Source organism: Artemia franciscana, chromosome 12 (assembly GCF_032884065.1).
Source record: "Artemia franciscana chromosome 12, ASM3288406v1, whole genome shotgun sequence".
Lineage (NCBI taxonomy): Eukaryota > Metazoa > Arthropoda > Branchiopoda > Anostraca > Artemiidae > Artemia > Artemia franciscana.
The window spans coordinates 21,973,755-22,045,843 of NC_088874.1; the positions used below are offsets into that span (position 1 = coordinate 21,973,755).

Below are 72,089 nucleotides of genomic sequence, written 5' to 3' on the forward strand. Positions count from 1 at the left end.
CATGTCATACTCTTTATAAAAAAGCTTGGCTTCAAACCTATTGATATGAGTACAAGATGACAGTATTTAGGCAACGACATAAGAAACATAATCCATCATTCCAGGTTGCAAATTAGATCAAAGTTTGCACTTTCCCTTTGAAAGTCGGGGAAGATGGGAGGTAGAGCCCTTGCAATCGTAAAAACAAAGCGCAAAGGTGAGGATTGAGAGCACGACAGACCATAATCTTCTACGCTAGTTGAACTTCTATGTTTTCTATTGCAATAGGGGTAGGCTTGGTAGCCCGTCAGGAAGCTTCAGAGACAGGAATGGCCCAGCCACCCAATGTATTTTCACGTGAAAAGTAAAGTAATTGAAAAGGTACTTGATAAAAGAAAGTATAATTTGGAACCCAGTCATAAATGGCAGACACTAATGTTCGACTTCTAATTGAAATGACTTATTTTCTCTATTACAAAATTTGGCGGTTTGGAAAAGAAAGAGAGAGGCAAAAAGAAACATAAATAAGAAATTCAGTCTGCATTGGCAGACATTACGGCTTTTTGGAGTCCACCTTTTTCAGCCCCCAGTTTCAAGTTTGAGAAGGAGGGTGAGGTCTTTTCCCTTTTAAAAGAAAGTGTACATAACCTGCAAGTTAAATGGGAAGATCAACGTCAATTATTGAAGAATTCAGGTGTATTAAAAGTAAGGTTGGGGTGAATGAGCCTGGGAAGGAGTTGAAAGTTTATTGTATCACCTTACTGGAGCGATCTGCCTTGGTGGGTGGTGAAGGTAAGTCTCTTTCACAAACCAGAGATGTCAGCCAGGCCCATAAGCAAACAAACGGTATTGACAATCCATGAAGAACTACTATGAGCTTGTCATGCCTTTTTTCCCAGCAAAGATCCCAGGGGGATAGTCCCTTCTTTACCTGCTAGCATCTAATCCTACAACACCTGCAGCATTTTGTCCTTTATAAATTTGTATCCTCATTTTTTGTGCCAGCTGTTGTCTATATTATTGTCTACTGGGTTGAGACCTAAAAATAGTTGCTGATGCTCCCAGGTAGCTATGCTCAGTATCCAGTGTCGTTTTGCCTCAGTTTTTCGCGAAACGACTGGTTCTGTTTGCCGGTACAAATTTTAATGTGTGCCACGAGGCTCAGTTTTAACACAAATTCACTTTCATTTCTCCTGATGGTGATTAAGAGGCTCGTGATTCACTTCCTGGTGCCGTTCCCTGCATCAGATCTCATTTCTTTTGAACACTTAACTGTAAATTCAAAGGGGCAAGGAAACATTATTATTTTTTGTGCCACAAATATGTATGTTCGGAATCAATCAGAGACCAGTAGCATTTTCCTTCACTGATAAGTCTTTTGGTATGTGCCCCTGCCCTTTGACCACGGACAATGCCCAACTGTCTTTTTACCAGAGAAGAGCACAACGATTATTTGCTTCCTCATGCTGATCTACCTTTCTAAGTATACTTGACTTAATGCTGCTAGTGCTACAAGCAACATTTTCATTTTTTCCAAGTTGACATTATGAGAAAACATTTGATGAGAAACAAGCAAATTGAAGAACGGATATAGCTTAAAGCGGACACATTTTGAGTCCGCCAGCTTTGAGTCCGAAAAGCTTTTTGTTGAAAAAATCGCACTGTCAGCTGAAAATCTTTGGCACTTCTGTTTATATCGATAACAGTGGCCACTGAAGAAAAGATTTCTGGATTTTGGTTTAAAAAACAGAAATAGTAGGAATTATCTCATTTAATCGCTTAAGTAATTTAGCGTATTTAATTACAGTCCTAACTGTTGAATTTGGATATAAATGCTATTCAATCAGTTAAAATTTCCATTATTTTTTTTACCTTACTCTTATATAGGCCCCTTTAGGTTAGTGTATGAACATGGCAGAAAAGATACATATAATTTCGGGACCTTCTTCAGTGAGACGTATTGGCCCCTAATCTCGGAATACGCTAGTTTTTACCCATTTATAGCTAATTATTCACTATCTCATACCCCACTCCCATTTAGTCTTGAATAGGCTTATGGGTAAAATTCTAGTTAATTGACTTCTTGCTATCTCGGAAAGGGTTTAGGTTTGGAAAATGAAACTTTCAGGAATGGGTCTACAGGCTAAAGTATGTCCCAGGAAGGTATTTTAAAGTACCCACCTCCACTCCTTCTCCCTCTTGAGGGCCCTGAAATTTGCCTACATGACAGGTCTATACCTATTGAAATTTTGACAAAACACACATTTTACCTTAATTTTCTGTTACTAGCTGCTTTTTCTCTGCCTTTAGTTCTTTCCTGTTATTTGAGTAGAATTTTGAGCCATATCAATGTTTTTTTCCAAATTTAGGAAATGTATTTGTATATCTTCAAAACCTTATAAAATAGAATTGAGCAAAGTTATGTAGCTGATAACAATCTTATTGTACTTCAATTATGCAGAAGATCAATTTTGCAAGGTTTCACTTTTATAACACTCACACTCACTTTTAAAGGTCATCTAAGGTCAAGGCCCTCTAGAGGGAGAAGGAGTGGAGGTAGTTACTTTAAAATACCTTCCTGGGACATACTTTAGTCTGTAGAATCATCCCTGAAAGTTTCGTTTTCCTAACCTAAACCCTTTCTGAGATAGCAAGAAGTCAATTAACTAGAATTCTACCGGCCTATGTACAAGCCTAGCAGATAACCTGCATATAACTTTAGGCCTATCCTCAGGGAGACTTATCAATGTCTAATTTTAGAATACTCTTGTTTCTGACCAATTTTTAATCAAATCCAGCTAGTTAGAGCCATAACTCAACTTGAGGCTAGTCTCATCTTAATTATTCAAGACACATGTAATTTATGAGTTTGATCATAAGGTTATACCTTCCTTCCACACCTGGAAATGCAGTTTAAAAGGTCCTGAAAAGTTATGGTCAACTTTAGGGACCAAAATTATGAGTATGCTAACTTTTTTGCAGATTAAATTACAAAAAGTGCCCTGAATATTGACCAGCCTAATCAAATGCCTATGTAAGAGTCAATGGATCAATTATGTCCCATTTCTCACCAAATTCTACTCCAAAATTTTATCATCAAATCCAAGTAGGTTCAGTTAGCCTTAATTTCCAAGTTTCTTCTTGCAAAATCTGAAATAGGCATACAACAGGTCTAATTCTGGTAAATATTTTGTTGTTCACATTTCTGACTTACAAGTAAAGTCAACATACCAATCAATGGCTTTTTTTAAGCTCTCTTTGAATACAATAGTTGCTTCTATAGCAAATTTAAGCCCTTTTGATGTCTTGAAAATGACCAAAATATTTCTAGTTTTTAGGTATTAAAAAAGACTAAATATTTGTTTCAAACTCACTGTTTTAATATGAAACCATTTTTTTGTTGTATAATTTGCAAGTACTGATTTTCCATGATTAAGCTATATAAATAAATTCTGTGATATTTTGCTGTTTTCTTCATCCTTGACTCTTAATGTTATATTAAAGTATGTGTTTTCAACAAGATAATATACTACATTATCTCAGCACCAAAATTTGTTCATCATTGTGATAGTAATTACAGAAATAAATGAAAACATGAAAATTGTTGAATGTTTTTCATGAAAACAAAAATTGAAAAAAATTTAAATAAAACAATAATTTTAAAGTTAAAACATAAATAGCTTTATTATTACAGTAAAAAAATCTTGGAAACTGAAACCAGCCAGATATCCCCTTAATCAAATATGAGAATATCATCAGAATATGCTCCTTGTTTGGCTTCAGCCTCCACTACTCTAGAAGGTGAGGGCTCTGACCCTAGGGGGTAAGGCTTTTTAGCTTCAGTTAAAAAATAATGTAGGTGCTCTTCTGGCTCATAGGTTTCAAGGAAGAGAAATTTAGCAATGTACTGCTTCAAGTACATACTCCTCATCCCCAACCTTTTGCAATTTTTCTTCAGAGACCACCATAGCTTCTCAATAAATTGGGTGGGGATGGTCACATCAGGGTCAACAAAGTTGTTGAAATGATTTATCTGGTGATGAGTAAAGCCAAGATCTGACAGACTAGAGTATGCTGCCCAGTAGATGCTCACAATTATTGAACCTGGCCTTATGTATCTTTGAATGAGAGTAATTAGAGTTTCTTTATCCCTTCTAAGAGTCTCACCACCATCTAAGACAGGAATTATAAATTTCCTCTTGCTCACCATTTCAATTCTTCCAAATACCCAAACCTGGCTAAGAGGCCTCCCCCCCCTATTATATCTCTGTTATACTGAAACACTTTTGTCTATTTTGACAACAACACCCTCACCTATTGATTCATGGTGTCCAAGTCAATGCTCAAGCACCTCAGTATACATTGACCTCCAGTCCACACTTGTTCTTCTGCTAATCACCAGTTCTAGCATTATTGAACAATGCTCCCACACATCAGTCAAATACAATGTAATGAACATGATGGCTTTGTTTGGTGGAAGTCTAATGCCATGTAGGAAACTTCCCTTCCCATCACTTACAGAGAAGTTGCATTCTTTCCTCTTGTTTTTGGGATTGCTACTGAGTTGTTATGCATCCAAATATTATTTGGTGAGGAAGTAAAGTGCAAACAGGGGGTCTTACAATGGGGAAAAATTACTTCAATTGGCAACACACCATGAGCCCTGAGAATAGAAGACATTCGGAAATACAAAAAAAGATGTATTAGAGCATCATATTTCAAATGAATAGCATATTTCTTTTTTTCCAATTCATTTGCAGCAGTGATAAAATTAATATCTTCTAAAAGATGTGAAAAAAAAAAGAGGAAAAGTCAAAAAATTGAGAAGTGTATTTTTGATTTAAATATCCACAGTACAAATTTAAGAAATATTAAGAACATATCAACCTTAGGTTTGTATAGAAATTATTACTAATCTTGACTTAATTTTGACTCAATAATTAGCATAATTAATGTTAGCAATATTCATAATTAATTAAAATATTCTAACTTAGTGATTAACAATAAATAAAAAGCACACTTGAAAAAATTAATACTGTCATCATCCTTGTGCCAAAATTTAATTGTGGCCTAAAACAACTTTGTCTTACAACCTGAATTTGCTGACATTTTGAAGATTTTTCTGGTGCCCTCATTCACATTCTGTTCTTTTTCTTTTTTTTCAAGTAAACTTGTCAATTTGATCAATTATTTGTAGCTGGTATACCCAATTAATAACAAAAGGCAAAGCTTTCCCATGATTGTAAATAGCAAAGTTGAAACTTACAACAAATAAAAACTATTTATCTTCAGCCAGTTTGGTATATATCTGCAAAATTGGCATAAAGATCTTTGATTGGTGCTGTGTTTTCCCTATTTTACAAAATGGAAACTCATGTTGAAAATAAACAAGTTTTTCTTTGTGTTAAACATTCAGTACCAGAAGTCATAACTATTTGTTTATTCACAATGACAGATTGAAAAATAAGGTTTTTAGCTAAAAGTTCAGAATGGATAAAAATAAAAATCTGGACATGAGCATAGAACACATAAGAGACAAAGGCTGATGGCTGGATCTGCAAGGGGATTGGAGGATATTTCTAGATATTTTGGTAAAATATTCAGAAATCAAAAGATAAGTTTTGACTAATAATAAACCACCTCCACCCTAAAAAAAAAATCCTTAATTTTGGTTTTGTGACTAATTAAATAGCAAATGACCCAATTGGCCTTCTGCGTGAATAAATCTATCTATTTATTTTAACAATATTGGTAATTTGGTTGAAATTTGATGAATGAAAGAGTTAAAAATAATTTAGGCAAGGAACAGATCCTAGGGGCTATAGGGGGTGGCCCTCCCCCCAAGATGCTTCTGGCACCCTTATTCCATCCTTTTTTCTTTTTTAATCCTTTTTTTAAATAAACTTGTCAGTTTGGTGTCCACTTCAAGTCACAATATTGACTTGAAGTCCACAAGTCACCCAAGATTTTGCTCTTGATCTGTTAGAGATTTAGTCATGAAACTGCTTGAAAGATCAGCATCATTTCATTGCATCATTGCAATCATTTTGTCATAAAATTACAAGATAAACTTTATTTTCAGGAAAAATTAATCATATAATTAAACTTGCTTGCTAGATCTTTGTCTTCAGATTATGTTTTCTTTTTTTGGCAGATTTGTCTTATTCTTAAGAGCCAATCAATTTAGGGTATGGTTTCTGGGAGTTGTTGATGGGATATGATAAGGGTAGGTCATGGGATGGAAGACATATTACAAAGGAGGTTTGGGGAAATGTTTTGGATATTTGAGTTTTCTGATTAGGGTTTGTGAGAGTTAAATCACATGTCCAATCTTATTGAGCTGCCTGACAGTAGCAAGATGCAGGGTAGAATACTATTTTCCTAGGACAAAGTCCTAATATCTACACCCCCACCTATCATTACACTAGAATCACATTAATGCCCTTTGTCTGGTGCCCTCAAGACTTTTTTCTATATCCATCCCTGTGTATTCTTAACATATCTCCTTATGTAGTAGAATAGTCACACATTTACACCAAAATTAGGAGGGGACAGTCAGTCTGGACTTGTCCCAGTTAAAGATGCAATCTGAATTTGTGATACAGAAAGAGCTAAAGTGAGATGGGCAGAACAATTGGAACTTTAACTAAACCACTTTAGGTTATAAAAAAGGGTGAGATTAAGTGGATTTAAAATTGAATAGGTAACCATTGGGTTATTAAGTCCAAGATGCTAAATACAGCATTTGCTTGTATTGGATTGGAGAAGCCAGTCTTGAGTCCCATTTTGTAGCCTGTCTGGATTGTGTTCGATTTTATGAGGGTTAGCAATGCCAAAAAGTTTGGCATCATTAGCAAACATGTATATTGTTATCCACATGATTGAAAATATTGTTGACATCAGGAAATGGATTGGGCATAATACAGTTCCCTGCAGTACCCCACTCATAACTAAGTCCTCATCAGAGTAGATTGGCTGGTCACCTGTCTCATATAAACAGACTTTCTGTTTGCAGTTAGTGAGTAAATTCATAAGTCAGGCTATCAGGAATGAGTTGATACCAGCAGCAGATAATTTTGAGAGCAGTTGACTACAGGGCACTTTGACAAAGTCCAGCAGCAGTAGGTAAACTGGATATCCTTAGTCATATTAGGTTTGTGATTATTTCATATTATTCCAACAAGTTTGTTTTGATTGATTTCCCCCAACTGGAATCCATGCTGCTTGGGTGACAAGAACTTGTTAATGGTTTAATGTTTAAGCTGTGAATCAATAACTATACATTCAAGCATCTTAACCACAACTAGGGTTAGGCTGATAGGTTGATAATTTTCAGGCTTGGTGCAGTCACCTTTTTTGAATACTAGAGTTATGTTGACTACTTTCCAGTCTGGTGGGAGCTCTCTAGTGGTAAGTGATGTTGGGAAGATTCTTGAAAGGGGATCTGCTATCACTTCTGCAATTTCTTTTAGTTGCCTGGGGTGTATATTATCAGGCTATGGTGACTTATTTGCATTCAACTTTTTAATGTTTAAGGACCTTTGTAGATGATACCATGGTACTTTCCATTGGGTTTTTATATTATAATCTGGTGGGGAAGGTAAGGGGCCATCAAGTTCAGTGATGAAAACTGAGACAAAATGCTGCTTCAATAAATTAGAAAGTTTAATAGACATAGGGAAACTGGTGTTTCCAGGTTATGTTAGGCAGGTTGAAGTTACCTGCATTTAGTAGGTCTCCAGAGCAGAAGAAAGATCAAATAAACCAAAAAAATTAGCCAGAATAACTTAAAGAATGTTTGCCAATTAAATTCAGCAAGCATTTTCTGCACTGCATGTCTCTAATGGTAGACATTTTTGTGAAAAGTTCATGTTCAGAGCTTGGCATTTTTTAAGCATTCCGTGCATAGCCATTATTTATACCCATCAAATAAGGCTGCCTTTGAATCTGGCTCAAGACCATATTTACAGCCAGCATAGAAATCTTGGGACTTTTTTGGGCTGACTAGCTTCTGTTTGCTATCACATTTAGGCTGCATCCTTTTTTTATGCAACCATTATTTCATGAAATCTTATTTTAGACAGAACCTATGGGAAGTGGTGATACTCAAATCACCTAATCCCAGTAGTTTAAAAATTAAAATCCTGCTAGTAGCAATGCAGCTCTTCTTATTTGATATCACTCCCTTCTGAACAGACTATCTCCAAAAATCCGCAAACAAAACAATTTAGTAAATTTACACAATGGCTGCTTCTACTATCCCCAACAGTTTAAGGATTAAAATTGAACCAGCACCAATACAGCCTCTTGATTATTTGATATTGCTCCCTGAAAAAAACGGCTGAGCTAATGTAATCTGTGGTGTTATAGAAATTTGGCATTTGGCAACTTTGCACTATTCATGCTGTGCCCAGAACTGATTTAGGGCCTATTTTTGCAAATTCTTTCATGCAGTAATCTCTATGACTCTCAGGTAGAAAGCGGAATTAAGTGTCTGACCCTGGGGAAACCCATTCTTGGAGCAGTTTCACATGATTAAAAAAACAACCCACATAGCCATGATTTTGCTAATTAACCTTGATCCTGAGTTCCTCCCCTCTCTAGACCTTGTCATCTGCTTGAAGAATAAACTTCTTTTCAGAACATGTTTTTTTTTTAATCTGGTTTCATCATTTGGAGAATTCTAGAGTTTGTTTTCCCCACTTTGATAAGGAATTTCATCAAAACTTGTCTCATCAATTATCATCACAATAGCAAAACACTTTGTTTTAAATGGTGTTGTAAAATTACCATAAAATGAAAACTTGATAAGTAATATAAGGTAAGATTGGCAAAATAAGGTACTCCCTAAGAAATACAGGGTAAAATTAGTGTTTTGGAGTTTCCCTGTTGCTGCAAGACCAGTTGAGCATTTCTTATTAAGCATCACTTGCAGCTTTTAACAAAATTTTTTGATGATTCTGATTTTCCTAGGCTTCAAGTAGGCAATGCCCCTTCATCTAGAGTTTCATCAGTTTAATTAAACAGTCTAGTTTATCCCTTTGGTAACTTTTTGCTTAGGGTAATACCTCAGCAAATGGTCAGCACCTGATTTTGTATATCCATTTTGTAAAAAAAAACCCTTATTTGAGAGTAAAATCATACTAGTGATTTTCCCTTCATTTAAACCTAAGAAATGTTGCTCTAACAGCCTTTCATATTTAAATAGCTTTATGAGCCACATTCCTCATATCAAATGCATGCTATATTTTCTTTTATTTGTAAAAGCACCAAATACAAGTAAAAAAGAGGTTTGTAACACTTTGATAACTTTGATTAACTAAGCACTGGATCATAATAGCAGAACATTCAGTCACTAAGACTGTCTTCAACAGGATTTGCTTGCAAATCTAGCTCCTCTCCTTCAGACTTAGATTGTGATTCAGGTGACTGTGTATGTTGGTGAATCCCCCTCAAACAAAATTCCTGGATACAGCCCTGAGGATTATATTAATTTCTACCCCACCCTTCCATTGTCTTTCCTTTAGAACGAATTCTCTATTTATCTGAAGATTCTTTCAAAACAGCCACTGAAACACAAAAACCATTAAACTAGAATAGAAATTTTTCTAAGACACTGTAGTCAGTAACAACTCATTTGATAGTAAGGCCATATCCAGGGGGTTTTGACCCCCCCCCCCCCCAAAAAAAAAAAAAATGGAAACCCCCAATAAAAAATCCTGGATACATCCCTGTTTGGTAGCAATTGGTTGGAAAGCAGGTTAAATCTTAAAAAAGGGCACTGGAATTTCCAATTGACTGAGCCCCCTCCAAAGTTTATCTGACTACTCCTTCCACATGAAGTGCCTCTGGGAAAAAATAATGAACAAATACTGATACATTGAACCCTAATGCATCTTTACTATAGGCAATTCTATATGATTGCCCCTTACTTGAACAGGACAGTAGAAATTTCAAATTGCCGTCTAAGGAAGATCCCTGATTATCCAAGGGGAAAATTCCCATGGGAGAGGGGGGGATATTTTGTGGGGGTATTTTCAGGGGTGGAGATAAATGCTAGCACCCAGGGGAAAGACAGGATGAACACAAGATTTCTTTGAGTCACAAAATTTAAAATAAATGAGAATATTGATTCTGCTTTGCCCACCCCCTATAAACTCAATTTACAATACCTTGAAATTGAAGGATTAAATTAATGTTTTCTCCAGTTTAACTTGAGATCATCTGACAACACTTTTACTGAAATTTAGGTCAGTTTACAAGCTAAGTCAATCACTAACCAGAAAATTCTTCCTGAATTTAATTGGTGAATAGTCTTTCAGTTATTCTGGCTTAAGTTTTTAGTTTGTTTGATTTGATCTTTCTTCTGCTCTGTTAGTTACTTCAAAAGGTTAGTTTTGCTTCTCTTTTTTAGCACTGAAGATGACTGGGCAGAAGTCCCTGACAAGATATCTGCCTCTGTTATTTTTGCTTCTTTTTTTGTCCTCTAGGTGGCATTAGTATTGTTTTCTTAGCTTTTTAATTTTATCATTTTTTTCTTGTTTGTCAAATGTTAATCTGCTTGCAGTGCTTTCTATCTTCAACAGTTCAGAGAACAAATATAATTATATAATTTTATTAAAGCTAATATTTTACCATTTTAAAATTATAATTACCTGTACTATAATACACTGTTGTTTTGATAATTTGAGACTGAAGTCACACAGACATTATTTTAAATCAAGTAATACAGCTATACACAAAACAAAATCATATCCAATCTATTTCTGCCAGCCTCTTTGCATTTATGTGCTTTGAAAATTGCAAGCCCTTGTAAAATATGCAAAACACCAGTAAAATATGTAAAACAAGTAAATTACATAAAATAGGTAAAATACCAATTTTATGGGGGTCTGTAAAATTCCAATAAAATACATAGAATACCCAATTTTACCAGTTAAAAGACTAGTACTAAATCAGAGCTACACTCACAACAATGTGGTCTAAAGAACTGAAAATAGTTACATGATTCCATGGAATGTAAACCGACATTGTATCTCTGCTATCACTTTCCTAGAGTCTATTGTCATACCTCATGTATAGATCATGTCCAAGATTAGGAGCCCATTGTCTATGTATACAAAAGATACTTTTTAATCAGGATATCTTTCCAAGGTTAACTACTGGCCAAGCTCTGGGGTTTTCCCCTTTATGAAGTTTTGTTTTAGGAAGAGGAGAGGTTGCATTGATAAAATTTTCATCTTTAGATCAATAATTGAGAAGTGCCCAAGCCATGAGATTCCTTTAGTTCTCAGTTTTAAAGATTGTGAACAAACATTTGATTCAGCTAGTAGAAGAGCTTTGGTGAAGGCCTCATCCTTGTATGGCATACCAGATAAATACATTAGAATGATGTATTTCAATGCAGTTAATTTGAATGTTCTTGATAAAATGCTAGCAAAAATGAATGAATGCTTGACGTTGTGAGAGGTCAGGATGCAAAAATAGATTTAAAAATTGATGTAATGAAGACTAAGTTGCCAAGACTAGGAATAAGTAAAGGTGAAGAGGCAATGTTGGGTAAAAGGAAGATGGATCAATTGGATCTGTCAACTGCTTAAGTATTGGCAGCTTTTCGAATTCTGTCAAATTCTGCTACTGGTAGCTTTGGAACTTTTTACACACCTGCTGGATAGCTTTACTTACCTAGGTAGTATTATTAAACATGGTGTAAGCAGTGAAGATGTTAAAAGAAGAATATACAAGGCCTAGGGTGTTTTTCTGCAGTTTAAGAAATTTGGAAGAATCGAAAGATAAGTCTATGAACTAAGATTAGAATGTTGGAAGCTATAGTGGTAAAGTATGGTACTGAAACGTGGGCACTGCAAAAGGTGGAGGAGGATTTTTTTGTTTTGTCTTAAAATTCTTTTGTGTATATGTCTGACTGACTTTGTTTCAAACAGTAAGCTGCACACAAAAATTTGGTTAAATTTCTCTTTCAAGGGTGTTATGAGAGAAAGGTTTAGAAGGCTAGGATACATCCTCCAGATGAAGGATGGCAGACTGTCAAAAATCATTCTTTTCAGCCAACCATCTAGGGCCAAATGAAAAAGTAGGTTGTTCCAGAATGGTACAGGAGGAGGCTGTGAGTAAGGAAATGATGTATTGAAACTTCTTGGGAGGTTGTAAAGAGGGGGGCTTTGAATAGGTTGAGATGGAGGATAATTCTATAATAAAATACTGGATTAAAAAAAAATACTGGATGAAAAACTGGATGAAAAAACATATGGATAATGTAATTTCACTGATAATACCTTTAATATGTAAATTAGGAATTATTTTGACTTTTGAATCAAGGCTTAACAACATGAGAAAACAAATGCAAATAATTCCAAAGCCATGAAAATCAGGAGAAAATGAAACATTTTTTTCCATAATACATCCTAAGAAAATGTGAGATCTCGTGGGAAAACTTGAAAAGGAAGTGCTTACTATAAGGCATATAAACAGTATCAAACACTCACAGATTGACACTCCATTTTAAGATGGAGAAACAAGAAGAGGGGTAAATAATCTTGAATAGAAAGCCCATAGGCTCAAGAAGAGGAAGAAAGGACAAAAAAGACAATCTATTTTAGAACTGGTTTTTGGTGGCTTGGCTGTGCAAGAGTTGATTTACAGGGGTTTTATTGGGTGTTTCTCAGTAGAACTGTTACTGGTATTGCTAGTTGGATAAATCACAACTATTTAAGGTAACAATATTGACTAGTTCCTGAAGGTTCAGCAGTTACAAAGTCTCTGGCTGGTTCCTACTTGTAGTTTTATATAGTCATTTCATTATTCAATCAGTTTGCTCATAGTTGTTATACTCATGCAGTAGCAAATTAAAGATGAGTCTTTCAATATATATGCCTGTGTAATTTTTCCGAAATGTATAGAGAATAGAAATGACAGGACTTTTTATTTTTTCTCATGGGAATATTCAACTGTGAGGTTTGATGTTCTCCAGTAGGGAGAATACCAAGGTTTCTATATTGAAGATATGGAAGGCTATTCTTCTTCAGGTTTAACTTATATTGGTTATGCCTACATTACCCCCCCCCCCCCCCAGCAGGGTGTCTAGTATGTGCCCTTAGCTTCAGCATATTCAGTGCATAATGTAGTGTTTGATATTCCAACACTTAATTGAATTGCAGCATTTTGCGACAAAACTGTATCAAACACAAGTACCTACAGTATGATGAAAGACTTGGAAAAATAAAACTGCCCACTATGACCTACATAAGAAAAAGGGTTGATATTATTATGGCACATGGATCAATGCCAGTATGAGTTCTCATAATGATATTTTTACACCTGGGCAGTCAAGCATCACTAGGGGTCTTTCAAGAAGATACAGAAAAGGTTTTAGTCACAACTGAATAGATTTTTTTCAAATAGTTTGGGGTAAGAAACTGTAAGTAAGGAGCAACTCAGCTCAATAATAACCAAAATCTAAAAATGGAAATTTAATATCAGTAGTTATATCAAAAGAATCAGCTTATTATGTTGATTCCAAATATATAAGAATCATCAAGTTTAGTGTTACCCATCAAAAGTTACAAGTTTGAGAAAATTTGCCTTTAATGAAAATCACAAAGTCATATTCAGCATACCAGAGAACCTTGGTGTAGAAGTTCCAAGGGTACTTGTCTGATATGCATCCTACCTAATGTTCTTCTAATATGTTTCTCTGATGCTAAATCCTAATGAGATATACCAAAGTACAGTAAAAATATAATACTTTAGAAACAAGTTTGGGCTGTATATTTTTACATTAGGGGGGGGGGAGATAAAATATATGGTTCTAGAAGACCATTTTTTCTGGGAGAGGGTGCATTTGAAGAGAAATTAAAAACTCTAGTGCCCTTTTTAAATCGTCAAAAGATTGGAGGGCAACTCGCCCCCTTAATATGTTTCTCTGATGCTAAATCCTAATGAGATATACCAAAGTACAGTAAAAATATAATACTTTAGAAACAAGTTTGGGCTGTATATTTTTACATTAGGGGGGGGGGATAAAATATATGGTTCTAGAAGACCATTGGTTCTGGGAGAGGGTGCATTTGAACAGAAATTAAAAACTCTAGTGCCCTTTTTAAATCGTCAAAAGATTGGACGGCAACTCGCCCCCTTACACCCCATTTTTCTTACCAAAGTTCTCTGAACAAAGTTTTAAGATAACAATTTTGTTCGTTATAGTTGAAAGATCAAATAATGATGTCTTTAGGTGTAAAATGACCCCTGCAATCCATGGGGAGAGGCGTATAGTATTTGTTATTGGGATTTAAAAAATATTTGTTATTGTATATTATTGTATTTGTTATTGTAATTAAATAAAAAAACATTTTTTTCTACTGAAAGTAGGGAGCAACATTCAAACTTATTGAACAGAAATTATTCCGTATATGAAGGGTAACCTCCTCAATACCTTGTTCTTTACGCGAAAGTTTGACTGTTTGTCCCAATTTTTGAAGAATGGCTACTGAAACATGGGGCCATTTAATTAGAATAGGAAGTTTTTTTTAATGCTAACAGCTTTAGTTTAAAGAGCAAGGTATTGAGGAGGGGGCAACCTTTCATATATGGAAAAAATCTGCGAAAATCCATACGCAAATTTCATTTTAATTTGTCATGTATGGTGAGCCAAATTCAAACCTGCATTAGAAAAACGTTCAGAAATTAAGTAAAAAAAAAAAGTTTTCTAACTGAAAGCAAGAAGCAAAATTAAAACTTAAAATGAATAGAAATTATTCTGTACATGAAAGGGTCTTTCCCCTCCTCCTTATGCTAAAGTTAACTCTTTGTCAAAACTCTACATTTTAAAACATTAAATAACTTTAGAGTAAAGTGCGAGGTGTTGAGGAGGGGACAGCCCCTTTGATACAATGAATAATTTCTGTTCGTTATGAGTTTTAATATTGCTTCTTTCTTTCAGTTAAAGCTTGCTTTTTATTTAATTTCACTTGAGAAGCCGTCTGAGCATGGAATAGTTGGTTGAACTTAAAATTATTGCCAGTTCAGTTAACGCTTTCAAGAGATTTTTGTCCATCATCAGCTGGTCATTTTGAAGAAATGCCTCTGAGTAGGCAGTTAAATCTTCAGTTACCTCTAGAAAGAAGGTTTATCTGCCTTATCTTGCTAAAGAGAGATTAAGGTAGATTAAAATAGTAAAAAAAAAGTTGAGGCTCACGTAATATGTGCTTAGGGGGTAGGGTATTGGTACTTCAGGAACACATTCCATGGCTCTAACGCGGTTTTTAGATCCATTGCTAAAAGCTTCATTTATACAGCTTAATTATTTTGTAACATATCAAGCAACTCCCATGCACGAATTTTTATGATTTCTACTGGGGTAATACAAATTAAATCACTTTTCAGTCATGACTGCATTTTGAACAAATTGTAACTGCCTAAGAACAGGGCTGAGTTCAGCCTGTCAGCTGCATTTTTTTGTAGAACACAATTTAAGACAGCAGAGAAGTTAGTTCTACCATTATCCAGACCAATTGTTAAATTAATTTTCAAGCATTGTACCTGAGGGCAATCTAAATATCTCTTATTCTAAGCAACAAAATAGTCATGATGACAAAGATTACTGACAAAGCAATGATTCATGGAGTTCCAAATAATTCTTCCACTTGATGTAAAGTCTGGCCTTAAAAGGATCGGAGCTGACTTTTAATATTTTGTCTTCTTCATTTTAATTTGCACTTAAGAGTCAAAATGAAGTTCTGATGTTGGATATTTTTGGCTCTGTTGTTGATTCTAAATTTTAAATAAATACAAATTAAATATACCATGGTGTTTCAACAAAGAGACATGTCTTTACACAAAGAGTAGCTTGGGAGATACAGTTAATAACCACTTTTTAACAATGACCACAGATAAGTTGATCAAAAAGACTATTTTCAATAGTCTAGAGTTGAAATTGTTGCTCAAGGTCAATTTTGGATGGAGTGTGCAAATTGATTGGGTAGGACGAGTAGCATCAGACTCCTAACTAAACCTCTTTTCATATAAATTTGCTAATCGTATGAATTATATGAAACAAGTGGTGGTCATGAGGGCTTGGTGTCCCATTCTTTTTTGTCTCCTTTTGAAAATTTCAAGTAATGCTCAGAACACTATGTCTTTACTCAATTTTTTTCTCATCATTCATTATCTTTTGGCTTATTTTTAACTATAGTATTTTGTAAAGTAATTTAATGCAGTTAAAATTATCTGCTATTCCTGTTTTTTTTTGTAGTAATCTGCCGCCATGGGTAAGGGAAATAATATGATACCAAATGGCCATTTTCACAAGGACTGGGATACACGAGTTAAAACCTGGTTCAACCAACCTGCTAAGAAGCTTAAAAGGAAGGCACGCAGAGTCGAAAAGGCCAAACGGATCTTTCCTAGGCCAGCAGCTGGTCCCATCAGACCAGTTGTTAGATGTCCAACTTTCAGATATAACATTAGGGTCAGGGCTGGCCGTGGATTCACTTTAGAAGAGCTTAAGGTAAAAAATAACTTTGTTTTATGTGTATTTTAGTGTTTAGTTTTTACTTAACTTCAAATCTAACTTTTGAATGTAGTAAATTCAGGTGTAATAGATGTTTAGATTGTGTTGTGGGATTTGCATGAGTAAGACCATATGAGGGATGACAATTTCTTAAATCTTGAGTGAACTTCTTCTGAGTTTTAAGTTAGTAAAGTGTTTTATTATTACTCTAGAAAAGTGTTTTATTATTACTCTAGAATTTGATTTAGCTCGTTGATAACCTAATAACTTAAGCCTGTAGGGGAGGAGGTGAATTACCCTTATTTGGGATATTTTACTGTTCTTAAAATAATTTTTCTACATTTTAACTATCAACTAACATATTCTTTGAGGGCGAGGGAGGGGTTGGGTAACTTCTTAATTATTCAACAAGTTATTCTTCTGGACATTTTTGAAAATATTGAGCCTTCTGTCTTCCCCAATAATAAAGTAAAAACAAAATAGGTACATTTTTTTTTATTTAGAATATACCCCACATCAAGGTTTGATAGTACACCTATCCCAGAGTGTTATAGTTTGTTACTTACATCTTAGTAATATGTGTGACACACGTTGCTTGGTCATTTTCTCTAAAATAAGAACAAAAGGGAAAGGACATTTTTTTTTTTACTATTATTCAACAGGATGTTTGATCTCAGTTCAAGCACTATGAATATTGGATACGAAGGCATTAGTTTTTTGAAAGATTGGGTTTAAAAAGACATTAACTGGTCATTCAAAAAGGGGTAGTGTTTGATGAAAATTGATAGCATGGCTAATAAAGCTATTTTTTACCATTAGTTTTCACCCACCGAATTATTGATCAAAAAGGTATTTTCCTTTCCTGAGTCGCACTTTTGAATCTTTTGAATCACACTGTTTTAATCTTGCTCAACTGATCAGAAAGTTGTTTTGTTTTTATAGTGTTACAAGTAAAGAGGAGGTGAATTGGAATATTGGAATTTGAGGTTTTTCAATGGCTTGGAAACAGACTTTAAGTAGATTTTCTGGATTCTGTAAGCAATTCCAGTCTTTGTAAAAAAAAAGAAAGGAAAAATGTTTCTTTTTTTATTCTAATTCTGAGAGTGGATAATCAAATTTGCACGCTACAGTACTGTTTAATTAGTGACCACAATAAAGATTTAGTCAATTGAATTTCAATCTAATGATTTGTATGATTGGACTTGTTTTTATTATTAAGGAGTTCAGCTACTCAAGAAGTTTGGGAAATATTGTCATTCAATTTTGCAATAATATTTTTTGTTGTTGAATTTTTTTCTGGTGTGTCTAGATCAGACATTGAATTTTTTTTTAATGTATGGGATTACTTCTAAAATTATGAACAGGCACGTATGCAGAATTTTATCCCAGAGGAGGAAGTATTTAGGAGAGAGATCCGGCTTCTAAAGACGAACAAGTTTACAAAAAATACAAGATATTTTGAGGAAAATTACAGAAGTCTCAATATTCCAGCTGTCAAGATATTGAATGTCTGCTGCCCATTTTAAATCCCAGATATTACAATTAATAAGCAAATTGTAAATTGTGTTATATTAATAAACCTTTTATAGAAGTAAGTAAGCAATTATTACAGATAATCTTCCGTTTGTATGTATGTACACATGCTACAAATAAGCTTAAGAATCTTGTTTATTCTTTTGTTTTACCGTTGTACCAACGTTAAACGGTTCTTCTTATGAAATAAATATTTTTAGGTTTGTTTTTATGGGGGGAAAAACGAGTAAAGCACAAACCAAAAACAGCCTGTAAGAGGGGTCCCAGTCCATTGTTGGTCTTCCTAGCTCTACCACTGATGAAAATAAACTCGAAATTTCTGACGCACATTTGAGTTTCGAGGGTCATTTTTAATTACAGTATCATTTTTTAACCCGAAATTCTGAAAGCAGATTAATCAATTAATGCATCACAAGAGTGTGTAATACCAATGCTGATCAGGTAATGCAGTAACCCGAAGTTTTGTAATGTTGCCTGTGCTGTAAATAAAGTAACAAAAAAACAACAAAGTGACAATGAAAATAAATGTTGTATCAGAATCTGTAATCGTATTAGAATTGAAACATCGAGATAAAATAGACATTAGAATCTGACTAGGAAGTTTTTGCTGTCATCCCATCACTAGTATTAACATTCTTCAGGAAAACATATTCTATTGAAAAAGGATCATCTTCTCCAAGCTTGTGAACCTCCATAATTAAATGATCAGTACTAATTCCAACATGAATTTTATTGGGGTATATAATAAGTTTTTATTTCATATTCAAACTTAACTTTTGCATAACAATGCTCCAAGAAAAAGAGCTCGTTTAGTGCAGTGCATTTGCTTTTCAAAATAAAGTATAACTATCCAAATAAATTATCTCCTAAGCATCAGGGAAGTTTTAGTTCCCTTGGGTCTCATCCTCCACAATTCATCCTGTATTCATTTGTATATATATATATATGTTTACTTATTTTATTAGGAAAAGGATATGTTTTAGATTTCGTAAAAAGTGCCTGTAATTATCTCATACATGTTGATGTTCACTGCAAAGTTTCCATCAAGATGGTACTCTTTTTGGGGTGAGTTTAATTTCTGTTTCCAAAATTATGCAAAATTTTCATGTGTTACTAGCTTTTAATGATCAAGTTCAAGAATTGTCACATTTTGCATGTTCAGAATCAGCAAATTAGTGGATCTGCAGGGGGGCAATTGCCGCTCCCCTACACTTTGAAAAAATCTTCTTATTTTCTATTGTAGCTATTTTCTATTTTAACTATGTGCTATATTAAAGCAGCGAGACTGGCTAACTGGTCGTTGGTATTTGTCATCCCAGTGCTTCGTTTTTTCACATCTATTAAATAGCTCTGTACTGCTAAAGCTCCTAAAAGGGTGTCAGATCAAAGCACACCGCCAGAACTGCCTTGTCCGAAAACCTTATAAAAGAAACTTACAGTCCCTTGACTTGAACAACAAGACAAATTTATTGGTTTGAAAAACGAAGGAAGGTTTGCAACCACGATATTCTGCATCGAAAGTATTTTTTTTCGTTTCTCCTTCCCCATAGCTAGCAGCACACTGATACATCATAGAGCTGTTTAATGGCTCATTTTTAAGGGAATTGCTGCATATAGTGCCTTTTGCAATTAACAAGAAATAATTTTAATCGTTGTTCCTGTGGTAACTGCAACCTAGTAAATAGTGGTTACTAGTCTAGCTGCTAATTAAGAGAATTAAGATCTATGTTTTACTCACCCCTTTTAGTTATACATGCTCAGTCTTTCTATTTTTTGTATCTTCATTAACAAAAAGTAGAAAAAAAATCCTTGCCCCGCTCCTCAACATTTTTGTGAATCGGTGCAACATTTTCGTGAATCGGTGCAACATTTTCGTGAATCGGTGCAACATTTTCGTGAATCGGTGCAACATTTTCGTGAATCGGTGCAACATTTTCGTGAATCGGTGCAACATTTTCGTGAATCGGTGCAACATTTTCGTGAATCGGTGCAACATTTTCGTGAATCGTTGCCACTGTTCCGAATCAGCATGATAGTGTATTTTATTGTTGCATAACCTGTAACCAAAGCTTTTTAGAGTATCGGTTTCTATTGATAAGAGTGGCTTTTTACTTACAGTTTGTTATTATGAGCCGTTTGACCGTAGGAACTCTTACATGTAAAGGAAGACTACTACTCCCTCTTTCAACTCCATTTTTTACATTTGAGTTTAATAATAGTAAAATAATCTTTCGAAAACGATATTTATCCCTGAAAAAAAAACGGACCCATCAAATATTTATTAGAAGGGTGGGGGTTTGAATATGGGTCATCATTTCCACGGTTTTAAAGGCAGATCGATAAGGCGGAACAAGTCTTTTTTATAGGGGTGTTCCCCATGAACTACAGTAGGAGATTGACTCCCACCGGGAAAAAAGAAAACATTAAACATTATTAGTAAATACTCTTTGAGGTATCTGCAACCCCCCCTCCTACCTACAAATAACCAAGCACCCTTCCTTCATAATAGCTTATGCGCATTTTACATCGCTGCATAACATTATATGAACATCAAACGAAATAATTTAGTTAAACGAAGCTTTACTATATCACGAATTCTCCAATAAGAAGGAATTTATGACCCTGTTGCATCCTTACTCAGACTTTGTGTACGTAAAGGGAGATGAAAGGATAATTCCTACCCCCCCCTTCCGCACACACACCCCTTCCTATATTTATCTGAAGGCTGATGGAAAGCTAGACAATTTGGGCATCAAAATGCACTTTTATAGGCATCCCCCCTGCACAATGACCCAACGCCCCCTGTTTCATAATAGCTGATGTGCAATTATACATCACTGAACGCAATTTTATGAAGCGTTACGATCAATGTCTGTATTAATTAATTAATTAAGTGAATCAAGTTGATCAAGCGTTACGATCAATGTCTGTATTAATTATTTTTCTTGTATTGACTGTATAACTTTTCGGAAACGAATGCGCTATGATGGCATTACTTCTTCTGCAACTGGGAAGCTCAATATATAATTTTTTGGTACCTTTTAATCGGTCATCTGTGTCAGAATTTTCAATCGATAGCAGATTGGTCCTCTTTGTGGCCCCAAAATTTCAGTGCCACAAAATAGCTAAAAACGCCACTTTCCCGTGGCCCAATCATCTTGTTCAGTTTAAAGGGCACTGGAACTTTTAATTTCCGTTTGAGTTAGCCCTCTCCCAACCTTATAGGACCATTAGTTCGGCTCGATCATCCCTTGGGGAAAAAACACATTCCTAATCTTTGCTCTGGGGGGGGGGGGGCTGTAAAATTTTACTTTTTTGTAGGCATGAGCTTGAAACCTCTACACTCCATGATGCGCTGAGTGATGGTGCGATTTTCATCAAGACCACCTGCCTTTTTTTGTGATATTTCCTTCCTTTTTCAAAATCAGGCATATTTTCTCAGGCTTGTAGCTTTTGATGGGTGACTTTAAGCTTAATGAATTTTTTTATATTTGGAATCAGTATAAAAAGCCAATTCTTTTATGTATTAGTTATTAATAAAATTCCTTAGTAGAGCTTTGGTTGTTATTAGCCTGATTTGCAGCTTATAGCTCGTTTCCACAAACTGACACGATTCAAAAAGATGCAATTAGTTTAATGCCAAATTATTTAAAAGGTAATATAGGGTAAATAATTCAACAATAGATTAAGTTAATTATTTAATAATGGTAGACATGCACGTGCCTTTTCCACATCATATTAATTTTTATTTTTCCATTATTTGTTAATTTATAATGTTACATAAACAAAGGAGCATGCTGACACATAGTCCTCTTCCTCTGTAAAAACTATCTGATTCCCCCTTGCCCACAAAAGGATTTTTTTGGGGAGGGATTTTACAAAAGGAAATTAAAAACATAAAAATTGTATTCATTTTTTACGCTTTACGAATCAGCCAAACATTTCGGGAGGGGTTCAATCCCCCACCCCTACCCTTCTGGATACGGCCTTGCTTCTCCTCCTCTTCTCCTCGCATATGTGCCTGAGATGTATGCTTGAGGCATGAAGGGTATGAAGGCATAAATTCGTATACCAGTAACAAGGAATGCCCAACGTTTTAAGAGGCGCAACCGTCAAAACAACAGGGATGATTTGATACAAGAGGATTTTAACGTATTTCACATGTCGAATCACTCGTAACTTCAACTAATAAGACCACTGTCTAGTATATGGGCACTGACAAAAAAGGCTACCATCTAACTCACCCGGTGGGTAGGGATCCCCCCTGCCCACTTTTAGTTTAAGAGTCCCATTGCTTTTGCACTGTTGATGTAAAAAAAAAAAAATTTATACTTTTTTTTCGTGAGTTTTGCTTGTATCAGGACTTATGATTTGCAATTATACATGATCAGGGAATAGTTTTACAAAAAAAAATAATTTGACTTTACTTTATCTTGTTATATTGGTCAGTCTATTAGTGTGAGTGAGGAATTGCGCATATTTGTTTAGACATTACTAATTTCACTTTATCATTTCAGAGGGCTGGTATTAGCAAGAACTTTGCAAAAACCATTGGAATTGCTGTTGATCACAGAAGGCGTAACAAATCTGTGGAGTCACTTCAAGTAAGTAGAAATTACGCTGCTCGATAATATAGTAAAAACGAAGAAGATTATTGTTAGTTAAGCCGTTCATAACCATAACATATTCCTTACAACATTCATATAGCAAGCTGTGAGCAATTGCGGCTTCAAGCTACATGATTTCATGAAGAATAAAAGCAAACAATCTGTTACAAATAATGACACAACAAGTAGACGTTGATTACTTTTGTTTATTTCTGCAAATGATTCAGTAGGACAGATAACCATACATGATGAAAATAACTCAAATGGTATTTTATGGGGAAATAAATTTTGAATTTTGATGGCTGAAATGATTAAAGATTCTTATTTTAATTTTTTAATAGCAATAATTAAGGTAGGAGGTATTAAGGTAGGAAATGAGGTTAGCAACTGGTTTTATATTAAATCAGGAGTTAAGCAGGGTTGTGTTCTATCCCCCTTTATATGTATCATTTTGATGGACTTCGTCTTAAGGAGCATAGGAAAGGCAATTGGAGACCTTGGAATCAAATGGGGAGGAAGAATGCTCCTGGACTTAGATTATGCTGATGATTTAAGCATATTAGATGAAAGTGTGAGCAAAATGAATGAATTTTTAGAGGTTTTACAGGTTCAGGGTGCTAAAATAGGCTTGAAAATTAATTTTAAGAAGACTAAGTCACTAGTGCTAGGAATAAGTGAAGATGAACAGGTGACATTAGGTAACGAAAAGATTGATCAGGTTGGGAGCTTCAGTTACCTTGGTAGTATTATTATTAAAGATGGTGGGAGCAGTGAAGATGTTAAAAGTAGAATAGCTAAAGCTCAGGGTGTTTTTTCACAGTTAAAAAAGGTTTGGAAGAATAGAAAGATAAGTCTACATACCAAGATTAGAATATTGGAAGCTACAGTGATGACAGTGGTCAAATATGGCTCTGAAGCATGGGCACTCCGAAAAGCAGATGAAAATTTACTAGATGTTTTCCAGAGAAATTGCTTACGGATTGTTCTGGGTACCTGGCTGACTGACCGTATTTCAAACAGTAGGTTGTACGAAAAGCGTGGTTCAATCCCGCTTTCTGGGGCTATAATGAAAGAAAGGTTGAGATGGCTAGGCCACGTTCTACGGATGAAGGATGACAGATTACCAAAGATTGTCCTTTTTGGCCAACCGTCTGGGGCAACATGGAAAGCAGGTCGTTCCTGTCTGGGTTGGGAGGATGTCATAAATAAAGATTTAAAGGAAATGGGAACTTCCTGGGAAGGTGTAAAGAGGGAGGCTTTAAATAGATTAGGTTGGAGGAGGAGCGTGCGTAGCTGTGTTGGCCTCAGGCGGCTTGGTGCTGCAGTGAGTTATTAGTAGTAGTAGTAGTAATAATTAAATTATAATTGTTATTACTATATTTTTAGAATATTCCATTTTTTTTACAATTGTAGTTGTATGGAGGAGATCACAAGCCATATACATAAAAGCCGTAAAGCATATATATCTATAGAACTATGCAATGATAAAACACGAATGTTGAACAAAATTGTTCTGGGAATATGAAGAGCAAAAAAACAAAGCATAATAAAATTAGTGGGCATTATGAAATGAGATCACTTTTATTAAGATGAAGAAAACGATTCTTCAAAAAGGACATACAATATCCGAATACAATCATTTGGATATTTGGTTTATAAGATTTTGTATACCTCTAAAGTGTAAATAACGACGAAGAGCACACTGTCTTTCAATATCAAACAACCACAACTTATAAACAATGGGGAATTTTTTCCAAGATAGTGGAATTCAGTTCAGTGAATATTTCGGCCCTATGTCCAAGGGCCGTCTTCAGCATAACACCCGAGTGTATATATATATATATATATATATATATATATATATATATATATATATATATATATATATATATATATATATATATATATATATATCTGATGTTGTGCTGAAGACGGCCCTTGGACATGGGGCCGATATATATATATATATATATATATATATATATATATATATATATATATATATATATATATATATATATATATATATATATATATATATGTATATATATATATATATGTATAATCTGATGTTGTGCTGAAGACGGCCCTTTGACATAGGGCCAAAATATTCACTGAATTGAATTCCACTGTCTTAGAAAAATTTCCTTATTGTTTCTAAGTTGAGTCTGTGTCCTGAAGTGTACTCCAAACATTTTTTCTTGTTTATGACCTAAACAGATTACTTGTTCGGATATTACTTTTAATTGTTTTGCTTGTTTGGATATATTTCATACTCAAAGATTTCAAAATATTAGAACAATATAATCAATCGAAATTACCAGTTGTAATCTTTCAAAACTCTAAGAAATGAAGTAAGCATTATTTCCACGCATCTTCATTCTTAGTATGAAGGATGAGTTATTTGTCATCACCTAATAATTCAAGATTAGCCGACTGTAATCTCTATTTTAATCAAACAGTTCGGTATAACGAACTGTAGTAAGGAGCGACCGGCTCAATAGTAACCGAAACTCTAAAAAATGGAATTTTGATACCGATAGTTACATCAAAAGAATTGCATTTTATGCTTTCTTATTGCATTATGCTTTCTTTAATGCATTTTAGGATTTTAAATATATAAGTTTCATCAAGATTAGTCTTACCCATCAAAAGTTACGAGCCTGAGAAAATTTGCCTCATTTTAGAAAATAGGGAGAAACACTCCCTAAAAGTCATACAATCTTAACGAAAATCACACCATAAGATTCAGCGTATCAGAGAATCCTCTTGTAGACGTTTCAAGCTCCTATCTACAAAAATGTGGAATTTTGATTTTTTACCAGAAGACAAATCACGGATGCGTGTTCATTTGTTTTTTTTGTTGTTTTTTTTTTCCCCAGGTAATTGTATCGACTCAGTGGTCCTAGAATGTCGCAAGAAGGCTCACTCTAACGGAAATAAGTTCTAGTGCCCTTTTTAAGTGACCAAAAAATTTGAGGGCACGTAGACTCCCTCCCACGCTCATTTTTTCCCCAAAGTCACCGGATGAAAATTCTGAGATAGCCTTTTTATTCACGATAGTTGAAAAACCTAATAACTGTCTCTTTGGGGACTACTTACTCCCCCGCAGTCCCTGTGGGAGGGGCTGCAAGTTACAAACTTTGACCTGTGTTTACATATAGTAATGGTTACTGGGAAGTGTACAGACGTTTTCAAGGGGATTTTTTTGGTTTGGGTGGGGGATACGTTGGAGGAACTTCTCATGGGGGAAGAGACTTTCAATGAAGGGGGTGCAGAATTTTCTAGCATTATTTAAAAACACAATGAAAAAATAAATATTAAATTTTTTTTCTACTGAAAGTGAGGAGCAGCATTAAAACAAAACGAACAGAAATTAATGCGCATATGAGGGGTTTACCTCCTCGTAATACCTTGCTCTTTACGCTTAAGTGTTTTTAGTAATTTCAACTATTTATTCTATGACCTTTGTGTTCAGGGGTCACTCTTAAAGAATTGGGACCAAATTTTAGCTTTAGTGTAAAGAGCGAGCTATCGACATATACTCAGTAAAACATACGAATATAGAAGTTCGTTACGTAAGTTAATTCGTAAGTTGCGTATATTTTTTCAATAATGAAAACTTTCGTAAAAAATTAAAAGTTCTAGTTGCCTTTTTAAGTAATCAAAAAATTGGTGGGCGACTAGGACTCCCCTCTCGCTCCTTTTTTCTCAAAATCTTCCGATTAAAACTATGAGAAAGCCATTTAGCACAAACAAAATTAATATGCAAATTTCGTTTTAATTATTTATGCGCGGAGAGCCGAGATCAAAACATGCATAAATTCAAAAACGCCCAGACATTAAATAAAAAAACAATTTTTTTTAAATGAAAGTAAGGAGCGACATTAAAACTTAAAACGAACAGAAATTACTCCGTATATGAAAGGGGCTTTTCCTCCTCAACGCCCCGCTCTTTACACTGAAGTTTTTTACTGTTTTAATAAGTAGAGTCAAGAGAAAGAGTCAAACTTTAGCGTAAATAGCTGGGCTTTGAGGAGGGAACAGTCCCTTTCATATACAAAGTAATTTCTGTTCGTTTTAAGTTTTAATGTCGCTCCTTACTTTCATTGAAAAAACCTTTTTTTTTCTTTGTTTTTAATCTTAAATTAGACTCAGGACATCAAGAACGCAGTGTTGATAAAATACATTAAAAACTGCTTCGCTTACGCTTTGATCCTTCTTGTGACAGTTTCACAAAAAATTGATTACTGGCGCGGTTTCTAACACTTAGATTAGTACCGGATGAAAATTCAATTAAATTACCAACTTCTTGATTACAAGATTAAAAATTTATTCATTTTCAGATTCGATCAAAAAAGGATCTGTGACCTTACATACCATTAAAAGAAATATCCGAAAAATTGTCTTTAAAAACAATTGTTATTTTGGAAACATGTTCTTGGATTGAAATCGATAATGTTCTTGTTTTTGAGTTTGTTTAAATAGATCTTTTGGTCCTGATAATCCAGGGTCGAAGAAAAGTTACTAAAAGCTAACTTTTTGTAATAGCTGGAACAACAGAAATGGAATTTTAATTCATGTAGTAAGTTCTCCTAAAGATAGTTAGTGGGAATCTTTGGTAAAGTAATTCTGCATCATTATCAGTATTCTTATCAGGCTGATCCGAATTGAAAATATTGTCAGAGGGAAAGTTGGATTTACACCATTGAATTATGAAGGTTATGGCCTTATAAGCCTGATATGCCCTTAGTTTCTTCGCAACCGTTCCCAGTAGATGTCAATTTTGAATAACTTCTGTAGTTAATGCAAAAAAATTACTGCCGTTTTCAGCCTAAAACGCACCTTATATGGCTTCTGCCATTGCCTGGATTTCCTCGCTGCTTCAACCAGCAAATTGTATCCAGTAAATCTAAGGCGATACTTATCGGTAGCCTTTTATAAAATGAAACTTGTCAAGTGTCTTTGTCAACATATCAGATAAAGCACACTAGATTTGTATTTATCCTCGATATTTGTGTTTTCATTCGCTTGTAAGGGGAATAAAAATGCTTTATTGTACTTAAGCAACTAGTTCTTTTTCTATATATTTTCGATTATTTTTAATTTTCCGTTTAAATATATTAACTGATAGTGGTATAACCAAAAACAAGTGACTTCCATTATTCCGTATAAATTATTTGGGGCAATTTTTGAAGCAGGAACTGTAAATTTGTCTTCGTCAACATGAATATACCCAGTTTGAACTATTAATTTAGAAATTCCTATAACTGAATTAATTTTATTAAGTGACTGGTGGGGAAAGAGTATATTTTTCATGGTCTTGACCAGCAAACAAGTCCTTTTTCTCATCAGCAAAGATTTAGTCCGTTATCAATTCAATATCAGAACACTCATAATGAAGTGTTTCTAAATGACGTTTAAATCTTTAACAATTCCATACCTACATTTAGAAGTTCCTCATTGCAAATAACACATAGAGGTAAATTATTTTTACTGCAATCGGCAATAAACCAAGCCGAAAATATTCGTCAAATTTTTTGCGAGCCCAACTAACTCCACGATGGTTGTTATCGTGATGTATATGTTCTTTTAGTGATTCAGACAAAGTATCTTCATGATCACGATGGATAGACTAAGGGAAGCACACTCTGAGAATCCTAAGAGCTAGTAACATTAGCAGCTTAACGCACGGCAATAAAGCTAAATGAAAGATTAGGCCTACAAACACAAACATTGCCGGTATTCCTGGTGTTTAACTGATGTAAAAAAGACGATAATGTTATTATAAGAAACATTGTCCTAGATGACGGGCTTTTGCCCTAGGAAGGTATTTCCTTATTTCTAGGCCTTCAAAGATTGCATATAAAACTGGTATTTGTATTCTATCTAAACTTCGACAAGAAAAAATTGTCTTCATAGTTTTGGGCTTTTAATCTCTTTATTTGGCTCTATGCTTTGAAAACATAATTGTATATGATCTCAGTTGGATCTTAAACCATATGCAGATTTTTTTTTCAAATTTATGAAACATTTTTTACAAATCTCTGAAACCGTTTAAATCAGGATTTAGCTTAGATATGAAGCTAAAAACAATTTTCTTGTGCTTCATTTGAGCGGTAGATTGATTTGTGAAGATTTAACTTCTATAAAGTTTGTCAAAGTCAATAAAAAACTTTTTGAGGGGAAGAGTGGAGGTTGACACTTCAAACCAGACCATCTATTACGTATCGTGAAGATCCCTTGTTCTTTTATGTGGTTAGCTGAATGTGCCACGTTAGATCCCTCTCCCATATCCCCATCCCCCTTGCTAAGTATCGTGAAGATCCCTTGTTCTTTTATGTGGTTAGCTGAATGTGCCACGTTAGGTCCCTCTCCCATATCCCCATCCCCCTTGCTAAAAATATCGTTCTGATTCCATTGTCTGCCCTTGCGTTGTGAAAGACTATGTTTCTGCCCACAACCCACCTTTATGGTCACCTACACACCCACCTTCTTCCTTAATGTAATTCCATCTGGTAACTTATGTCTGGTGGTAGATCCGATACCTCTCAAACTTTGACTTGATCAATTGAAGTTGGAAGTCAGGGTAACGAAGTGACTTAAGGTTCTTGTAATACTTTTTGCCGCGTTTTAACTATCTGGTATAATGTGTTACTTGTCATGATTAGCCAGTGTGGTCTCATAAATAATTTTACGATTCTTTCGTCTTGTTAACTTTTGAAGAAATAGAAGCACTTGATATTTGTCGGATCCATACAATTTTCTTGAATATTATGTAATAAAAATGGTAGCTTGTGCTAGTATTTTTTTTGTATTCTGGGGGGTTGTAACTTTTCTTCTTATATTTGAAATCGGTACTTGTGCATTATGCGCCACTCACTCAAGGGCTTCATTTAATTAGAACCTATTTCTTTGACGCTCAATTCTAATGAAATATGAAAAAATATGACGAAAATATAATACTTTAGAAACAAATTCGGGCTATATATTTGCACTCACGCTAAGCTGAAAGAAAGAAATGAAGAAACCGGTTTGTTCTCGAGTTTTACACAGCGTGAATTTTAGTGAGTGGCGTGTAATAAACAAGTACATTAAAATCTTTTTCTCAGATATTTAATGTCCCATTTCAGTAAAATTGCTCAGCTCAATTCTGCTGCTGAGTTCAAACAATGTGTTCTTTTTATACATTATCTGCACTTATAAATAAATTGACAAATGGAAATCGGTTAGATTGACTCAATCTTATGAGCATATGAAGCACATTCACAGTGAATTAAATTATCAAAAATAAATTATCAGTTATTGTTTTTAATGGAAGGTGTTCAAAATAAAGTTGAAGATTTCATGGGTCAGACGTAACAAATTTAACAGTTGCCTGAATAGCTAGATTAGCATCTCTTCTTGTGTCTTTGTTGCTTATTGCTCAGATAGTTCTGTCTAACGTCCTTAAGATTTATTTTTCTATGATAAACCATTTAATTTACATTGATGGGAAAAAAAGATTTTTTTCCCCAAAAAATAAGCTACCAATGACAATAAATCTTTTTACAGGTAAATGTCAAACGCCTAAAAGAATACCGCTCTCGTTTGATCCTCTTCCCCCGTTCTTCTAAGAAGGTACAGAAGGGCGAAGCCACAGAAGAAGAAATCAAGATGGCTTCTCAACTCCAAGGTGACGTTATGCCTATTAGACAGCCTAAAGGCAGGATGGACAAACCTAGGGTAGTTACTGAAGAAGACATGAAATTCAGCCCCTTCCATGTTTTGAGACAGGTATGTTTCTTTATTTTTAATTTCTAGCAGAAATTTGACTTAAAATGTTTCTGTATGTAGGTTGTCATCCCTTGTGATTTATAAATAGTTTAATGGTTTTCTCTTTGCGTGAGTTTTTTTTCCCAATTAATTTTCCAGTTTTATCGCTACCTTGTTAGTTTTCCTTAAATTTCTAGTTCTTTGTGTGTATCTATTAGGTAAGGAAGTTGGAAGAGATGAATTCAAAATAGGCCAGATTGCTAAGTCAGAATTTGACACTAACCTAATTAATGAAAAGAAGAACCGTTTGATATCCTAATGAAAGTGAATGAAAGTTCAGTGTTGAACTGTTAAACATATATGCCATTTTAACCATGAGTTTTTAAGTCAGTTAAAAAAAACCTTGGCGGGCGTAATTAAATAGTTATTATGGTTTTATTTATAAATTTTTATCGTTTTGTGTTTAAAATCACCAGGTGTTTGGTGTTAAGATTTTAAGCGCCTTTTTTGGTTTTCCTTTTCTGTCTTCTCTAAGCCATAATGTGTTGATAGGATATGTGAATTTGTCTCTCGGTTAATGTACTAGTTTCAGTGCTCAAGTATGCCACCTGGCATATGCCCTCAACTATTTATTACTATTTTTATACTATAAAATTTTATTACTGGGATCTTTTTAGGTTGGTTGGAGTCTTTTATGTCGCTAACTAAGACAGACTTTGAACTAATTATGCACTTGCAGCTGTGTTGTGGTTTTTGATTTAATAAAGGAAAAGAAACTAAAAGTAACTTTAATGAAATCGAATGAACCAAACATAATAAAGCTGCTGTTCCTTTCAAAACCTGTTCAGTGCAATGACTCATTTATTCGACAGTGTAGAATAATAATATGAATGAAGTCTTCGTATTTCTGTAATAGTTTCGCCTGTTAATAAGAAAACGAATGGTCAATTAAGCAGCTTTGGTGACGTGGTATAGTCTTTACTAGTTAAGCACTCTGGCCCAATCCTGTTGTCACTCGCCTTGCTCAGATGCGGATATTCAATACAGATGTAATCTCAGCCCTATCATGTGGAACAGAAACTTGGTCAACAACCACCATAACATCTAGGAAGCTGGATGTGACTCAAACCAAAGAAATCCGAAAAATCGATGGGCACCGCTGGTACGATTTTTCAGCAACGCTATCCTCCTTACCCCTTAAGATGGAGATTCCATTTTCCCAGAAAGTAGAACCGTGTGCGATGTGATGATAAGGTCATCTCCTCCAAATACTAGAGGAAATCTTCTATAGCACTGCTGACGATTTCAACCCTGTGGTCGCCGACTGGAAACAACCACATGTCTTCCAAAAATAAGGCCTTTAACGGTTCCTAAACAAGGCAGGTATAAGACCTAAAGATGCACCCGCAACTGTTCAAGACTTGGTGTCATGGAGTGTAATGGTGTCTGCTCTCTCAACGCTGGCGCCAAGCCGGCATGAAAATTAAGTAAGTTAGATTAAGCAGCTAAGGGTAGGAAATTAGTAGAAAAAAAATATGTGAAAAAAGGTCTGCTATTTTTTTTTCTGGGTAGTTCTACTAAAGCGCAATAAGTATGTTGCAGACTCACCTACTTAGTTATGACACATCGTTTTGCCCAGAAACTTTGTAACGGTTTAATAAGATTAAACTGAACCGTTTTTACTAGTCATTGTTCATAATGCTGTTTATCAATAGATCAAAGATTTGTTTCGTTTTGTTTTGTGACAGATCGTAAGGACCCAAAGAGAAGAGATAAATTATGGGATGAGTGTATCAGAAATTCGTTGAAATCAGGATTATATGTTTAAAATTTTTAGTTTTTCTTTATTATTTCTTGTGTATTTTGAATATCATATATTTATGCTTATATGAAGGTTTTACACCCAACCGAAATTTTTGGTTTACTAAGTTTTGATGACGTTTCTATTTCTGTAAAACTATTGTAGAATCAGTCGTTAAAAATATGATCACTTTATTTTAGGCTCGTGCTGCAGCTCGTCTGCATGGTATCAGACAGAAGCGTGCCAAAGAAGCTGCAGAAGACCCAGAATCTGCTAAGGCCGCCAAGGAAAAGGCTCTCAAAGCAAAGAAGAAGTGATGTGCTCTTTTTGTGGTTCGGACAAAATAAAACTTTGTCTTCGCTAAATTGGCTCTTGCTTGTCTTGGTCGATTGAATTGGATTCAAAAATGTGTAAGATAACTGTGGTTTCTCTAACCAGTCGAATGTACAGATCTTGTGCTATGACTAACACAAGTCTGAATTTATAACATTTTAATTGCATAAGAGTGTAATTATAAGATATAAGAAAATTAAGATGAACCGTTTAAGAAACAGATTATATGAAACGAAGAAAATGCAAAGCCACTGTTGAAATTAGAGTGGTATTGCCAAGAAAGCACAAATATTACAAATATATAAACGCTATATATAAATTCAGAGTATTTCGAGTGTACTTTGACCAAGGGTGTTATGCAGCAGTTATCCTTGCGATGAATGGGGAAGAGTAAATTTCAGTTCTGACTGAAGACAATAAATTTTGTCTAGTAAGAACGGTCAAAGTCTCCGTAGAAATATTTACATATCTGTCAAATGAAATATTCTTTTGATTTTAGGTACAAATTTTCTAGTCAAAGAAACGAATTATTAGCTCTGGTCCGAAACAGAAACGAGCTTAATGCTCGAAGACATGTTCTCATTAAGCAGTGGGTTATTCTGCTGCCAAAAGGGGATTTGATTTTTTGCTTAAAAGTTTTTACACAGGGGTATGAAGTCTAACCTCTAATCATAAGTGGTATAAAGTTAAACCAAATCTATATTGACTAATATGATATTTCCATTGTCACTTTCAAATTTGATTATACATAAAGCTACGGTTATGTAAATTCTGAATAGTAATTCTGATATAATCCTAATGCAATCAGGAATCTGTAAGAATACCTAGTGCTTATTAGGATATCAATATCAATCTGATATTAAATTGACAGTATCAATCTGACATTAAATTGAACCTGTATAAATTCTTTTAAGTAAAATTTAAGCCATTTTAGACACCCCTCAACATGGAATGTGAAAACATGAAGGGAGATTAACTTCTTAAGAAGGACTAAAAAACGCTTATGTCATTGAGTAGCAGGAACATTTACAAAGATGAGGTATTGAGCTGAATTAGTCAACAAAAAGTAACCAATTTTAAAGTCATAATCTTTCATTTGCCTTCATGTTTAAAAGTTTATTCTAAAATGAGTCGTTTCATTTGGCTTTCATTGGGGTTATTCTATATGGTCGCACAAAATATACTTTTTCACAAAATTGCCTCATCTTTTCACTTAATTCACCAGTTTCTGTTTGCCTTTCTTTGTTACCTTCCTGGAAATAGGTCTTTGAGTTTTAATGTAAAAAAATTGGAATCTTAACACAAAATTATCTAAAAATCTATCAGGCCAAAACTATAGAAATATACAGCTTTGAAATGTTATTCAGCTAAATTATAGTTTTACCTGCCTAGTTCCTAAGAGGTTGATCAATCTGGCTTCAATAGTAATAATCCAATATGTAATTGTGGACTATATTTTTATATAAGCAGTAATAATCTGTAGGCCTACTAATATTAAAATAGGAATAGGAGCAACAAAAAATTGCTGTCTGTTGCAGCAGGAGTAATTGCCACTTATCCCCTGACCTGTAATTGACACTGGTATTTAGTTGTGAGGATGTCCTTCTGCTCAACATGATTGAGCTTATTTGCAAAATCGATTAAAAGTCGTAAGTTGCGGTTTTGATACAAAGAAAGATCCTAATTTATTTAGTATTCGTGAACAGGAGCACACACACATGAAGAGGCGAGTGGAGGTCACAGTGGAAGAATTCAGCAGAGAAGTTTGTAAAATAATAAAAATTATTCCGTTTTGTTACTTTTTATTAGTTTTTTTTTTGACAAAAAGAAATGCACAAATGTGCTACTTTAACCTGTGTTTTTGTAAGATTATAGACTTTTGACGTCTATTTTGATTGACAGATGGGATAAAAAGTAAATAAAACTACTTAGTAGCCTCATCGGCCCTTATGTTGTTTGTTTTGTAGCTAGCCATGTTACCTTATAAAATACGTGGCAAAAAAAAATACCGTCATCGAAACAAAAGGATTAAGTATTTATGATTTTTCAAATAAGGCTAAGTTCAAAGCGCGACCACCTAATGCACCTAATGTTGTGATCTTTTTATAAGTGGATTAAATTTCTTCAGTCTTTTTACATTAATTACTCAGAAGACTAGTGACGATAATATGCCAAAATTTGTTACAATTCTATCTCACTATTGCATTTACCAGTTCCAGCCAAAATGAGCTAATTTGATTCACTTGGGTGGATATATTATCGCTCTATTTCGGCAATATAATTTGAGCTCCCTAATTAAAATTGTCTTTGCTGTGTATTTTCCTGCCAATATATCTTGCAATTTTGCTGAGCATCAAATAGACCGCTAAATTATCTTGCCAGCTGACATATAAAATATCTTCAGTATTAAACATAGGCCATTTGCTTGCGAAGTAGTTTCTGGCGGAAGAGAAGGTTCATTTTTTCGTGATTGGGAAGGGGCGTTTTAATCTTTTGGAAACATGGGATAATTTCTATATTGTATTTAAATTGTAACTCGAAATTTATGCGGAAAGTTGGTCGTATATACCAATTAGCTAAAAAAGAAAACTAGTTGTTTTTCAGAGAGTAAAGAGCTAAATTTAAATTCGAAACCAAATGAAATAACCCTTTTTATAGAGGGAGGGTGGCTGCCCCAGTTCTTTACTCTTAAAGTTTAACTTGTCTTTTCCTCGAAGTATTTTAGAAAAAAAAGAAATTGTTGGTTGGTTTTTGTAGGTGTTTAGATACCAATTGCATTTCAAGGTATTTGAACTGAAACCTTTTTTTGTTTGCAACACGTACAACTAAATACGTCCTTCCATTTTTTGAGCATCAGGATGAAAAAACTGGTTTTCCTAGATTGAGAGGATTACCCCCCAATCAGCCCTCCAGTCTTTGCGCCAAAGTTCAGCTTGTTTAATACAATTCTTAGATTTTTCTTAAAACTGCTAGAGATACGAGGGAATTTGTCACCCTCCTTAGCACGCATGTATCACACTCCACCAAATTTATTCCTCCGGATGAAGTGAATTCTCCATCCAGAAGTAGTGGAAGGACGTCTACAGGAAAGTGAAAATTTGCTGAAAATAATGCATTTTTGATTCTTAACAGTTGGTATAAACTATGCTGTGTTGTATAACCGTTAGTACTACTATGTAAGTTGTGTAGGACAGGAATGTCCAACTTGTGGCTAACCTGAGATTTTTGTGAGACCCGCTAGTCATTTTCACTCCGAGTAGTATTTTTAGCAGAATTGCAAAAATTGAAAAATACTAACATTTAAAAATATTTTACTTCATCTCATAAATTTTTTGATATCTATGTCACACCTAAAAGCCTTCTTACACTATGCAACAATGTCAAACATGAAAGCAATGTTAAAAATCCCATTAACTTTATTTTGTAGAAATAAATTTTTGTTTCTTTCTATATGTGTTATTTGTTCCTATTTTCAAAGATGAAATTAATGGCTCTTAGTTGTTTCTTTATGTATCCATTTTTCTTGAAATTAAATGGTGCTGCGGCCCATTGAATTATTTCAAGTGGCGATGTGGCACGCTATAATAAAAGATTGGATATCCGTAGTCTAGGATAGCCGCTTCTTTTGAATAGACTGCATGGATATATGTTTAGGGACGAATATGACACCACGCGACAGCAAAGCCTCCGAAACCGGGAGGCTATATAAATAGATTTTCTATATTTGTCCCATTTATTGCAAGATTTAGTTACATACTAAAGCTAGTTCCAACTCGCAATAAGGTTAAATTTATTGAAAGTAGCTAAGGCCAGACTGCCACGAAGTTTCATTCTGTTCTAAGCTGTATTTGAGAAAAAAGAAACATAAACAAGAATTTAAGTTACCACCGCAGAATTTTGGTCCTATTCGACCAAAAAATGTTGTTTGTAGCTCAAAACAGTGGCAATTGCATTTTCTTTTTTTTTGTGTATCGTAATATGTTGCTATTCAGAAAGGGAACCAGAATTTTAAATTCCTGATCAAGTTAACACCTAAATATTGAACGAGCACTATTGGTAAAAAAAAAACGATAAAATACGTTCATCGATGACCGTTCTTTTCCGGGATTTTTTTTTTTTTTTTTTTTTTTTTTTTTTTTTTTTTTTTTAGGCGATTATCCTCTACGGTTTTCATGCAATTTGAATATGATGGTGTAAAATCCATTAAGGCGTTTTTTTCTCTCTTCCAAAACTAATACAACTTTTCTGTTGCTAATAACTTGTTATGAATAATTTAAAACAGAATATAATGATTTTTGAACTGAATCAATTTTACATGATTTTTTAGGATCATGAATATACGAACAGTTGCGTTAATAACTTGTGATGAACCGTTTTAAAACTATATTTGGCCGCCGTTACCAACACGAAGCAAAAGTCATTGTAAAACTGAGCCAGGAATAACTTGGTAATTCCAACTGATGAAGAATTTTAATTAAATTGAGTGATATTGAAGAAACTTAACTGATGTTTGGAGAATGAGAAAAAAAGAAGTTTTTCACAGAGAAGTAAAGAGCGAGGTTGGAACTCAAAACGAACAAGATTATCACGATCTACCTAACATATATCAATAAAACTAGCGCAAGTAAACATGCTGATGATATTTCCCTATGTTTGTAGGACTATAGAAAACTAGTGCTTTACTGAACACACAAAATAATATAGGAGTTTTGGTACAGTAAAAGTAAAACATTTAAGAAGACTTTTTACAGTATAAAAATAAAGTATTTTAGGGGCATTTCATGATTATTTTGTTGGCAAGTTCGAAGTGAAGCAATCTTGATAGTAATAGGACTGTAAACTAACTAGCTATAGAATTTGAATTATAACTTGTAATTCTTCAATGTATAGAGAGAGTAACCGGATTTCCAGAGTTCATATTATGGTTTATTTGTTGCTCACTTCGAGTAATACTAAAGCATTTTTTTTTACAATCTAAAATTGTATATTACTCACTATTGGTATTATAACTGGTGAGAACAGCTATACAAGTTTTTAAGATAATTTTATACTGAACGTTACTGATATCACAGCTCGTCGCCTGAAAGGGGTTTTGCCGAAAATAACAATTTTTGTCGCAACTGAGTTACAAAGGCTATCTTGTGCAAAAAATTCACTTTCGAAAGGTCTAACTACTGTGAGACGTCTCTAACCGCCTGTATTTTGTAGTTCTCCTTTGCTGAATTGCATGTTTTTCGATTTCTTTGAAGCAGCTTTGACGAATCACATGCAATATGGTCCGTTTCGCCGTAAGTTGCCGATCTGTTGAACAAAAGTTGGTTACTTGGTCAGATTCATGTGTGCCTCAAATTCGGAATAAAATAATGCGCTACACGATGCAAGACATCCTGAAGAAGCATTCAAATATCCAGAGTATGAAGTATTCTGAGCCTTGCCACTCCACGATTCAGGAGATCGTTTCATGCCTACAGTATATGTGGCATATTTGAAAAGTCTTATTAATGAGGTACCTAGTACTTCAGCTGAAATCACAGATTATCCCGAAGTAGCCTCTGCCTCCGAAGGTAGAAACCTGAAATTCCAAGGAGCTTGTTGCTAAGTGGTACCTCCCACTGATCTTTTGTTAAATTTTATTGTAAAAATCCCTATTAATTGTTGCCGATTTGCTGAACAAAAGTTGGTTACGGGGTCAAAAAGTTGGTTACGTGGTCAGATTCATGTGTACCTCAAAATCGGAATAAAATAATGTGCTATACGATGCAAGAAATCCTGAAGAAGCATTCAAATGTCCAGAGTATAACAATGAAGTATTCTGAGACTGGCCACTCCACGATTCAGGAGATCGGTTTTTAGCTATTTTCAAAGGTGAATCTACTACAATTTAAGCAAGGACTATGCAAAAGGGTGCACTATAAATTTCATTTGTGGATACTACTACTTCTGTGGCGCTGATTCCACCAGAGGTTACCTTAAAGAGGCCATTGTCCAATATGCCAGCAGTGAATGTTGTGGAAAGACTGCTGCCTCCTGTACCTTCTAGCACAGTCGTTGATTTGCCAACAGTAAAAATGAAAGACGTAGAATCGCTTTACCGTTTCAGGCCTACAATATATATGGCATATGCGCCTAGTACTTCAGTTAATGTCACAGATTGTCCCGAAGTAGCCTCTGCCTCCGAAGGTTAAAACCTGGAAATCCAAAGACCTTTTGCGAAGTGATACCTCCCACTGATCTTTTGTTACATTTTATTGTAAAACGTCCAGTTAATTGTAAAAATTAAAATTTGTCTATCAGATGAAATGAGTTTGGCTGAAAGTCGCATTTATAGTTGATGCTGGGCCAGTTGCGTTTTACCATATCATACCAATGTTCCGGAATTTTCAGGTAGTTTTGCCGAATCTGATACTCATTCCTTTTTATCTCAGGAACGGCTCACGGCAAATAAAAATAAGCATAACGGTATAAGTGACTCTTCTTCTTAATTTTGAAACAAAAATCAACGGTCTAGCTATTGCCAATTCTGAAATGTAAAAATTCTCAAGTCGTTTTTCTCAGTTTTTAGAAAAAGAGATTCGGCAAAATCACTTTCAGGCGACGAGGTGGTGTAAGAGTATGAAAAGCGTTATAGATTAATTTTTCGTTGTGACGCTACATACTTACTTTTGACTCCTAAGTCGTATTCTTTTTTTACTTGGCTTTTGTGTTTTCAGTAAAGTTCTAGTTTTTTATAATCCTTTAAACAAAGGGAAATAGTGTTATTGATATATGTTAAATAGACAGTGTAGTAAGGATTTTTGTTCCTTTTAAGTTCCAACTTCGCTCTTTACTTCCCTCAGAAAAACTTCGTTTGTTAAAATTAATCTTTGCTCGTTGTTAATTGAAAACATTGCGAATTAGAAATCTCAGTCACTCACTTGCTTGAAAACCCTGTGAACATGGTTGGTCATAAATTTGAATCATTTTTGGTCTTCAATTGCCTTCAAATGGCTCACAGAACTGATAGACTATCTAAATTACTCTTATTGTATGACTATCTGCCTTAGTTCTGCCCTGGGACAATGGACTATCATCAAGAAGTGAGAAGAATCATTTTATACAGTTCTGAAAAAGTTATGCCAGCTTACCCTCTCACGGAAACTATCTAGCTCTCAAGACTATCATCAAAAAAGACTCTATATTAAAAATGAGCTACACACTAAGAATTAACGTCTAAGATTGGTATTGCGCATCGATTTCCTTGGTATTCTAGTAGTAACTATTTTTCTAAAAAAGATTTCCAAGCTTTTCAAAACCTTTTCTAATATTTTCCGTATCAGTCATAAAGTTTTTGTGAAATGATGCCGAACCACCTGACTTTGGTACAAAGAAGTTTCGAATATTTGTTCTTAATAGGCTACCAAAACAGCTTTGCACGTTCATCGTCCCCATCATTCAATTCTGAGTCCTGGGCCCGAATTTACCTTCTTGGTGCTACAAAATACGAAAATATGAGGGTCATTCCAAACATACGTGAAATATTTGTCAACAAGGTAATGGCAACCGTTTTCAATGACTATGAAGGAATTTAATTTTAATGCTGATTTTAAATACATAAGTTGCATTAAGTTTAGACTTACCCATCAGAAGTTACGAGCTTCAGAAAATTTGCCTTATTTTAGAAAATAGGGGGAAATACCCCTTAAAAGTTAGAGAACGGAAATCACACGAAATCACACCATCAGATTCGGCGTATCAGAGAACCCTACAGTAGAAGTTTCAAGCTTCTATCAACAAAAATGTGGAATTTTGCATTCTTTGTCACAAGACAGATCACGGTTGCGTGACTGTCTTTTACTGTCAAACTGTAGCGTAAAGAGCGAGGCGTTGAGGAGGGAACAGCCCCTTTCATATCAAAGAGTCAAACTGTAGCGTAAAGAGCGAGGTGTTGAGGAGGGAACAGCCCCTTTCATATACGGAGTAATTTTTGTTCGTTTTAAGTTTTAATATCGCTCCTTACTTTCAGTTAAAAAAACTTGTTTTTTTTATTTAATTAAGTAAGAAAAGACTCTCACATAATTAAACAAAGGAAATATAGATGCAAGCATAACATTTGTTTCATTCAGGATGCGAGAAACTGCTTTTTGAAATTTCTTGGAATATAGAAATTTTCGAATAATTATCAACCATAACCAACTGAATCCCAAAAATAACTTCAAAGGTGAAGAAGAATATTTATCCCTCTACGTTTGATTATTCTTGAACTGAACTCATTTAATTTGTTACACTTGCAATCCCTAATATACATTTTTATAGCCTATCCTACAAACAGCCTCGCTATGCCCACATAAATTACAAAATGCCAAAGCGAGAGGCAGTTAGGAAGAAATTTACTGGAATTTAGACAATGGGACGTAAAAGGAACTTTGAAATTCACTTTTTCTTTTCTTACCTTTTGTAACAGAGTTGGAATAGTCTGAAAAACTCATAAACGAGAATCCGTTGATGAATTCCCGTAGAGTTGCACGCAAAAGTAATCTTTATAAACTGTAAAATGCCGATGCGAGAATCATTTGGGGAGCGATTTACTAGAATTTATACAATGGGACATAAAACGGAAATTTTAAGCTCGCCTTTTCTTTTAAACCTTTTGTAAAACAGTTTGATGAGCTCAGGAACAAGGTTCCATTGATGAATTTCTTGAGAGTTCAATGGAAAGGCACTTTGCAACAAAACATTACCTTTTTGGAAAGTTTTCTTCTGCTGGAAAGATCCATGTAGTTTTCTTTCTTTTGAAATTTAACTACACTTTAGTAATTTGATGCTAAAGGGGGTTCATTGATTATAAATTGCAGAATAACCAAGGAAATTGTTACTCTTCTGCAAAGTTTTGAAAACTGAACAAGCTAAATACTTCTTCAAATGCACTAAGAACTATGAAATAGTTTCATGTCTTACGTAAAAATGAAAAATTGGAAATGCAAGTATTTTATTTAGTAGCTAAGCCTATTGACCATACCATCGTTTTGCGTCTGATGGAGAAAGGTAAAACTTTGTTTTTTTTTTTAATTCAAATTTCCTCGAGAAATAAAGCAGAAACGACTGCATAAAAACCGAAAAACAAAAGAAGAGTAATCTTTACTACGATTTACGTATTGCTACAACACTGATTTACTGAAATTTATACAGAGCGGCGCGGAGAAGATATTTAAACTTCACTTTTTTTGTAAGGTTTAGAAGAGTTCAGGAAAGAGGTTACAATGATCAAATCCTATTAGAGCTGTGAACAGAGGTATTTCTCACATAGAATATCTGGGGAAATAAATGAAATTACGGATAACTTTTTCATATTTCACCATCCTTCAGAATAGGACTGATCATTAGCTATGTTTTATGATACGTATTCTGATCGGAAGACCATTTTTTCCATTCTAGATGTGTAAAATTAGAAAATATTTTCTTGGTTATGGAAACCCTTTCTTTTTTATGACTTTCTACCACATCTAGAGCCCCGCAATATCCACCTAAATATTAAAATACCGAACCAAGAAGCACATTAGGAGCATTATTCGAAGAGACGTAAAAAGGGAAGTAGAGATTTTCTCCTTGTGCCTTTTTTAATGAGTGAAAGAGTTCGAAAATAAGGCTCTGTTTGATGAACCCTTTAGTATTCCTTGTGAAGAAATTCTGCAACAAACAATAGCTTTTTCATAAATGTTTGATGACATTTTGAGAGTTCGTGAGCCTTATCTTTCTTTTGTGCTCTGATCACTCTTCAATAATTTCAGGATAAAGAAGGCACCCGAATGAAGCATAATACAAAATGTCCAAGAAAATGATTAGTATCTGAAAAAAAAAAACTTGGAAGTCTGATTGTCTGAATTAGTTAAGTCGAAGCTTAGGCAATGATATACATGTTGAAAAATTGGAAATTCAACTTTCAGTGAAGAGATTTCCATATACAAAATAATTACCAAGTGACGCCACAATTAAAAATAAAGACTTTTCTTTTCTATGTCGTTCTACACGCTAAGCAACTAGTGCTAGAATTATATAAAAGAAAAATCACTTTTTTATTTTTGAAATTCGTCATTTCGGTAGTAGCTTTTCAGTAGCTTTTTTCGTCGTTCTCCCTCACTCTCTGATTTCTATAGCCAGTTTTCTTCCTACCTTTAAAATAGCGCCTTGTATGCGATGAAAAATTTTACGTTAGATGTCGCTTTAGAAGCATATAAGAGGTAAATCTTTCAAAGAAATAATCAGCTTTAAAACTGTTTTTCTGCCTTTGTCAAAGACCAACGATAAAATGTACAAGGTGTAACGTTGCTATTTTAAAAACATGTTTTAACGTTATTTTAACCTACGCTATATTAAGGTAACCAAACTCCAATAGCTTCACTCTCCACCTCCTTCCACGAAGGGTTTCTAATTCCTATATTATATCCTAAGTCACAGCAGGTCCCTTTCTTATGTCAATGAAAATTCTTCTAGGTGGGTAAACAGTAGAAAACAGTAGAAACTTCAAAGAAAATTCAATACTTGGTAAGATTAATATGTAATACAATAGGATTAAAGCTGAAACCTCTCAGTACATAACAAGAGCTAAAGGCTCTAAAGAGCTCGTATAGTATGAGCTCTAGCAAAATTCGAAGAATCAATAGATTGCTTTAAAAGGAAAATCAGAGGCTTAATACCGGTCGGGATTTAAAATAAGAGCTCTGAGTCACAAAGTCCTTCTAAATATCAAAAATTCATTAAGATCCGATCACCCACTCGTAAGTTAAAAATACCTATTTTTTTAATTTTTCCTCTCCCTTCAGCCCCCCAGATGGTCGAATCGGGGAAAACGACTTTATCAAGTCAATTTGTTCAGCTCCCTGACACGCCTACCAATTTTCATCGTCCTAGCACGTCCAGAAGCACCAAACTCGCCAAAGCACTGTACCCCACCACATAACTCCACCAAAGAGAGCGGATCCAGTACGGTTACGTCAATCACGTATCTATGACATTTATAAGCGTTTTCCAAGATTTACCACTCGAACTACCCCGAATGTCAAAAGATCTGGTCGGGATTTGAAATTAGAGCTCTGAAACATGAGTTCCTTCTCAATATCAAATTTCATTAAGATCCGGTCACCCGTTCTTAAGTTAAAAATACCTCAATTTTTCTGATTTTTCCAAATTAACAACCCCCAGCTCCCTCAAAGAGAACGGATCCGTACCAAATATGTCAGGTTCGTATCTATAGCTTGTGCTTATTCTTCCCATCAAGTTTTATCCCGATCTCTCCACTCTAAGGGTTTTCCAAGATTTCCGGTTTCCAAGATTTCTGTTTCCCCTCCTCCAACCCTCTATGTCCCCGGATCCGACTTGAATTGAAAAAAGAGCATCTGAGACATAAGATTCTTCTATATATCAAGTTTCATTAACATCCTATCACTCATTCGTAAGATACCTCGATTTTCATGTTTTCCAAGAACTTCGGTTTTCCCCTCCAACTCCCTTCAATGTCACCGGATCTGGTTGAGATTTAAAATGAGATTCCTAAAGCAAAAGATCCTTCTAGATATCAAATTTCCTTAAGATCTGATCACCCGTAGGTCAAAAATACCTCATTTTTCTAATTTTTTAGAATTAACCCTCCCCTCAACTCCCCCAAAGAGAGCAGATCCGTTCCGGTTTTGTCAATCCCGTACCTAGGACTTGTGCTTATTTTTCTCACCAAGTTTCATCCCGATCCCTCCATTCTAAGCGTTTTCTAAGAATTTAGGTTCCGCCCCCAACTTCCCCTTCACCGGATCCGGTCGGGATTTAAAATAAGAGCTCTGAGACACAATATCCTTCTAAACATCAAATTTCATTAAGATCCAATCACTCCTTCGTAAGTTAAAAATACCTCATTTTTTATTTTTCAGAATTAACCCTTCTCCCCCAACTCCCTTAAGGAGAGCGGATCCATTCCGTTGATTTCAATCACGTTTCTAGGACTTTCGATTATTTTCACCACCAAGTTTCATCCCGACCCCTCCACTCTAAGCGTTTTCCAAGATTTTAGGCTCCACAACTCCCCCCAATGTCACCGGATCCATTCGGGATTTAAAAAAGAGCTCTGAGACTTTTTTTTACCACCAAGTTTCATCCAGATCCCTCAACTTTAAGGGTTTTCCAAGATTTCAGGTTCCTCTCCTCAATTCCCCCCAATGTCACCGGATCCAGTCAGAATTTAAAATAAGAACTCTGAGAAACGATATTCTTCCAAACCTCAAATTTCATTAATATCCGATCAATCCTTAGTAAGTTAAAAATACCTCATTTTTTCTAATTTTCAGAATTAATCCCCCCCCCACCAACTCTCCCAAACAGAGCAGATCCGTTCCGGTTATGCCAATCACGTATCTAGGACTTCTGCATATTTTCCCACCAAGTTTCATCCCGATCTCCATTCTAAGCGTTTTCCAAGATTTTAGGTCCCCCCCAACCCCCCCCCAGTTTCAGCGGATCTGGTCGGAATTTAAAATAAGGGATTTGAGACACGATGTCCTTCCAAACATAAAATTTCATTAAAATCCCATCACCCGTTCGTAAGTTAAAAATACTTCATTTTTTCTATTTTTTCCGAATTAACCGACCCAACACCCCCCCCCCAGATGGTCAAATCGCGAAATTGACTATTTATAATTTAATCTGGGCTGATCCCTGATACGCCTGCCAAATTTCATCGTCCTAGCTTATCTGAAAGTGCCTAAAGTAGCAAAACCGGGACAGACAGACCGACAGAATTTGCCATTGCTATATGTCACTCGGTTAATACCAAGTGCCATAATAATTAACTAACATTTTTGGTTTTCAAGAAATAAATAAAGCCAAAATCCAGCCTGCAGAGATTAAGTCTAGGCAGGCCAGGAACTAATAGGTTTACTAGGCCTGGGCCTATGGACGCACAATGCGAGGGGGCACTATAAATTGTCACTGAGTGATTTTTTTTCTTAACAAAACTGGACTGATGCGATTTATTTTGTGTTCATGCAATCGTTCCCCTATTTGTTGATGGGTCCTACCAAAGTAAAATTTTCCACATGAACACGGGACTCTGTAGACACCACTACCTAGTATAGGGTCAGTCTTGTCCTTTCCCGAGTTAAAAAAAATGTTCAGCTTTATAAAGTGAAAATTCCGTTTAAGTTCTTATTGTATTGTTCAGTTTTGAAAGAAACAGAAAGATTACGTTTTTTAAAATTTTTCCAGGTTTGTCGCTGAGTTTCGAGACGTATGGTAATGAAGTGAAAGTTCTTTTCTCAATTGTCAGTGTAACTGAATGAAGGGGGATGGGCTCCCTATTTTCCTGTATTACCTTTTTAAATCGTCAATGAGGTCGATAGGGTAACCATTGCAGAATGGAATATTTTCAACGTAATCTAGCTCAGATTCTACATGATTACGTGAACATCATTTCAAAACTCTGTCGACTAAAAAAATTACTAACCCTCTTTTCACAGAAGGAGGGTGATTTGACGAGAAGTGTAGATAACGATCATTATGGGTCGGCTTAAAGTTCAAGGCTAGGAGTATTTTTATAATTAAAACATCCAAGAAAAGGAGCTTTCCTGAATCTTCGAGTTCTATTGTGAATTGAAGATTCGAATCAAAAGAGTTCAAATGTACCAAAAAATCTTTTAGAGAGTCCTGGCCATATTCCCAAATAGCAAGAATATCATCAACGAAGCGAAACCAGAGAGTGTTTTAAGGGGAAAGGAAACTATTCAAAGCAAAGGTCTTTTTAAATTGTGTTAAAAAGCACGCAAATATTACCTGCCAATTCGATTCTTTAGAAACTAGCAAAAGAAATTGAATTCTTCCTCCTTCTTTACGTTACAATGTACACTTAGGCACACAATCTGATGGCCCATTTATCCAGAGAATGGGTTTCAAAACTCTAACACATATTTTAAAACACCATAGACTCAAAAGATATCCTTAGTAATAAAATATTTAATTTCAAATCGTGCTACATCAGACTTTATCCATTCCAGATTTTCAACAAATTTTAAATATATACGCAAGCACCACATTTGGTGCTTGCATACGCAAGCACCAAATGTTTGGTGCTTTGGAAGAAAAAGGGAGGTATATTGTATATCAGTACTATTGCAGAGTCCATCAGTGTTATAAGTCCCAGGAATATGAACACACTCAAAAAGAGTGCAGAGCTAAAGAGTTAGTCAGTCTGTTTGAGGTGCTCAGAGAAACACCAATCAGACCAGTGCCCATTAAAAACAATAGAAAACCAATTGCCTCTGTGAAATTGGACTGGTTTCTGTGCCGACACAACAAACTCAATGATGGGATGTCATAATTCGGTAGCAAGGCTGATCAGTGACAATTATCCGTGGGTGGTAGTTGTCAAGTTTAGTTGCCATTCCATTCGTCTTTGTGCATTGTATGCCTGCAAGAAGCTTAGCAAAACTCTGGAAGACTTATGTCGCCACGTATATAGTCATTTCTCTATGAGCGCTAAGCGAGTTGCAGTACTTAAAGAATTTCAAGATTTCTCGGCTACACCAGATCACAAAATTCTATCCCCTGGACAAACCCGTTGGCTGTCCCTCCATACATGTGTGCGAAGAATCCTTGAACAGTAGAGCGCATTGTCCCTCTATGTCACTAGTGCCAATTTTGATGACCCCACCCATGGCAATGAACTTGCCCTTAGTGCTCTGAAAAATCCTTTTATGAAGGTTCTAATGATGTTTGTTGACTACGCTCTAGGCCTTTTGAACGACTTTAATGTATTGTTTCAATCGAAGTCACCAATTTTCTATAAGCTGAAGACGGAAATACTTAAGCTTATTGCAACCTTGGCTATAAACTATATGGATGGAATCTACGTCAGAAACTGTACTGATCTTTTGGCTCTTGTCGTAACAGACGAGAGCCATTATGTTGACGTTCAGAAGGTCTATCTCGGGTATAGTGCAGAAGAGGAGTTGGCATCTTTAGTCTCGTCTAGTCCAGATATCTCACAGTTGGAGGTGAGGAAGGTCTACATAACAGCAAGAGACTTTTACAAGGAGGCCATTATCCAGATACAGTTTGAATGTGACTTTTATGAGTTCACAAGTATACTTGATCCTGTCAATGCTCGAAAATTGAACCCACCTAGCTTAGCAAATTTTCTAAGAAGTCGTGGGTTGCCTTCGTCGAACAAGGCTCTAATTGACAGGGAATGGCGTGAACAGAGCACTGTTTCTTTGGCGGGTTTAGACATATGTACGATGTCCGTGGAGGAGTATTGGAAGTTTATCTGTAAGCAGACATACCCATGTGGAAAGCCGAGGTTTGAAAATCTAAGAAAGGTTTTAGATTACTGATTTTAGTACTGATTACTAGATTACTGACTATAGTACTAGATTACTAATAAGCTCTTGTCGCGTGCAAAAAGTAACCAGTTATTTTTTCCTATTGAATGTGTCTGGACTTCTAAATTAGCATAATCTCGAATGAGAAAGAAAGACTTGTGCATAATGCTTTGCTAAATTATTTATCGCCAGCACTCCAAGCAAATAAGACTGATGAAATTTGCGAAAAGGCAGGGGGATTTTATGACAAGGATACGATTATAAAAGCTAAGGATACACTTTGGCACTATTCGAATACTTCGAGTCACAACGTTGCTCGCCAAAAGATTGCCGATAATATGTTAGATATGCTGAAACTGATCCAGTTATGTGAGGCTAACCGGATCAAATTGCCGAAATTCGTAATTTTTGATCCTATGGAGGTCCCAACTACGCCTGGTGAATTGAGTGCTATTGTTACTCAAAAAGTGACAGAAATCTCCAATAATTTGAAGGACTTTATTGAAAGTGAGAAAAAAGCCCGTGCAGCTGAGAAACTTGCTACACCCATGAATCAATTAGTCACTCGACCGGCCAAACCTTCCTATGCAGTTATCCTCAAGAAGCCCCTCTTAGACCTTAAAAAGCCTGACTCCTGTAAAGCTTATCTGGAGCATGTTTGTGGAGAAGCTAGTGGGAATATAATCGAGCTTCGTCCCAGTAGAGACGCCTGGAAAGTAGTCACAAAGGATGAAAGTGGTGCCGAATCTATTATGTCACGCATAACCGGGAATAACCTTGAAGTTGAGCCTAAACTCCAATGCCCCTCCTTTTTCGGTATTATCCGTTATGTTCCTGAAGATCTGAATGAAAATAGCCTATGTGATCTGATTGCCAACTGTTTGAAAGCAACTCAAATCCGAAACCCCGTTCGTTTAAGCTTCTTTTTGAGTCTAAAGAGGACCTCGAGTCTTCTATTCGCTTTCTTTCCATCATAGGGTACGAAAGACTCCCCATTAGTATATATCAACACTTGCCACCCCAATGCTTTTCTTACCAGTCATATGGTCATTTTGCATCTGCGTGCTCAGGTACCCAAAAATGTTCCAGGTGTGGTGAGGCTGGCCACTCCACAACCAAAGATAATCCTTGTACCAAGGCACTTAAGTGTGCTCTTTGCAATTCCTCCGACCACCCATGTTACACTTTTAAATGTCCTGTCACTAAGTCTCTTCTTAAGAATTCCAATGCCTGAAGAAACCTTAAAAATTGTATCGTGGAACATCAATGGGAAAGTTCTTCTGAAACATCACCTACTGTCTGAACTTTGCTTGCGGTTTGACGTGGTGGGTCTTCAGGAACACTTCTTTTCAAGCGATAGTCGTCAACTTTTGGAGTTCATGTCTTCTCATAATCTGTTTTTCCACCATGCTAAGTCCACTCGCGGTAGGCCTTCAGGTGGTTTGGCCCTGATGATACGGAAAGAGCTACTTGGTAACCTAGTTGCTAAGTCTGACAGTTTCCTTGCGGTTGAAGTTTCGAATGTGGTCATATTCGTCGTTTATTTTCCTACTAATTACCATAATGATATGTCTGAGAGGATGTTCTCTCTCACATGTACATCTATTGCCAAGCTAGTATCAAAATATGAAGATGAAGGCCTAAGTTGTCTCCCGTTAGGTGACTTTAATTGTGAACTGTCTGACCCTGAAAACAATAGATCTCTGATCTTGCTCCATGCTTGTCCAAGTCTCACCTATGTTGGAAATGATCATGATTTTACGTACATCCATCAATCTGGCTCCGTGTCTCAGTTGGACTATTTCTATTGTTCTTCTATGATTAAACCCACATCTAATACTACGGTTCTTCTTGATTAATCCATATCCGACCACATGCCGATCTGTAATTCTTTTCAAATAAAGCCCTTGCCGCAAACGTCACCCACAAATTCCCCATCTAAATGTTTGTTCAGCCTCAACTGGGAAGCTGCTAACATCGATTCCTACCAGAGTTCATGTGACTACATACTGTCGAAGATCCGAATTCCTTTCGCACTTCTCTGTTGTCCAAACATGACAGTAGACTCAGAAAAAACCATCCTACTAAGCATCTACTGTTCTGAGATAACGCATGCTATCCATACAGCTGAGAAAACTGCAGTTCCGGTCTGCAAAATTCGCCACGGCACGGAAGTGCGTAACTGGCGGAATAATCCTAATTTCCTGGCCGCATGTGATTCAGCAAAATTCTGGCTACAATTATGGGCAGATTGTGAGAAGCCCCGCTCCGGAGTAGTCAACGCTGTTCGTATTTACACGAAACGTAAATTTTCCAAAGTCATTGCACAGCATAAGGCTAACGAAATTGCCCGTACCAGCGAGATTGTCGATAATTCACTTCCTGCTTTATGGCATCTTCGAGCTAAGAACAGATGTTCCAATGGCCCGCCCTGCATGCCAGAAAAAGACAGGTGCGACTACTTCAGAGACCAATTTTCAGCCCCTAATTCCTACCTAGATAACATCTTTTGCCAGGCCCTCGATAAGGAGCTTCAGTTTGCAGTTAAGGATATTGGTGTCCTGGTCACTCCGTCCTTGATGCATTCAAAAATTGATAAGTTAAAAAAAAAGAAATCTAAGGGCATCGATGGTATATCTGGTATTAATTTAAGCTTTGCCAGCAATCTTCTCCTAGAGCACCTTTCTCTGCTATTTCAAATGATTTTCGTTACTGGCATCGTTCCAGACAGCTTTGGTGTTGGATTGGTCCATCCTATTCTCAAAAAAAGTAAACCAGCTGACCAGTGCGCTTCATATCGTCCGATCACTGTTTCAACTACTTTTTGTAAGCTATTTGAATCCCTTATTTTTGATGAAATTGCACTTCGATGCACTACTCCGGACGACCAGTTCGGGTTCAAAAAGCACTCAGGACGGGAACACATTCATAGCGTTCTTGCAAATCTTCTTATTGATGCAGATAAAAATGGTGATCTTCTCGTCTTTGGAGCACTTGATGTTAGTAGAGCCTTCGATTCTGGCATCCATGGCCATATCCTGCTCAAAGCCCTTTAGCGAGGCGTTTCCCCTTGCATCCTTTCCCCTGTTTACATAATGTACAACAAGCTCTCGGCTGTCATCCTGATCCCCTCTCCGTCCGGCATTTTTCCTTCTAAAGAAAGGCGTACGTCAAGGTGGCAAAACTTCTCTATCACTGTTTAATAACGCCATTATCGAAGCACAGCAAGTAATAAAGCCGTCGTGCTTTTTTGCTGCTGAACTTTGCTGATGACTTTCTTCATGTTTCTCGTTCGATATCTTTATTTCAACAAAATTACGACTCACTTGCAGCGGCATACAAGCAGATTGGACTTTCCTTCAACGAATCTAAAACAGAACTTCTTTTCTTCAATGGTTCAAAAATGAGCTTTCAATTAACCTCTCCGTTAAAATTGGCGACACTCTGACTAAGCCTTGTGAGTCCCTTACGTATCTTGGCCTTCCTATTTCTTCTACATTGAAGGACACACGCTCAGCACTGACAAACCACCTCTGTTCCCGTCTACGAGCGTCTTACGGATTACTTGTTGCCAATAAGTATCGTTTCAACCGTCCTCTCCTTGCCCGGCTATACAATGCTTTTACTACCCCCCATCTGCTTGCTCTGGTTCCCTTCTGGAAAATATTCACAGCTACCGAAAAGAAAGCCATTTGCATCGCATTTTACAGATATGCTAAGTTTCTCCTGTGTCTCCCTTTGTGGCACAGCAATGGCGACATCTCCAGGAAATATAAGGTCACCAACCCTTCCATGGCCATAGAGAGAAGAATCTCCAAATTCAGTACCAATGTTTTAAGAGCCAACCACCCCTGGACTAGTGTTATTTTATAATATTTGTAGTGGAAGTGCATTTAAATTTTTGTGCTTTTCTTTCTTTTTCTTTTATATACTCCGTCTTTTCCGTTTTTGACGGGTAATAAATTAATAATAATAATAATTACATGTGTGCACTGCCATTTTCTAACGTTGCAGCAGAACGCTTGTTCAGTGCCCTCAAAGATTTGAAAACACATAAACAAAACTGTTTGGCGACAAAATTGGTTGCGTTTAGTCTTCAGAGTAAAGTTGGAATGAAGAGACTCAATCTCAGTTCCTCTTCTCCTGTCCTTGACCGTGAAATGACGAAACTTCTGTCAAATGTTAAGGCTTCTGCAACTGCTGAAGAAGCAGCTACGCTTATTTCTGGTTCTGTGGTTCCCTAGGTCGTAGGTAGTGTGCTTAGCTATATATTCACAGCTGGTTCTGTGGCTCCCTAGGTCGTAGGTAGTTTGCTTAGTTTAGCTGATATTGAGCTTCTTCGTGGCAATTTTCAATGACATATTCTTTTTTTTGTTTGTATAATTGAAACTTGAAGGCTTTATTTTTTCCTGCACAGTATAGTACAAACAAGGTTTGTTGCAAATACATGTTTGATCATTCGAAAAATTCTTTTGGCTTCCCATCCCAAAATACTGCCTTTTTGGTGCAGAAGAAATTGAAAAAGCTGATTTCCACTCTAGGATTTAAGCAGGCCTAAGTGTTTGAAGCTAGGTAGAACCACCGGACCGAAGAGGCTTTTGAAACACCAGTCAAGAAAATAAAACCTGTATATATTTTCAACCAATCAGAGAAAAAACGGATTGGCCAGGTATCCTAAACAAAATTCTTTGTATTTATTTTAAGTTTATCTTTGTAAACCCGTGTGGGGACCTTTATGCTATTTGTCCGGGATAAATTTTTAACGGTATTGAGTTGTCTAGACGATTTTTCCGGGGAGAGGAATAATTTTTCTGTGGAGATGGAGCTGGATTTCCTGGCATTTTTAAAAAACTGTTTGAAATAAAATAAAAGATTTTTTCCGTCTGAAAATACGCCCAAGGAGCAACATTAAAATGAACAAAAAATATTATATATATGAAGGGGATAGCCCCCTTTTTCTTTACGCTTAAGTTCAGATTTAGTCCCGATTCTGTAAGAACAACTTCCAAAACAATTAAAAAATGAGAAGCTTAAGTACTAAAAAACTTCAGCATGAATAGTTGGGCGTTTAGAAGGGGACAGTCCTCTTACTATGTTATCGTTTCTATTCGTTTTAATTTTTAATTCTGTTCCTTGCTTTCAGGTGATTTAAAAAAATTAAATTTCTGGTGTAAGTTCATGTTTGCTTGCCGAAGAATACTCATTAATTTCGAGAAATAATTGCACATGTTATTGCTTGGTATGAGATTATTGCCTTTCTATAGGCTACTTTATTTTCGTCGTCTTTCTGAAAATAAATGACATAAAAATCTCGTTTTCGGGCTATGGGAATAAAGCAGCAAAGATAATAAAGAACCTAAAGCAACAAAGTTGCAGAGTGTCATTCAGCCTATTTTTTTTATAATTTATTTAAAAATAGTTCTGAGATTTTGTCTGCAATACCAGCAAAAATCGTTTTTAGCTATGGGTTCCAATCCTGTACCCTAGCTCTAGAATCTACTCTGTTAAAAACTTGATCTAGTACGCAGATCCAAGCCCTACTTGAGCCTGAAAACGAAGCAATAACCAATTTTGGCTCCCAAACTTTGTAACAAAATTCCATTTTGAACTTGCCCCCGAAAATTTCCCGAATCTTTAAGACATGTCCCCGAAAACTCCCCGAATTTTTTTTAACTTGCCCCCGAATTTTGAGATTCGAGAGTGGAAGCCCTGATTCAGTGTCTTTTCTCCTCTTGCAGAGTTAACTTCAGAAGGTTAGATTTTGTTGTGTTTTTTTCCTGTTTCTTTTTTTTTAGTACTGAGGACGACTTGGCGGAGGTCCATGTCGAAATATTTGCTCGATTTTCGTCTTCATATTTCGCTACTGGCGGACAAAGTCCTCGTTTTTTCACCTATTTGATTTTTCATTTATTATTTCCTTTCTTGGTTTCATACGTCATGCATAGCTAGTATGGTCTCAGAACATATTTACTGGTCAACTTTGAGATGATAGTCCTAATGAGGAAGGGATTCTGTTTTTTGTACACTCCGCTGCACTTTAGAGTACCTGAAAATACAAGTATGCACCAGTTTTGGGTTCAACAAAGTCGTCAAACTTTAGATGGTGTCGGTGACTTTTCTTTCCGACACTAGCACGAGTTTCCACCCTTATAAATGTTCCGCAATTTTGAAACTGCCCTAAAGACTTCATAATCTTTAAACAGCCAAAAGAAAAATCTCAGAAAGTCGTGGTGTTCAGGCATGAATAGACCTCAAATGGATCAAGTTGGGGGTTGGCGACAACGATTTATTTAATATCCCTAGTAGTTTAAATACTTCGTAAAAAGTCTTTTCTTTTAATAATTCGTAAAACTTCGAAACCATCAAGACTTTCCAATTGTTTTATATCCAAAGAGTTTACCGATACATATTTTTTTTAACCCACTTTGGAATTTGGTCGGTTAACTTTCACATATGCCTCGGTTTATCCAATTTATGCAGAAGTATAATATATTGTATTAATCCCATCAGCAATTTATTTTGTTTTTAGACTACATAACAAGCACACTTTCAAATTACATTTCGTCTAAAAAGCCGCCACATTATGAAACATATATAAGAAAATGTCAAGCAAAAACAGAAGTGTTGAGTAATATACAAGAATTTACTCAACTATTTCCCTTTGCGTATTTTATAAAAGAATTTGAAGAACCAGAGAATGAGAATATGCTGCTGAATTCCTTTTAGGGATAGGAAGTAATTTACGGGAAATTACACAAAACAACGCAAAAGCAGAACTTTTATTTCCGTACTTTTGTTTGTTTTTCAACTTTTTGTATCTTCAGTGAAAGAATTGGAACAGTTCAAAGAACCCAGAAACGACCTTCAATTAACTTGAGTTACAGAGTTCCACGCAAAGGTTTCTACAAGAAATGTTTCCCTTTTGTCAAAAGAGATATATGTTCATTTAAGTTCTTTGTCCCTTTTCTGTACTTGTTGGCTTGAATGATTTGAAAGTTATCAAGGCAATAATCACGGAAAATGTTACATGTTCAAGATAATTCATAATATTGCAACTGATGGTTAGACACCTAAATAAATTAACATTAAATAAAGCTTGGCTGATTCATCGCAGAAACTGATTAACCAGGATCATACAAAGGAATCTTTAAGAGGAGGGACGGATTAGCTCTTTGAAAGAGTAGACTCAGAAGTTTGCAAAATTTATAGGAAAATATAGGAGCACTACCAAAAAATATGAGGTTTCAGTACCCCCAAGCGCCATCCGTGAGTTACTGAACTAAACTATTGACGCAAGAGACTGAAGATTTGAGACTTCTCTATGACTTGAGAAATGTTCAATACAAATTCTTTCTCTTATTTATTTTTTCGATTTAGCTGGTTAAGCAAGGTGCCAAAATGATTTCCGATTTAGAGAGAATTAAATAAAAAAAACAAGTTTTTTTAAATGAAAGTAAGGAGCGACATTAAAACTTAAAACGAACAGAAATTACTCCGTATATGAAAGAGGGTTTTCTTCCTCAGCGCCCCGCTCTTTACGCTAAAGTTTGACTCTTTCTCTTAGCTCTACTTTTTAAAAAAGGAAAAAACTTTAGCGTAAAGAGCGGGACGTTGAGGAAGAAAAGCCCCTTTCGTATACGGAGTAATTTCTGTTCGTTTTAAGTTTTAATGTCGCTCCTTACTTTCATTTAAAAAAACTTGTTTTTTTATTTAATTTCTTGACGTTTTTTAATTCATGCATGTTTTGATCTTGGCTCTCCGCACATAAATAATTAAAATGAAATTTGCATATTAATTTTCTTTTTGGCTAAATGGCTTTCTCATAGTTTTAATCGGAAGATTTTGAGAAAAAAGGAGAGAGGGAGGAAGCCTAGCTGGCCTCTAATTTTTTGATTACTTAAAAAGGCAACTAGAACTTTTAATTGTTTTACGAACATTTTCATTAGTAAAAAATATACGTAATTTGCGAATTAACTTACGTAACGAACTTCTATATTCGTATATTTTTATTGCGTATATGAGGGAGTTCACCCCACGACGATACCTCGCTCTTTACACTAAAGCTTAAATTCTGTCCCAATTCCTTAAGAATGACCCTTGAATCCCAAAGGTCGTAGAATAAATAGTTGAAATTACTAAAAATACTTTCGCGTAAAGAGTGAGGTATTACGAGGAGGTAAACCTGCGTAATAATTTTTTCTCGTTTTAAGTTTTAATGCTGCTCCTCACTTTCAGTAGAAAAAACTTCTCATATTTATTTTTTCCTTGTTTTTTTAAATAATGCAAAAAAAATCCTGCGCCCCCTTCATTGAAAGTCTCTTCCCCAATGAGAAGTTTTTTCATGGAAAGATCCTCCCGCGTAACCCCCGCCCCACCTCAACTCTCCCTCTCAAACCAAAAAAAATACCCCTGAAAACGTCCGTACACTTCCCAGTAACCATTACTATATGTAAACACAGGTCAAAGTTTGTAACTTGCAACCCCTCCCAGGGAGACTGCAGGGTAGTAGGTCGTCCCCAAAGACATAGTTATTAGGTTTTTTGACAATGGTGAATAAAATGGCTATCTCAGAATTTTGATCCGGTGACTTTTGGGAAAAAATGTGCGTGAGAGGGGGCCTAGCTGCCCTCCAATTTTTTTGGTCACTTAAAAAGGGCACTAGAACTTTTAACTTCCGTTAGAATGAGCCCTCCCGCGACATTCTAGGACGACTGGGTCGATACGATCACCCCTCGGAAAAAAAAACAAATAAACACGCATCCGTGATTCCACATTTTTGTAGATAGGAGCTTGAAACTTCTACAATTAGGTTCTCTGATACGCTGAATCTGATGGTGTGATTTTCGTTAAGATTGTATGACTTTTAGGGGGTGTTTTTCCCTATTTTCTAAAATGAGGCAAATTTTCCCAGGCTCGTAACTTTTGATAGGTCAGACTAATCTTGATGAAAGTTATATATTTGAAATCAGTATTAAAATGCGATTTTTTTTATGTAGCTATTGGTATCAAAATTCCTTTTTTTAGAGTTTTGGTTACTATTAAGCCGGGTCGCTCCTTACTACAGTTCTTTACCACGAACTGTTTGAAAATAACTGAAATACAAAAAAAAAATAAAAACGTTCTAGAAACATTTTATAGTTTTCGAAATTATACACAATTAGGCAATTAAAATAAAGCAAAAGAAATAAGTTCTTCTATCAGCGCATTCTACTGTTTAACTATAATGCTAAAAAAAAAAGGACTCATTAGCCAAAGAAAATGATTCGAAGGATAAAAAAGTTTTTATTGATATAATCCATTCTTGTGCTTTTTATTAGTATTGATTCTGTTTCATTGACTAATACATTGATTTTTAATGAGTTTGCTTTCTATTTATATCTATCAACATTGCTATGTTTGAGCCCAAGGTTCAAACATTGCTATGCTTGAACCCAAGATTCAAACTAAATATTTAACTTATATTGGGTGTACAAGGCCTTTTAGCGGAAAACTGAATTTCTGAAATGTCTAACTACACCAGAATGATCACATACTACTACTGATAGTACAAAAACCTCATTGTAGCCCCAAGCCACCTGAGGTATCCTCCATTCCGATCTGCTCAAAGCCCTTTTCCTTCCTATGAAGCTCCTATCTCCTTTGATTCCCTTCTTATAACCTCTTATTACCCTTTTTGAGGATCATGCGTTACCACAGTAATTCCGTGCTCTAATAAAGAGTATGGTCTCAGAACACCTAATATATGCAGGTTTTTTTTTAATAAAGAAGATGCAGCATCTCGGTCTCTGATAAATGTTCCGAAATTAACCATTTCTTATAAACTGAGCTGGCAGCTTCATCTATACTATCGAGGCGTAGATATTTGCAACTTTCTACATGTTGTAATCCTCCTTTGCTGAATCACACACTCTTCCATAGGGAAAATAATATCCATCCATCGCTTCCCAGTAAGATCAAGAAACAGTTGCGTTGACGAAAAAAAAGAAAGACAATTTTACCGGGTCAAGCTAGCAGTAGATATGACCTATGTGTGTTTAGTTCTACCTATCGAAGTTGTAACGGAAGTATAGTTACATCATCTCAACGTACACTATATTCTGATTTATTCTTAAGCAACATCTTTATCTTTTAAGACCTGGAGGTAAACACCAAAAACACATCAAGTTTATTCCTAGGCAAGACCTCGCAAAACTTGTTTCACAGTATAAACATGTTGATTATAAAAATACTATTTCGTATATAATGAAAAAAGAAATCACCAATGCAACAGCACAAACACATAAATATACACCATAGAAAAAAAGACAGAAGGAGAAAAGGAAGACTGTTTTCCTAGTTTAGTAATTAATATAGATTAGTACTTGAATAAGGCCTTAACCCTACTCATCCAACCAATTACACAGGTCAAACAGCATAGCCATACACAATCAACCATAAAGAATAATCCATGGACAGGCAGTCGTGTCGTAAGTAACTCTAAGTCGTCATTTACCAAATATTAAAAAACAGTAAAAAAGACAAATAATTCAGAGGCGACAACCCAACACAAGGGCTCATCAGAAGAATAAACGATTACATATAGGGTTTCGGTACTTTAAATTCCCTACCCAGGCAAGTGACGTGCCTACCATAAATTCCCTATGGTATCCCCGTGCTAGATATCACCCCCAAAATATATACCTATGAAAAAAAAAACAAAGGTAGAACAACCAAGTAACACCAAAACTAGCTTATCATACCTTGGTTCTGGCCCTTGTGTATTTATGTTACCTATTCACAATCTATATTAATAATGCTGATACAATCTAAAATTTCCTCAAACTTATATCCTATACAGGGCGTTTATCCGGGTCACAAAATCCCAGGTTGCCAATTAAAAAAAAATATACAGCTATTTTCAAGAAAAAATGCATATACATGTTACCGTGAAGGTTCGACCATGTCGAAACCCACTGGTGAACATCCGAAACACCTTTTTTTCTCCTTGGATTTTGACAGCGTTGTCAGTAAACTTTTTCAATTCAATAGAAGGTTTTGTGATGTCAGGTTAGGTCAGATTGGGTTAGCTTAAGGTTTTAACCCATTTCTGATATTCATAACTAAATTTAACCTAACATAATCTAGCCTAACCTAAACTAACATACTCTAAACTAATCAAAATTTTACCATCATAGCTTGCATGAGACTGAAAAAGCTGACTCGCAAAGCTAATTGAATCCAAGCAGAGAAAAAGGAATTTCGAACATCCGCCGGAGAATGTCGCCCGACATTTACGGTAACATATAAATAAATGCGCAGTTGATCGTTTAAAGAGAGTATACGTATTTATATATATATATATATATATATATATATATATATATATATATATATATATATATATATATATATATATATATATATACTATCTTCATAAATGAGCAATAATTGTGTATGTATGTTTGTTCTCGAAAACAGCTTCATATTTTTTCTGGGAAATTTGTATCTTAGGATATTTTCGCATAAAAAACAATTTTACATAAAAAAGCGTGAGAGGAGGACAAATAGGCACCCCCAGGCTCATGTTTTCCAGACATTTTCCTCATATCAGGCTCATATTTTCCAGGCTCCATGTTGATATACTATCTTTATAAATGAGCAATAATTGTGTATGTATGTTTGTTCTCGAAAACAGCTTCATATTTTTTCTGGGAAATTTGTATCTTAGGATATTTTCGCATAAAAATTTTTTTTTACATAAAAAAGCATGAGAGGAGGACAAATAGGCACCCCCCATACTCATGTTTTCCCCAAAGTTACTACATAAAAATTTTGAGGTAGCCATTTTGTTGAGAATAGTCAAAATATCTGATAACTATGTCTTTGAGGGAGACTCAATCCACCACAGTCACCGGGAGAAAGGCTGCAAGTTATGAACTTTGCCCATTGTCAAACAGATCGTGATAACGAACTGTAGTAAGGAGCTCAATAGCAGCCGAAACTCCAAAAAACGGAATTTTGATACCAATATATACATCAAAAGAACCGGATCTTCCCCTCCTCAATGCCCCGCTCTTTAAGCTTAAGTTTGACTCTTTCTCACAACTCTGTTTCAAAACAATAAAAAAATTTAGAGTAACGAGCGGGGGTTGAGGAGGGGTTAGCCCCTTTCATATACGGAATCATTTCTGTTCATTTCAAATGTTGCACCTTACTTTCATTTAAAACAACTTCTTTTTTATTTAATTTACATATTATATTGGTTATTGGTAAACACACAAGCGTTTTCAGGGGGATTTTTCTGGTGGGGGGGGGGGGTCAGGGGTTTGGTTACTTGGGAGGATCTTTTCATGGAGGAAGAGAATTTCCATGAAGGGGGCGCTGGATTTTCCAGTATTACTAAAAAAATAATCAGAAACTAAAAAGCGGAGGACCCTAAACGCTGAAGTTGTTGTTGCTAATACTTTGTGCAACTATGAGAACAAACTCGAGCTTGTGCTGATCACAAAGAAGCTGCTGTGTTTGGCCAGATCAGCTAGATCTAGCTATGGAATTTACCTTAACAGGAACTACTTAACAGCTATGGAATTACTTAACAGGATGAGTTAGAAAAAGAAAGGACTTTTTGAATACTGGTCTGGTTCATAGCTTGCTGGAAGCAGCACTAAAAGCTCGTTCCGAAGAAATGGAAAGGTCAAATGATGGTGAGTCAATGAAAGTACTTGTTTTAGAGAAAAGATCAGCACTGATTGATCGGCTTTCAATAAAGCCTAAGAAGTGATGACGCTTATTATGTTAAGTTAAATTCTACCAGTGGTTTGTCACACTCACTCATGGACGCCAATCGTACGGTTTGTTCCTATTCGTACACATCTAAAAGTTCAGCTTTACCTTTGTTTTGTTTGTTCCTTGTACCTCAATGGAAGTTGTGCTTTCATTAAAGTTCTCCTTTTGTATGACCAATAAATTAATCTAAGATGATTTAAGACTTCCAGTCTTCTTTCCCGTAACTTCACAGGCCTTTAGAGGATGATGATGATCATCAGCAGTACGTGGGACTTGTGTAGCTCATCCACCTTTGCTCTGAGTGCCTTTTGATAGTCACTTTTTGCAGTTGTGAAATAATAACGTCACTTTTTTTGCAACCGACCCCTGCTGTTAGGTTTTGTCGCAGCAGAATCTTTCCATTACGGCTTTTGAACAACTTATACTTTTGGCATTCTGATAATACTGAGGTATCTGCTGGAATCATTCCCGTATCCGGGGAGGGGAGTTACTAGGTTTCACCCCCCCCCCTTCTTCCAAAATTTTGTCTGACTCGTACGAAAGTAATGAAATTACGTGGAAACAAATCTTTGCTTACATAAAGCTTTCTTTGGTGTGCGGGGGTGGGGAGGTGTAAAATCTCTCGAGCGAAAATCCTGGCTATGACCCTGGTTGGAATTATAATTCACCTATCACTCCCTGAACAGTTGCAATTTGTTATTGCATTTATATGCTTGATTTATTAAAGAAAAAACTTCTCCGTTTTACTCTCAATCTCGTGTGCCCACTTGCTTACTAGGCATTTAGCCTCACAATGGGTAACATAAGGCCAACCTGACTTTTATACATAATAATGACAGATGAATTTCGACAGGTCCTGTCGAAATTATCGTTAGAAAAATCAATCACCTGACATCCATAGCTTAGGTAAGCTTATTACCATCTATCATTACAACAAGGGGTAATACGGTATTAATTCATATAAAAAATAGACTTCTAAGAGGTAGGATCGCCAATTAGATACATCGTAGAAAGATAGAAAAGCGTTCTTTTGAAGCGTAAAATATGCAACATAGAACGTTAAGGCAAAGGGCTCTAACCGGTTGCTTTTGGTTTTTTTCCCTTCTCTTATGACATTTTTCCCTCGCTATAAAAATTTTCCATTCTTATTGACACTGGAGTCTTAACATATATTTTCTTTGAAGTCAAAAATTGTAAATATAACATCACTCGAAAAGGAGAAATCAAAAATCTAACAGAGGGAAACTTTCCAAATAGCTGCAAATCCATTTGATAGCTATTTTATTTATGAAAAACACCAAATGAAGATATAACTTCATTGCCAGTTTTTTTTTTATGAACTTTTTTTTCTTTGCCCAATGGAAGCCCTGTATTAGTATAGGCATCAATTCTGGGACTTCACAAGACAAGGGTACTAAATCCATTCTTTAGACACTAGGGGACTGATCTTTGGCCCCTCTCTCCCTCGAAAAAATCTTCAAACGGAGCCCATTTATTTTACTACTAGTATATTACTTCTCCTACCTCCTAACCCACCATAAAAAGAGCGGAATAGTAAAGTAGCAATGCTACTTGGCAGTCTTCATGGCCTAGTGAAATTTGTTGGCAGATTTGGTAGCTTTTTGATTTCTGCTACTGGCGTCTTTGGAACTTTCTCTTTATCTTTTTTTAACTTTAGCAGAAATCCGACTGAGGCCAACTCAGCAACATACACTATGCCTCCACCCCATTCTATTCAAAGCAGCACTCTTTAACCCCTCCCAAGTAGTTTTAATTTCCTTATATCCCTTTCATAGGACCTCATTGCATCCAATTTTGAGACGACCTGCATTTGGCTTGGCTCTAAATGGATGGTCAAAAAGCATAATCTTTGTCAATCTGTCATCGTTCATTTGTAAAACTTCTTCTTTCTTTCCTTGTAACCCTAGAAAGCACATTGTTCATACACATTACTGTTTGATATACGATCTGTAAGATGATCTAATATATTATCCTTCGAAAATTCCTTTAAAACCATTAAGATCTTGTAAATTTAGCATATGGAGTCCCAGCTCCACGGGCTAGTGATACTCCTTTCATGGACCGTTGGGACATCTGTGTATTTGTCGACTTAAGGACTTGAAAAGGCTTGGGAATTGGATCTAATCCTGAAACGTGAATTTAAATGGCTGACTTGAGACTTTTCTTCCAAGAGCTTTATTAATTCGTATTGGTAGAAGGGTAAGTTAGGATATCGTTAAATTTAGAATGTCGAGTTCCAGCTTCTTCCGAAAGAATTACAGCTCTGTCTCCCAGCTTTAATACATGCTATTTTTTTATATACTAAATCTTAGTTTCACTTATGGTTAAACCCTTTAAGACTACATCCAGTATTAAACCTGTCAGATGCCACTTCTGTATATACTCACTGACAGAAGAACTGAGATAACTTAGGTAATTTCCATCAAGAAGATACTTTCGCTTGAAATTTGCAAACCTAGTAACACCCTCCCCTCCCCGGATACAGGAATGATTCCAGCAGATACCTCAGTATTATCAGAATGCCAAAAGTATAAGTAGTTCAAAAGCCGTAATGGAAAAAAAAGATTCTACTGCGACAAAACCTAAAGACAGGGGTCGGTTGCAAAAAAAGTGACGTTATTATTTCACAACTACAAAAAGTGACTATCAAAAGGCACTCAGAGCAAAGGTCGATGAGCTACACAAGTCCCACGTACTGCCTGATGATCATCATCACCCTCTAAAGGCCTGTGAAGTTACGAGAAAGAAGACTGGAAGTCTTAAATCATCTTAGATTAATTTATTGGTCATACAAAAAGAAAACTTTAATGATAGCAAAACTTCCATTGAGGTACAAGGAACAAACAAAACAAAAGTAAAGCTAAAATTTTGGATGTGTACGAACAGGAATAAACTGAACGATTGGCGTCCATGAGTGAGTGTGACATGAGTGACGTCTGCCTCCCCCATCCACTTCGGTCCACGTCAAATATTTGCGCTTCGCCCGGTCTGATGTTTGCCATCGTCAGGAACTCAGACAGGCTGGCTGACCAACGTTTCTTTGGTCGGCCACAAGGTCACTTCCAACCGGCTTTGATAGGGTCGAAGTGGTAGATCGTCTTTGCGGGTAGATGTGGTTAGCATTCAAAGCAGGTGCCTGAACCATTGTAAGGTTCACTCGGCTGCTTGAGTCGAAAACCGAGACTGCTTTGTGAGCTGCAGAAGCTTTTCATTGTTGACGAAGTTGGACCATCGTAGGCCCTCAATCCTCCTCAGGCTCTTCGACTGCAATATGTCGATTTCCTTGAGGATTGCAGCTGATGCTGGCCATGTCTCAGCTTCATAAATCATCAAAGAGCAGACTAGGGCGTTGAAGATCCGCAGTTTAATTGTATGACTGATGTTCGGTTTTCGCCAGAGTTGATGGTTCAGTCTGCCCATGGCAGAAGACGCTTTCAATAATCTCGCTTGCAGCTCGGGGAAAAGCGAGCAATCTGAAGAAATTATGGACCACAGGTAGGTGAACTACAGTGGTACAGTCCAGACTAACTGGAGAGTTAACAGTGGGAGAAGACGGGTCTATGACCATAAATTTAGTTTTGTTCCAGTTTATATGCAGTCCTACTTTGGAAGCCTCTTTCATCCTAGCATTGTTTGTGGTCTCATCATATTCCAGTACAAAGTCAGATATTACCCATCTTACTAGATTACTAGATTCATCTTACCCATCTTTACTAGATTCATCTTACCCATCACTCAAAATAACCTGAAAAACGAACAAGCGTTAGAATGGATTTAGAAAGTCTTTTCACCAGCTCATATTTATACAAACAAGTATAAACTCATAAAGCCAATGAAACACGCTTATTTCTTTTTACGTTTTGACCTTCCCTAAACTTACGGGTTTTAATTTGTAGCCTCTACAGGCAACAGCCAGACACATAAAGAGAAGCAAATACTCAAAACATAACTTAAGAATCTGGGCAAAAATGTCCATCTTCTAAGCAGCCAATTTGGGTGGATACTCAGTAAACGGAGGCCTATGAGCAGCTATGGGAGGATTATTTATCAAGAGTGAACTTACCTTTTATAGGAACTTGAATGTCCAACCTCCCTTTAGTTCGCTAAGTTGCTGAAATAAAAAGCTCAAAACATGAACAAAAAGGTGACTTCAGTGACAAATTCAGTGAAAAAGTAACAAAAAGTGACTGCAGCCGATCCCTGTAATGGTAGTATCTGACTTCTTGAGATAATCGTCCAAAATCGGTTATCAAGCTATTCTCAAAAGGAGGATCAGAAAGGCAACGTAGATCAGGAAGATCAATTTGTGAGTAAACAAATATTATCCTGATGATCCCCCCTTTCATAACAGCTTAGTGAATGGTTTTCGGCAATTATATCAGAAGGTTGTAAATGTCAGATACCATGCAACTTCTAGGCTGTTCGAGCACTTCGACCATTAAGACGTACGATCTAGAGATATTCTCTCAATTTGACAACACCAAGGGTACGTTGGGATTATAATCCTCTTATTACAACTTTCTTCTCAATTTCGCTCTCACTTTTTCTGTTTCTTGTACCTTCGCCATTTGTGTTGTAAGAAAAAATGATTTTGCGCTGTTAAAGTTTGTATGCATAGCGTCGTTCTTTTCCTCGATCGTGATCCCAGTGGCGTTAACTGATAAAATTATAGGGTCGGAGAACAATTTTATTGTTTTCTTTTCAGTTTTTTTTTCAATCAAAATACCAAAAAAGTCTTTTTCAATTGAAATACCAGAAAGAGCATTTCAATAATCAAGAGGTCTTTTATGGGTGGGATCCAAGATGACAAATGCCCTCCTTTTCCCCACTGAATTGAAGCCCCTGCTTTTGCACTCTATCAAGCCAGGTATAGCCCTACTTTTGTCCTTATTTATATAATAAATTTTTTTTTGAACCAACACAATTCAAAAAAAAAACTATATTTGGTGAGAACATTAGTGATTAAATTGGCATGAAATTCTTAAGCTTGCATTTTCCCCCCCTTTAATATAGTGGAGCTTAGCAGACACGCTGTTTCACAATGAAAGTTTCCAGATTTCAGGCTCTTTACAGTACATTTCCAATATTGACGTTGATCCAGTTGCGTTAAACCTGCAACTCCCTTAAACAATAAAACTCAAAAATAACTGATTCTATCAAAGAACTGAACATGATATACATACTTACATCTTGTAAAAAAAAAACCCTACCTGACAAGAAAGAAAACTTGCCAGGTAAAATTTTTAGCAATACTTAATTCAAGACAAGCTCAGAGCATTTGTCCTAATAAGTATCTTCATTTATATCTTAAAGCACTTTAGTTGTGGACAGATTTCCTACACTTTGATAAAAGTTTTTACTTTTGGTTTCAGGATTCGTGGTCACATTGAATGTTTGATAACGTAATAGCAAATTTCGCAATGATCAATTTCCCGGCTTGTATTATTTCTGAAGGACCTAGTAATTACCTTCTGGAAATTGACTTCTCGGAAAAATAATTCCATTTGGTCATGGATCAGTCATTCTTATAAGTAAGATATGTACAATATTAAATTTGGATACGAAATTCCAGGATTTTCCTATGAGGAAGGAAAAATCCCTTTGATGTAGATGCCTTCGAAAAAAAAGATACGGAACATCTGAAAAAAAAGAATTCAAAAACAAGGATACTAATAATTTCCCAAGCAGGAATGAAAGTCAAAGCCTGAGCTAAGGATCACACTCCGTAAATAAAATGTCTTGTTCACAAAAACTTCACAGATCCCCCTCCCACATGCAGCTCAGCCATGTCTTACGCAGCCATAGAATCCTTTTTTCAATCATGCAATCGGCAAATATTGAATCATATTGTCTTGAGGCTACTACAAGACGCTCTTTACTAATAACTATTTTTAGAGTAAACAGCTTCTCACCCAAGTAACTGATCCTAAGAATATTTGGTCCTGTAAGATTTGATATGCAGAGCCAACGACATGAGCTTTATCCGTCCTTTTATTGCTTGTAAATCCAATCGCATTAAAACTTGCTTAATCATCTCTGTTCTTAATTTGCAAAATTACAGTAAAATAAGACTCAAGATAGGAACTTAATCATTCTTCTCTTCTCCACTCATCGATATTTTCTATAGTCAGGCTTTTCCATCTTTTCAGTTCAACAATCACTCTCTTAGTTTGGTCTAGGTCATCATCAACTTCAACATCGATTATTTCAACACGCCCAACGTCAATGAAATCAGGGTTCATTTTACTGGGTCCTAGCATTAAGTCTATAGTATCACCCAAAAAAAGCTGCTTACTTTTTTTATCCACTTTCTGGCCATTCACTTTAATTCGGCTGGCATAAAAAGCTTCGTCAATTTTACTGAAAAAAAAAGATAATCATAAGAATTAATAGAAAATATAAACAAATCCTAGCTGTCATGCATAAATAATGAATCTGACACTTCAAAACTTCTGACATAGTTGCTAAGCTGCTCTCCAAGGGAGGATTGGCAAAAAAAATGTAGATGAAGAGGATCAAATTGAGCTTAGAGTGCCCTGAAGATCAACCTCTAAGATCAGCTCAGCAAGCGTTTTTTTGGCCGTTATCTCAGAAATGTAAAAATGTCAGATATGACCTTTAGGCAAGATCCTAACATAAAGGTTGCAATATGGGAAGACTTATGATCCCAGAAATAGCATTAAATTAAAAAAAATTAGAGACAAAATGCATGTAAACTGTAAAATTCGTGGCCTGAAAGATTCCTTTTGTGATTCCGTGTGAGCATTAGTTGGCGCAAAATTCCATCGTTAAGTGTTTTTTTTTCTCTTTCTTTTCTTTGCATCTTGATATTAAGTACGACAAGAAAGAAGAGAATTAGAATAAAAAGCTTTCACTTCCCTTCAAAAAAGAATAAAACTGAAGAGAACCGATTTCACTAATTATCTTTTCCTAGGAGATATCCATAGTCTTAAAATATATAACTCTTTTAGATTCTTCTAAGAATACACATTATTTTAGAAAATTAGTTTTTGCAAGATGTATGCCTGACGGAACAAATATGAACAAACATCAGCTTGGGAAAATCAGCACAACCTTTTATTACTTCTACATTTTTGTTTTGTTAAATCTCATCCCATTCAAAATACAATTTCATTTAACACAAAAATAGAAAAAAGCCCACTTTTTGGCGTAAATATTTTTCTACTTGTAGGCTTCAGGAAAACCTGCTTAAACACCAATTATTTAGTAAAAATAGCTACAAAAATTATCTTTAATTTGCTGAAAAGAAACAACGAACATCTCGACTTTTTCCCAGAGGCTTATTTGCTACTATTTTGATGCTTAAACGCTTACATATTTTACAATCAAACAGTTCGTGGTAACGAAATGTAGTAAGGAGCGACTCGGCTCAATAGTAAACGAAACACTAAAAAACGGAATTTTGATACTAATAGATACATCAAAAGAATCAGATTTTTATGCTAATTTTAAATATATAAGTTTCATAAATTTAGTCTTACTCATCAAAAGTTACGAGCCTGGGAAAATTTGCCTTGTTTTGGAAAATAGGGGGAAACCCCTTAAAGGTTATAGGATCTTAACGAAAATCACACCATCGCATTAAGCGTATCAGAGAATTCTACTGTAGAAGTTTCAAGCTCCTATCTACAAAAATGTGGAACTTAGTATTTTTTGCCAGAAGACCGATCACGGGTACGTAGGAGGATCTTCCCTTGGAGGAATTCGTCATGGGAGAAGAGAAATTCCATGAATGGGGCGCAGGATTTTCTAGCATTATTAAAAAAAACAATGACAAAATAAATATGAAAAGTTTATTCCACTGAAAGAATGGACCAGCATTAAAACTTGAAAGGAACATAGATTATTACATATATGGGGGGCTCATCTCTTCCTAAATACCTCGCTCTTTACGCTAAAGTATTTTTTAGTAATTTCAACTATTTATTCTACAGCCTTTGTGATTCAGGGGTCAATCTTAAAGAATTGGGACACAATTAAAGATTTAGTGTAAAGAGCGAGATATTAACGAGGGGGCAAATCCCCTCATATACATAATAAAATATAAGAATATAGAAGTTCGTTACGTAAGTTAATTTGTAAGTTACGTATATTTTTTACTAATAAAAACGTTCGTTAAAAAATTAAAAATTCTAGTTGCCTTTTTAAGTAACCGAAAAATTGGAGAACAACTAGGCATCCTCCCCACCCTTTTTCTCAAAATCGTCTGACCAAAACTAAGAGAAAGCCATTTAGCAAAAAAATTAATAAGCAAATTTCGTTTTAATTATTCATTTGCGGAGAGCCAAAATCAAACATGCATTAATTCAAAAACATTCAGAAATCAAATTTAAAAAAAACAAACAAGTTTTTTAACTGAAAGTAAGGAGCGATATTAAAACTTAAAACGAACAGAAATTACTCCGTGTACGAAAGGGGCTGTTCCCTCTTCAACGTCCCGCTCTTTACGCTAAAGTTATTTACAGTTTTATAAAGTAGAATTGAGATAAAGAGTCAAACTTTAGCGTAAAGAGCGGGACGTTGAGTTGGGAACAGCCCCTTTCATAAAGGGAGTAATTTATGTTCGTTTCAAGTTTTAATGTCGCTCCTTACTTTCAGTTAAAAAACTTGTTTTTTTTATTTATTTACTAAGTGTTCAGAGACGAAGCAAAGAGGATCACCATTCAGGCTATTTTATGTATTTACATGAAATGTTTTTACATGGATCTATTGAATACAAACAAAATTCTCAAAGTCCTGGATCCACTATGGACAGTATTTTAACAGGAAAGGTGTAGCAATCTTAGAGCATGTTAAGGTTTAGGTTAAGGTATGTTAAGGTTAAGCTATAAGGTTTATTTTCCCTTATAAATTTTGGTACCCGGGTTTCCCTACTCTCTTACAGCTTTAATATATCAACGAAACACTATTTTGCTATCATTCCTTAGCTGAGATTCAGCTCTATCTATCTACTGGATAATATTTGTTGAGATTCGGTGTTCATGGTTTTTTAGATTGAAAATGAATTTAACATTAGCTGAAGACTATTTTCCTGTTTCCCAAGCAAATCTAGATCCTTCTTCAAGAAAAAGTCTCAGTTACATCAAATTTCTGGCTCAGTGAATGGATACATCTGAGAGATGTGAATCCAACGATACAATTTTCTTGTTCTTTTGCTGTAAGTTACCACTGCAGGCTTGTCGTGAAATCACTTGCTTTGGAGAGATCATATACTTTGTCCTCCGGCAAAGAGCTGACAACTCGTATAGCCTTGGCAAGCTTGGCACTCCAAGAATTTTTTAGATCCACTAAACATCAAGTCCAAATGAAACTACTTTTGTTCCATATGAACGCCCTTTCAGTCTTAGCATATTCAATTGAGTGCCCAAAACTTGAAGCTGAGCAGAAGAAACACCTCACTGCCTATAGAAGCCACTGCCTGCAAAGGATGTTAAAACATTAACTGGATGGACAAAATGACCAAAATGGAAAATTTCTAATTCTTAAGTCTTACGATTTGATTCCTTACGATTTGATTCAAATCTTACGATTTACGTAAGACATATCTGATAAAATAAGACAACGAAGTTGGCGATACTTGGGCTAAGCGATTCGCATGTCAGCATCCAGATTGCCCCACATGCTTCTCCAGTGCTAACCAGAGGACATAAGATAAAAGAGAAGGCTGACAAAATAATTCGAAGAACATCTGAACGAGACAGATGTGCCAACAAAACAAGCGTAATCTCAAAGTGGCAAGATATTTACGCTGATTCGCGCTCATGAGACGATTGTACACGTACAGGAGATTCTTCACTAACCGAAGTATGCCTCTTGAGGCACAGGAGAAACTAAGGTCAAAGGTAAGGAAGGTTGACATTCTCTAATTCCAGCCTTTCATAATAACAAATGTGGGTGAATGCAGAATAAAGCGTGCAGTAGCAGCGCTCAGGGAATCCATGTTTCTTTCTTATTGAGGCACGACAATTTACTCAAGAAAATGAAATTTCATTTTTAAAAGCAAGCACATCAAATGAGCCGTTTTCTCGAAGCGCCGTTATGCTGACCCATTAGCTTCCCGCTCTAATCACTAAAGTTTGACTAACTTCCTTAATTCTTCAAGAGCGATAGCTTTAACACAAGGGCGACGGGAATGAGGCAAAAAGTACTTTTCACAATGCTTCAAAAATGGAAGGGCTTTTAATAAGCATTTGCTTTACACAATAAAGTTTTCAGTTTAAATGATTTGGAAGGCAAATGGTGAGTAAACCGCTAGCAATAACCTACTGACTGTATTTTTACATTAAGGAATGACTCAAGAGAAAACAATAGTATAACTTTATAACTTAAGGAGCGAGGGTTGAGGGGGCAGCTATTCTTACATATACAGGATAATTTCTAGCCGCTTTAAGTTTTAATGTCACTCTTCTTTTCTTATAAAAAACTTAAATTGCTTTTTAATATAATAGCATTAAGAGTATGTTCGATATTAAGTATGATTAAAGTTCAAGTGGTTTTTGCAACAGCCGTAAACAAGAATCTGGTTCCGATAATAGATATAATAAGCACAGAAGGGCAAGGCTCACACTATGTTCTCAATGCTTTTCAAATTGATCTGTATCCTATATCTGTGAAGTTGAAAGGAGGTCTGTAATGGTATACGCCTAAGAAAATTCATTTGCTCTGTCCGCTTGACCCAAGGTTCTTTAGCGCTAAGAAATTAGCTCAAAAAGAGCTAAGTTCTTAGCGAAATGAATCAGAACTTGGCGCTAGGTCTAGATCTAGCAGCTTTTGGCGACAAAGAAAATCCTTAACCTTGACCTAGAAGATAGTATTTGCACCGAGACAGGTATTAGCCTGTTTTTTCACCAAGAGCGGATTCAGCTCGTTTTCATATTGTGTCATCATGTAATTTATTTTTTGCACCGAATCAGAACTTAGCTCTTTTTTGCATTGATTTAGGATTTACTCTGTTTTGAGCCGAGTCAGGACACACCTCGATCTTGCATGGATTTGGGACTAACGTTGTTTTCAACTGAGTCAGGATTAATGTCATTTTTGCAACGAGTCGGTCTAAAGCTTGAAATAGGTCTTTTAGCCCCTTTTGGTGCTGCGACGAAAAAATTTTTATCCTTAACTTAGATGATTGTTCTTACATTGTGTCAGGAATTAACATTTTTACATCAAATGGGGACTCCCTTTTGCCCTGAGTAAGGATTTAGCTCGCTTCTAAACCAATACAGGAGTTAACTCGTTTGTTCAGGCCATGTCAATCTCTATCTCGTCGACTCAACTCGATTTTTTTGTACCAACTCGGTCTGCAGTTTGCACTTGACTTGTTTTTGCACCGAGACAGGACTTGGCTTGGTTTTGCAGCGGTTTAGTCGGCAGCATTTACTTAACCTGTTTTTCCATGGAGTCGGGACTTTTGCACC

The 72,089-nt window shown here is 35.7% G+C and overlaps 2 protein-coding genes across 4 annotated transcripts in view; one reads left to right on the forward strand and one right to left on the reverse strand.

Moving 5' to 3' along the window:
- The first annotated feature begins 1,612 nt into the window (after nt 1-1,612).
- LOC136033857 (large ribosomal subunit protein eL13-like) lies at nt 1,613-32,565 on the forward strand. 2 transcript variants are annotated; one of them, XM_065714822.1, is made up of 5 exons: nt 1,613-1,734; nt 16,247-16,501; nt 22,555-22,641; nt 30,199-30,420; nt 32,401-32,565. In XM_065714822.1, exons 2-5 carry the CDS (start codon nt 16,259-16,261, stop codon nt 32,515-32,517), a joined length of 669 nt encoding a protein of 222 aa, XP_065570894.1. In that variant the 5' UTR covers nt 1,613-1,734; nt 16,247-16,258; the 3' UTR covers nt 32,518-32,565. The 2 variants fall into 2 exon arrangements, with proteins under 2 accessions (XP_065570894.1, XP_065570895.1); XM_065714823.1 differs by having other exon boundaries at nt 1,696-1,762.
- Nucleotides 32,566-66,627: 34,062 nt separating this feature from the next.
- LOC136033859 (mitochondrial transcription rescue factor 1-like) overlaps nt 66,628-72,089 on the reverse strand; it is a 22,107-nt gene continuing 16,645 nt past the window's right edge. For both annotated transcript variants that reach the window (XM_065714825.1, XM_065714824.1), the window contains exon 4: nt 66,628-67,014. In XM_065714825.1, the coding sequence (XP_065570897.1) occupies nt 66,744-67,014 (271 nt within the window). In that variant the 3' untranslated portion in view covers nt 66,628-66,743. The remainder of the gene's footprint in view (nt 67,015-72,089) is intronic.

Bases quoted from the DNA above. Each gene is read 5' to 3' on its own strand.
- LOC136033857 (XM_065714822.1), top strand. From the start codon at position 16,259: ATGGGTAAGGGAAATAATATGATACCAAATGGCCATTTTCACAAGGAC. The intron at 16,502-22,554 runs GTAAAAAATAAC...TTATCATTTCAG, and splicing joins TCACTTTAGAAGAGCTTAAG to AGGGCTGGTATTAGCAAGAA. The intron at 22,642-30,198 runs GTAAGTAGAAAT...ATCTTTTTACAG, and splicing joins AATCTGTGGAGTCACTTCAA to GTAAATGTCAAACGCCTAAA.